We start from the raw sequence: 72,089 nt of genomic DNA on the forward strand, positions 1-72,089 counted from the left end.
TAAATGATTACGTGATTAAACTGAACTCCTAGTAAAAAGAAGGGAAGTTACAAATTAAATTCAAAGAAGTGTAAGATCTGTCTGTACTTCTTGTGGCTTGCTGGACATATCGGGTGATCAGCAAGGAGCGTGGTGGAAACGATCGTCCTGTCGTCGGCCATATTGGAATGGAGTAAAGAAAAAATTATAGATGGTGTGTGATTCATATGAATCTCAAAAACTGAATATATGGATGATAAGCTTAAACTCACGAAGTTGATATTTTATCAAACAGCTCTAGATAAACTACCTTACGTTTAGCTATATAAGTGAAAAGAGTCATGAGAAAATGTTAGGGTAGTACACTGTTGTGAAAGCCTAAACACATTCTTACAAACTTGACACTGCAATCTCAATGCTGTGGGTTACCAGTCAAAAATACAAAATATTACAATGCGTTGTCTACATGAAATAGTTTGACAAATGCATAGTGTCCTGATATTTTCAGTTCAAATTCAGACTTGTTTATACAATCAGAGAAAACATCCTAGATCAAGTTTGTCATTTAGACCCAACGGTTCCATCGTTTGAAATTTTTTAATTAACATAATTTCCCTTTGGGACAACAATTTCTGATTGTTCGTACCTTCTTTTTGCTCAATTTTTTCTAGGACCATGAAGCGTACCTGAGAAATGTTATGATTATGGGTTATCCAATGGGCTGCCAGATTTGATTTCATGTTTTTGTTGCGTATCATGCTTTTATGTTCTCCTATTCTTATTTTCAATTTCCTCTCTGTTTTACCTATATACATTAGGCCACAAGGGCATTTTATGCAATATAAAACAAAGTTTGAATTGCAATCAGCTGTAAGTCTAAGTTTGATTTTTTCTCCGGTTCTTGGATGAGTTACAAAGTCCTGTTGCATGACATTATTGCAGTGAACGCAGTTGTTGCATTTGCGCATCCCCTTATGATTGATGTTATCCAGCTTGTTTACCTTTTTTAAGTGTTCTTGTATGTTACGACTTCTGGTGTATGCAAATAGTGGTTTGGACTCAAAAATATTGTTAAAATCCTCATCGTTTTGTAGGAGTTCCCATCTTTTACTGATGATTTTTCTTATGTTTATTGCCCGCGTTGAAAACTTGGATACAAACACACTTCGATTGGTTGTAGTGGCTTTGTTTTTGCTTATCAACAGATTTTCACGATTGATTGCCTTGATTCGTGTTTCAGCTTTTTCTATGCAAGTGGTGGGATAACCACGTTCCATGAATCTTTTTTTGAGTCTTTGCATGTCCTCATCATGTGCTTCTGAAGTCGAACAAATTCTTTTACTTCGTATCATTTGAGAAAACGGCAGATTGTCGATGAGTTTGGGAGAGTGAAAGCTCTGATATGCTAGGCTGTTGTTCCTGTCAGTTGGTTTCACATAAGTTTTGGTGGTAAAAGTCTTTTCTGTTTTTGTGATTTTTACATCAAGAAATGTTATTTCTGTGGGACTGATTGAATGTGTAAACTGGATTCTCGCATTTTTTTCGTTGAGTTTCTTTATGTTTTGCTCCAACTTTTCACAGGAATCATCCCAAATTAAAACAATATCGTCAATGAAGCGTTTATATAGAATCAAATGATCCGACCATTCGTTGTCTGAGAGAATATACAATTCCTCAAATTGTGCCATGAATATATTTGCGTACGTCGGCGCTCCTCCAAAACCCATGCTTGTTCCACTTATTTGTAGAAAGAAGTCATCTTTGTACTTGAAATAACTATGTTGAAGACAAAATGTCAGAAGCTCTAATAATAGGATTTGATTAGCGCCAATATTTTCCATCTGTAATAGAGCCCATTCCGTTGCTTCAATGCCTTCTTTGAGGGGTATTGACGTATATAGGGAAGTCACGTCGATCGTGCACAAAATCCAATGTTGACTGTTGGTGAGGTCCAAGTTGTTGAGCTGATTTAAAAAATCAGTGGTATCTCTGATAGTGGTTTTCCAATTTACAACAAATTTTTGAAGGAAAAAATCAATATATGTACCCAATGGTTCGAATAACGAGCCTACACCTGAAACAATAGGCCTGAAGGGAGGATCATATAAGTTCTTGTGCACTTTGGGTAGCATGTACACATGCGGTCTCTTTGGGTTTTGTTTGGATAAAAATTGCTCTGTTTTCGTGGAGATCCAATCCATTTCTTTAGCATGAATCAAAATTTGTGCCAAAGTTGACATTATTTCTTGAGTGGGATCTTTTTCCAAACGTAAATAGGTAGTTTCATCAGCAAGATGTTCCATGACTTTCTTGTTGTAATACTCAGTGTCCATTATGATAAGGGCTCCTCCTTTGTCTGCTCGTTGAAATGTTAACTCCTTTTGATTAGAGAGTTTTTGTAGTATATTTCTTTCTTGCTTAGAAAAATTCGTTTTCCGTTTGGCGTGAAAGTCAAGTTTGTGAATATCCAGTAAGACCAGCTTCTCAAATAAATCCAAAGTTTTGTGCGATACTGGTGCTACAAAGTTACTTTTAGGTTTGAATTCCACATATTCCTTGTTTGTTGGAGGCTGTTGTTCAGTGACAACGTTTGCAAAGAAATGTTTCAATCTGATGTTTCTCATGAACTTATACAAAGCTATTTCTGTTTCTGCCAAGTTGGATGAATATGTTGGGACAAAGGAGGTTCCTTTATCTAAAACTTTCATTTGTTGACTTGTTAATTGTATTGATGAAATGTTAATCACTATACTTTCCCGCTGCGTAGATTGGGCTTGTTTTTTTCCTTTGATTTGTCCTCTCCTGGTTTTGGTTGGTTTCCTCCAGCTTTTGCTGTTGGATCCGGGGCTTTTGGTGCCTGTTGGCCTGATTCTAAAAAAGCCTCAGTGGGAACTGTTGTCGAGGGTGTACCTGATGTTGTCGCTGTTTCTTTGTCTGTGCTGGGTATTTCTTTTCTTTGTACCGGAGCTCTGGAAGTAGATATATCTCCATCTGACACTACACTTTCATCAGATGAGGTATATTGTTTTTTAGAGGCTGGACGACGTTGAGCATACATTTCTGCCCATGTATATACCTCGTTTAGACGATAATCTATGGTATCTCGTTTAAATTTTCTTAATTTTCTTTCTTGTAGGTCTTTCTCGTAACTCTCCAGTTTTTTGTTCAACGCATCCAGTTCGTTTTGCCATGCTTCTCCATCCATACGTTTTGATAAATCTCTTTGTAAATTGAATATCTCTTCCTCTAGTTCTTTTATATTTTTTGATAATTCCTCCAAAATTAACAGAATTAGATCTAACGAACATTTATTTAGTACCGCGTACCATCTGTCCATAAAATTCTTGTTGTGCTGAAGGCGAAACAGGAGGGGTTTGATTGCAAGTCTCAAACCTCTTGGGATACGTTGATATTTATGATATTGAATTAAAGTAGATGCATGGAGTCTCTGGTTGAGTTCACGACGCATGATGAATTCTAGTTGTCTTAGTTGTTGGATTGTGGAGCCTTGGTGGGACTCAAAAGATTTCGTGGCTTTTATAAGTGCATAAATTTCTGTTGCTTGTTCGTCAGTGTATGTTTTGGTATAAGCGCGGTTTCCAGTGGTGCCTGCTATGCTTTCAAATGTTGCCATGTTTTAATCTTGGTTGGGTGCTTAGACCGGTTGTGGGCAGTTACTGAGAATGAAATTCCAAAATGTGGGGTGGGTCTTGAGCACACCTGTAGTTGAATATTTGTTCGAGGCGTAAGGTTTTTTTTGAGTTAATGTCCTTCTTTTGCGTGCTGCTTGGTAACTCTGGGCTGCCTGACCCTGAGCCTGTCAAACTATTGGGGATAGGTTGCAACACTATCACAACCATACCAGGCGCACAGCTTGTGATTACGTTATTTCCCCCTTTTCCAAAGATTGTTTGTAATTCAGACTAGTGCTTAGTTCTCATTTTTATTCTGAGACCTTGTTTACACAAAAGCTTGCTTCAAATTATATGTTACTTCATTCATTTCATTTAAACATAATATGTTTCATTGCACATAATACATGATTTGAAGGAAAACATTTCTATGCACCAAATATCATAGTACATTTATAACAATTAATCGACGATTGCTGATTAGGTTGGCCCGATGCATTTCGGGACCCGCGTCCCTTCTTCGGGGGCCTCTGTGGAAAAATATAACATGCCTATTACTATCATATTCCTTTTTACAATTTTCACCACTACTCAATTATGAGCGCCACGCTCCTTTCTTTCAATCAAAAAACCTGTATTTGAATCCATTAAATCTACCAAAGCAGAAAATTACATCAGAAAAATCACATCAGAAAATCACATGAATGCTTCACAGAAAATTGATATACCTGGTGATGGACATTTGACTAATTGAGAAGATTTTGTCAAGCGTATAGAATATCTAATGTAAATTAGTCTAAACAGTGCCTGTGGTTTAGTTGGTAAATACATTTCTCACGTAATAAACAAACAGCTCACTCACATGTGTGTTGAAAACGACTACAGCGGATCACACTGTTTGCAAGAGGAACGCTCAGCCTTATCATTAGTCTGCAGTGAATAAAACACATAAAAAACGAGCGAAAAATGTAATCCATGGGGGGCTGTATGGTATCATAATCATGATTCATGACGATGCTAAAAATACTGAAAATACTGAAAAGTTACCTTCGCTTTTGTATTACACGTACGTTATGTCTGCAAGAAGAATAATAGAAGGGAACCCGTGTTAAAAACCAATGTGGTGAAAACGCTATGGCGGAAAACTGCTTAGTGAAGGACGGAAGGTGTGCTTACCCGTTGCTCAATAATGCGCTTTTCAAAGAGTCCTGATCTGCCGTGCTTAGCGGTCATGATGCGATTAATCCTCGCTTCATTTAAGTTTACGCGGTGACTCTGTTTGGCGGAAAACGAAAGCGGACTAAGCGTCAGAATCTATCGGCCATCTTGGACGGGGAAAATATACAGCGTACACTTCCGTGTGTATAAATGATTACGTGATTAAACTGAACTTCTGGTAAAAAAAGGGGAAGTTACAAATTTTAATTCAAAGATCTGTGAGATCTATCGGCCGTCTCAGACGGAGGAAATATACAGCGTACACTTCCGTGTATATAAATGATTACGTGATTAAACTGAACTCCTAGTAAAAAGAAGGGAAGTTACAAATTAAATTCAAAGAAGTGTAAGATCTGTCTGTACTTCTTGTGGCTTGCTGGACATATCGGGTGATCAGCAAGGAGCGTGGTGGAAACGATCGTCCTGTCGTCGGCCATATTGGAATGGAGTAAAGAAAAAATAATAGATGGTGTGTGATTCATATGAATCTCAAAAACTGAATATATGGATGATAAGCTTAAACTCACAAAGTTGATATTTTATCAAACAGCTCTAGATAAACTACCTTACGTTTAGCTATATAAGTGAAAAGAGTCATGAGAAAATGTTAGGGTAGTACACTGTTGTGAAAGCCTAAACACATTCTTACAAACTTGACACTGCAATCTCAATGCTGTGGGTTACCAGTCAAAAATACAAAATATTACAATGCGTTGTCTACATGAAATAGTTTGACAAATGCATAGTGTCCTGATATTTTCAGTTCAAATTCAGACTTGTTTATACAATCAGAGAAAACATCCTAGATCAAGTTTGTCATTTAGACCCAACGGTTCCATCGTTTGAAATTTTTTAATTAACATAATTTCCCTTTGGGACAACAATTTCTGATTGTTCGTACCTTCTTTTTGCTCAATTTTTTCTAGGACCATGAAGCGTACCTGAGAAATGTTATGATTATGGGTTATCCAATGGGCTGCCAGATTTGATTTCATGTTTTTGTTACGTATCATGCTTTTATGTTCTCCTATTCTTAGGGGTCTATTCAATACCACACATAGAAGAGTACTGTTGCATGGGTCCAATTTAACTACTAAGGAATCAACTGATGGCATTTCAAAGTGAGGCATAGTAGTAGTGGATAGTTCTTTTTTAATAACAGCAACCACTCCACCCCCTCTTTTTCCTAGGAGTCTGTCAGTATAAAAAATCGAATAATTGTCAGGAAGGGCTGCTAAAATCGTCTCAGGGGAGGATTCCTCCGTGAGTTAAGTTCAGTCAACAGGAACAAGCCTGGTGAATCAGTAGTCAATATTTAAAAAAATTCTAGTTGATGTTTGACCATAGAGTGCGTGTTTAGGTACATCAGATTGAGATCTTTAACTAGCCGTTTATTCAGACCTGCATTCATAACAATTGTAGGCAGTGCTACCGGGCTAGTGAGCTGTTCACCTATATTTGTGGTATCGGTGTAAGGTCCACGATTAGGATTTAGAAGCTCCAGGTTTTGCAATTTTTGTACAAGATGATTTTCTAGCAGTTGCACTTTTATGGGTGCCATGTTTTTAAGACTAGCAGCTGAGTAGTAATATTTTTGGGTAGAGTAACATTCCCCATGCCCCGGCCTGGCACGGAGGGGCGCAGACGTGCTTGACTTAGGCGCGCCCGCTGCGTTCTTTCGCCGCAGGCATGAAATTAAAGCCTGTTCCGGCGCCAAGGGTTCTCCCCCCCCCCACAGAGCTGATGTCTAAACCTCCTGTTTGGTGAAGACTAATGCGGGGAGTGACCTATTCACATACCCGGTAGCACAAAAATTAATTCAAATTACAAAGAGTGAGCGATTTACATTTTTTTTAAAAAGCGGCGAACGTGCAAGTGAAAAAGCAAGAATTGTAAAAAGTAAGCAGTGTCACAAACAAGCTCTGCTCGGACGCGCACTCGTGCCGCAGGCATGAATTTAAAGCCTATTCTGGTGCCACGGTATGTGTGGTCAAGATTATCCGTTCTCAGGGATATTTCTTTGAAATACCAGCATCATCAGTCTGAAGGAGACCCACAGGAGTCCGGGAAACAGGAGCTTCTATGCAGTTGGAAGCTCATATATCATTCTAAGTGAAGTGTTAACAATTCCTGGTGCAGTGGACCTGTGCTACCTTGCTCCTCATTTTAACATTTCTTACTAATTCAGTATGCTTACCTCCAGAGGAGATTCATGTCCCCAATCTTCTTCTATTGATTACTTAGAACAAATTACTTACCTGCAGAGTACTTGGCTGAAGATGGGGTTCCCTAAAAGTGGTTCTCCTTTCAACATGGGCAGTCAGTTCTTTAGGAGGTAAGGGGTGCAGGTATTTTTACCTGCAGTTATTCCACTGTTGCCTGTATCTCAGTCTCTAGCCTACTCAATACTCCAGGTGAAGCGTTAGCTGCACACTCTCCCCACCATCTGTGATCTTGCAGTAGTAGCTGGTTCCAGAATTTTCTGCGAAAACAAGTAGAACATTTGATAAGCATTGCCAACTTGCCCCTGATCTATCATTGACCTGCTGTACCGACTTGACACTGCTGCAAAACCTTCTGTTGTAGAAAATCTTGGCTCTTTACGCATTAGCCACGTATGAGAGAAGTGCCCCACAACCATACCTAGTCAACTATATAACACCGTCCACACAACAAATGCTCCTACGCATACGTCTGGGCACATACACCACAAAGGATCAGACCCCAGCATGGAAGCAAACATGGCAAACATCGCTATGCAGACTGTGTGGCCGTTCGGAAGAAACACTGACTCACATTCTGTGCATTTGTCCATCATTGGCTAGCCTGAGACGTTACTACCGATTACAAATATTTCGTTCTTATCAAATCAGAACATGCAGGCCTGCCGTTATGCTAGCACTGAACAGTTTCCAGTCGCAAACGGCCTGTAGGGCCTCCAAATTCTTACAGAAGGCGAGCCTCCTAATCCAGAAAACTGAAAAAATGGTGCGGACCCAGTCCGAAGGACTGATATGTTAGGTGAGGCTCAGGCCGCAGACGAAGTAATACTGTTTTTAAAAAAGAACTTGTTTTTTAAAGAGCGTAAATGCATTTTAACCAAGGCTAGTTCGTATACTGTTTTGTACTCAATTTTGTAAAGGTTTTAACTAATCATATGCAATAAATATTTACTTACTTACTTACTTACTGCATTAGCCATAGGCACAACTTTACACTGTTTATTTTGCACAAAAGGCCTGCGTGTATCAAAAATGGCGGTACATAACACAAACATTTTGGTGAGAGTAGTTACAAAGGAAAAAGGTGCTCAATAAGTAGCAACGGGCAGGTGGAACAGTATGTAAAGAAGAAAAACAAAATAGGCCTACCCAAGCATAGCAGTTATTTTAAACTATCTGGCTGCTGTGTGCACAGAGAGTGGTGTAAAGTGAATTCATTCAACTTAGTATTTCTCTGAGTCGGAGCTTTATTTATAAGACAGTGAGAATGGTTTGCCCCTTCCTGCTTCTGAGCTGTGCTGTTTGAAAACAAACCCATAACTCAGATAAATGTCAGGTTAAATGAATTCACTTCATGTACCGGAGACACAGAAAACAGTCCCAGGGCTCTGCACTGCACCCGCAAAGCCCATCGTGATATAGACCCAAGTGAGATGAGCAGGCTCAACATAGAGTCGAGCTCCTGTTTTTTGCATCTCAGGCGTTTAAAGAGCATTCATATTACTTGGAATGTCTTAGAGTTAATGCATGAACTTTAGATAGAAGCAGTCGGAAACAGTTAGCAGAGATTGCCTGACGCAAAACAGCAAAAGCAGACTGCCATGATAACTGAGTCAGTCTTAATGAAGAAAGAACATGGCAAATTAAATACATTTAATTGAATTTCAAAGCTCTCTTGCCAAAGCACAGCAGGTAGTGACAAAAGACACCAACAACAGATCAATGGGAAAAATCATTTGCACTTTGAAAGCTTCTTGATATAGCGTGGGCTACGGACGTGAGCCTGGGATCAGCAATACAACAAGGGTCGTACAGAGCCAAAACATATGGGGATGTGGATACCAAGCTTGTGGGTGCCGAGGTAAAAGAAAATGATGAAGACCATGCATAGGGTGTGATGGGGCACCGATATGTACATATATGTTTCAAGATGACTTGTGACGAAAGGGATGCCCTGCCAGTCGGGGCTTGGTGGCGACGTCACCACCAAAATATTCCATAAGAAAGATCATGTAACTTCACAACGTGAAAAACAAGCCATCCAAGCAAAATGCAGGTAATTTACTTATTTGAGTTTTATATAGCGCTGGCTAGACCCGTAGGTATCAGAGAGTTTTACATAAGGTTCCACAAAGTTTCAAAATTACATAAGTTACAAGTTACTAGAAAACATTTCACGAACGTAGTAGACGAGCTAAGTGGAGCTTAGAAGGGAAAGGGTGTAGGGTAAAGGGGTAGATGGGAAATAGGACAGAGAGACGAACGAGAGTCTGCCCAAAGTCCGGCTGGGTAGGTGACGGCCGAGGGGGAAGTCCACAGCCCATCTCCTCTATAGCCATCAGGTACCTCCACTGGTCATCGATCAAATAGCTAGGTCTCAACAGGAAAACATTTAGAGAGCATAGGGGAAAGATAGATGGAGCATGGGGGGAAGGGGGTAGGGTAAAGGGGTAGGAGGGAGAATGCAATGGAGAGACGAAGGAAAATCCGCCCACAGTCTGGCTGGGTGGGCAACGGCCAAGGGGGAAGTCCACAGACCATCTCCTCTTTAGCTATCAGGTAGCTCCACCGGGCATTAGTCAAAAAGCTAGGTCTCCACGGTCAGAGGTAAGTTTGTAGATTCAGTATCCAGATGGGTAGGCCAGATGGGGGATGGATAGGGAGTAGCCATTCCGTAGCGCCTGGTCACGCCTTTTTGTTAAAGCAGCTCTTTAAATGTCAGCAGGTAAGTTCAAGTGATAAAGCATCATGCGTTTCAAGCTCCCAGGCTCTTAATCATACGGACAGACAAGGGTCAGTTGCTCATGGTTTTAAATGCACTGTGATTTTAAACAGGGCCGGACTGACTACCGGGCATTTTGGAATGCTGCCGAGCTTGGGGCTGATTTGACTACGGTGGGGGCTGATTTAGTTGATGGAGACCTGCGTGTGCTTTGAAATAAACAAAGCAAAGCAAATTTCATTCAGCCAGGGCCAGACTGGCTGAATCACTGACATAATATCGAAAGGCAGAATATCGACATACTAAAATATCGGCACAAATATATCGAAAGCATTAATATCGACCTCCTATACTTAACTCTAAACATACAAAAATGTTGGGAACACTATATCAACATACATAAACACCGATATCAATAATATCGACAACATACATATCAAATAGAAAAAATATCGATCACATTAAAATGTATACACCAGTACTAAAATATCGAATTCACTAATATCGTGAACAATATTATTGTTAATTTAAATATATCGACAAATTAAAATATATATATAAACATTATTTCTTGCACCATAATTCATAATATCGTATAAAATAAACACCTCTCATTTAATTATTAATTTTTATACATTTTTTAAAAATAAACAACTTATAATAATTATCATTTTTATTACCAAAATATTTCTATTTAATTATTTTCTTTTCTTTTATACATAAATAAATAACATTACCCTAATCTAACAACATAAAACTCCAAACAGAAATTCAAATATACTAACTAACCAATAAACACACAGAAATACTAAATTAACCAATAGCAAACTAATTGCTAATTACAATACCCTATATAAACAATTACCCACTAAACACAAACAACATGCTAAAAGAAATGAAAGGAGACACATCTATGGATGAATTGCACTACGACGACAAAAACATCAAAATTAGCAGGATAAATTAATTACTTTCAAGTAAGTAATTCTAATAAAATTAATATATGTGACTACTAAAATGTAAATTATTTACTAAATATGCACTTTACCATTTCTCACTGAACTACAGATTAGTCTACTAAAACTACACAACTGATTTCGGATAAAATAAAACGCAAAAATGTTAAATTATATTCTCTATATTTAATACATGTTTAAATCTTTTAAATAAAATACAAACCATAATGTTAAAATCATATGCTTTGTTATTTCTCTTCTAACGCTACAGAAAACTATCCAAACAAATACAAGAACACAGAACTCAAACATAAAGATACAACTAACAAAGTAAGTATAATGAAACACTAAATTAAAAGCTAAAATCCAAATAAATGAGAACATTTTGTAACTAATTATACATATCTACTTTTTATTTTCTACTGCCACTACAGACTATTGTACAGACAACAAACAGAGAAAAATACTCAGAAAACCAAAGATACAACAAGCTAAGTAAGTATATTCAAAAACTTCATGAACTAGTAACAAGTTTAAAACGAAACACTGGTTTACATTTCTAATACAGACAAGTCAACGCCGTCTCCTCGTCATGCTTCAACATCCTGCGCATGCTACGGAAGATCTTCTGGTGGATCCCCACCGAGACCAGGAAGACGGTCACCCAGGCCCTCGTCACCAGCCGTCTGGACTACGGCAACGCCCTCTACGCCGGAACCACCGCCAAGCTCCAGAAGAGACTCCAGCGAATCCAGAACGCCTCAGCCAGACTCATCCTCGACATCCCACGAAACAGCCACATATCCGGACATCTGAGAGACCTGCACTGGCTCCCCGTCAACAAAAGAATAACCTTCCGTCTCCTCACCCACGCACACAAAGCCCTACACGATCAAGGCCCGAGCTACCTCAACAACCGAGTCAACTTCTACGCTCCCAAGCGCCACCTCCGATCAACCAGCCACGCCCTCGCCGCCGTCCCCCGCATCCGAAGAGCGACTACAGGAGGAAGGTCCTTCTCCTACCTGGCCGCCAAGACCTGGAACTCCCTCCCGACCGACCTACGCCTGACCCAAGACCACCTCTCCTTCAGGAAGAAGCTCAAGACCTGGCTGTTCGAGCAGTAACGGCACCCCCCCCCCCTAGCGCCTTGAGACCCTACGGGTGAGTAGCGTGCTCTATAAATGTCTTTGATTGATTGATTGATACATATCTAATGTTGTATTTCAGAAACCACTACAGAAGACTATACTACAAAAGAACAAAAAAGAAATTTATACATTCAAAAATAAAACTAACTAAGTAAGTACTTCCTAATACTAAACTAAGGGTTAAACGCCAAAAATAGCACTTGTTCTAATTAATAACAAATATCTACTTTTTTTCCCTCCTAAAACTACAGAAAACTCTACTGACAAAATACAGAAATTAAATAACCGAATCCCAAAGATATAACTAACTAAGTAAGTATATTGAAGGACTAAAGTAACTGATAAAATGTTAAAAAGATAAATACATGTTAACATTTCTAACACATATATACTTTTTATTTTCAGATTCTACTACAGAACACTCTACTAAGAAATAACAGACAACTCTACTCCAAAGTCCTGTCTAAAAGTAACCAAGTAAGTATATTCAGAATTAAAAAAAAAAGACCTACAGTTATTTGCAGCCAATTTTATAGAATACATTGGCACTGAAACTCTAACAATATACAAAGGCAAGTCATTAAAATTACTCTGCTTTTTACCTAACAGATCAAAGACAATCAGAAAACACAGTCAACAACTGAAGAATAAAGCATATCAAAATATTTCACAGATTTGGACCAATTGTAAGTATATACTAAACAATTGTTGAATTAATTAATTTTATACACAAACATTACCATTTACATAACTATTAAATATATCTCTTGTAGATTTACAAACAACAAAATGACTGAGGGTGCAGAATTTGTGACCAGCCAGAAAGGAAAGCTATTACTATGCTACATGGGTTACACTTATACCCAGGAGAAACAATATGGGATGAAAGTAAATTGGAAATGTTGCAAATATTATTCTAACAAGTGTTATGGAAGGGCAACAACTAGAGAAGCAACTGTACTTTATACTAGGGAACACAACCACCCACCAAACATAACAGAAATAGAAGTTAGAACAGCATTAGAAAACATAAAAGAGGCAAGCACAGGTTCCCAAAAACCAACCAGTGTCATATTAAAAGAAGAAATTATCAAAATTCCCAAAACAGCAACAACACAGATGCCAAATATTCTTGCACTAAAAAGAACTATAGCACGAACAAAAAAAACTACTACTACTACCACACCACCTCCAAGAACATATAGTGATATAAGTTTAAATGCCAACCAAACCATAACTCTAAACAAACAACCATTTATCATTTACGACAATGAAAGCAACGATAAAAGACTTATAATTTTTGGAACAAATCTGAACTTAATAAAACTTCAGCAAACCCAATATTGGATGATGGATGGCACTTTTAACATTTGTCCCAAACCCTTTTACCAATTATACACCATACATGGCCTATATCGAAAATGCAACATACCTCTAATCTATGCACTACTACCAAATAAAACTAATTCCACATATATGGAATTATTAAATATAATCAAAGAAAAAACTAATGACTATTCCCCAGAAAAAATATTACTAGATTTTGAGCAAGCAATGCTTTCAACCATCTTGAAAATACACCCACATACCCGCATTCAAGGCTGCTACTACCATTTAAACCAGTGTCTATGGAGGCATCTACAAAAAACAACCTTAAGCATAGAATATGCAACAAACTCATCTTTTGCATATCAAATAAAAAAACTCATAGCACTGGCTTATGTTCCAGAAACAGACGTAGCTGAACACTACAACATTCTAATAGATAGCACCTTTTATAAACAAAATGAAGCTAAACTGAGTCCATTTTTGGACTACTTTGAAGACACCTGGGTAGGCAGACTCCATAGATCTGGCCACAGAAGAAACCCTAAATTCCTAATATCCTGGTGGAACGTCTACAGAAGCACCTTAAACGGAGAATCAAAAACAAATAACGCAGTTGAAGGTTGGCACAATGCCTTTATACAATCAACTGTCAGAACTAAACCAAGTTTAGAAAAATTCATAAAATGTCTGCAAAAAGAACAAAGCTACCAGGAGTTTAGAATGGAACAATCCATTACTGAACTAGTCCCTAAAACATCGAAACAAACCAAACAAATGCACAAATACCTAGAACAACAAGTAAAGTTATACCCTAGTACTAAAGGCATTGAATACCTAAACATAATTGCAAAAACACTACTCTAAATAAATCTGAACACCAAACCAGTACATAAAAATGAAACCTAAACAATCTAAACACCAACTAAGGGGTCCATTATGATGTCGGGCGGATTTCCACCACCAGGTTGGCGGTGGCTACCGCCAGCCTGGCGGAGGAAATCCGCCCGACATCATCAGCACAATTCCCCTCCGCCATATTAGGATGGCGGAGGGGACCGTGGCGGTGCGAAACACCGCCCGCCTGTTTTCCGCCCCGGTCGCCTAGCGGCCGGGGCGGAAAACCTGTAACATGGTGGTGGTGTCTTGTAGACACCGCCCGCCATATTACAATGTGCATTTCACTTTGCATTTCCGTGGCGGCAATGCCGCCACGGAAAGGCATGCGGAGACTCCCTGCGGGGGCCCGTTGCGGGCCCTCTGGGAGTCGTGGCTTGGGGGGTTGCACATGGGGGTACCTATGGTACCCCCCCACATTTCAAAGTGCAACATGGCAGGCACCGCGCGGTGCCTGTCATGTTGCACTTTGAAATGAAAATGTGCACTTTTAACATGGCAGCGGGCGGAGATTTCTGCTCCGCCTGCCGCAATTGCACCCGTACAGGATGCGCCCGCCTGTGTGGCGGGCGCATCCTAATGCCCTGATCGGGGGCGGGCGGTCCCGGGTCCCGATGTGATGGCGGGCGGACTAAGTCCGCCCGTCATCATAATGGACCCCTAAATCTTTATTTTCAATACTCTTTAATGTATGCAATATATATAATATTCTTTTACATATATATGCACACATTACTTACAGTTCAATACTATAAAACAGAACAATCATAATAAATACATTACCCACCCACAAAATAGAAATTAAAAATTAACTTACCAAGCATGTCAAAAATCCAGGAAATCCTTCTCCACCAAAAAATCCAGTTAATGAAAATTTGTCCCCCCCAAAAAAATGCAAAAATACAACTGTTCCAAGAATCGATAATCCATCCAAAGAAGATCCTTAGGAAAACCATAAAAAACCTGAAAATAGTTCAAAAATAAAAGAAACGCTCCAGGAAAACCGAAAAATTTAAAGAAGTGTTTGAAATGCATTAGTTAATAAAACTAACAAATACTTCCTTTAAAAAAAAAAACGCTCCTTCCGAAATGGCGAACACCTAGAACAGAAACATATAAAACATACATTCCCACCCACATAAACCTACACATAAACAACTAATAACATTAGTATTACCATTACATTCCTAATACATATACTTTAAACATGTATATATTAACTCTCCAAACAAGCCTTAAACAACGTAAAACTACGAGTACCTACCACACGTAACTAAACGATCTTAAACACTGTAATGCAGCTCACTTACATCTAACAACAATAAATAGCAACACACTAGTCTCAAAAATTAAATTAAACACACCTAAAACATATAAAACAAACCTTAGCTTAAGCGACGTGAAGTCTCTCCCAACCGCGACCTGCTCTCCATCCAAATTACACAAAACGACCTAACCCGGTTACAAAATAAAAGACCCAAAAGCAACAAAATAGTCCATTATGACAAATATATTATTAATTCTGCGTAAAATTAACTACAATAATTTAAAAAATGGTACTATATTTTCTACAATGTTTTTTTATTCCTTATATTAAATATTTGTGAAATATGTAGTAAAACTGTACAAATAAATATTATAAAATAAATAATATTTATTTTCAAATTATTAGAAATGTTATAAAATGTTACAAAATGTTGTTATTTCTATTTTCAATTTGTATATATAAAAACCTATGTTTAAAAAAATGTATACAAAAATATTGTTTAAATACTTAATATTCATATTTTAAATATCAATATTAATATAAAATTGTTATTTACTAACAAAATATGTAACACTTTAAAAATGTGATATGACATTAAACAATACTAAATTTTGTTTTTCTCATTTAAAAAAATCATACTTTTGTATAATATTTTTGTTTCTAAATTATACATTTTTCACAAAAGTCAATAATATAATTGTACAAAATTATCTCTGCAAAATATACAATACCTAATACATTTTTGTTGTTGAAAAAAATGTATGAAGATTCTGTGTTTTTACTATTATTATCATAAAAAGTTTTGATTTCCCATACACAAAAATAATATATATTTATTAATATACATAAAAAATACAACTATTCCCTAACTAATACACATAAATATCAATTAATTGTTGGACACTAATTAAATATAATTTACTATTCCCACTCCAGTCTACATAAAATTATTATAATTGCTGGACACTAATTAAATATAATTTACTATTCCCACTCCAGTCTACATAAAATTTATATAAGTGCTGGACACTAATTAAATATAATTTACTATTCCCACTCCAGTCTACATAAAATTGAAGTAGGTGCTGGACACTAAATAAATATAAATTACTATTCCCACTCCAGTCTACATAAAATTGAAGTAGGTGCTGGACACTAATTAAATAAAAATTACTATTCCCACTCCAGCCTACATAAAATTGAAGTAGGTGCTGGACACTAATTAAATATAATTTACTATACCCACTCCAGTCTACATAAAATTAATACAAGTGCTGGACACTAATTAAATATAATTTAATATTCCCACTCCAGTCTACATAAAATTAATATAACTGCTGGACACTAATTAAATATAATTTACTATTCCCACTCCAGTCTACATAAAATTGAAGTAGGTGCTGGACACTAATTAAATATAATTTACTATTCCCACTCCAGTCTACATAATATTAATATAAGTGCTGGACACTAATTAAATATAATTTAATATTCCCACTCCAGTGTACATAAAATTAATATATTTGCTGGACACTAATTAAACATAATTTACTATTCCCACTCCAGTCTACATAAAATTAATATAAGTGCTGGACACTAATTAAATATAATTTACTATTCCCACTCCAGTCTACATAAAATTGAAGTAGGTGCTGGACACTAAATAAATATAAATTACTATTCCCACTCCAGTCTACATAAAATTGAAGTAGGTGCTGGACACTAATTAAATAAAAATTACTATTCCCACTCCAGCCTACATAAAATTGAAGTAGGTGCTGGACACTAAATAGATATAAATTACTATTCCCACTCCAGTCTACATAAATTTGAAGTAGGTGCTGGACACTAACTAGATATAAATTACTATTCCCACTCCAGTCTACATAAAATTGAAGTAGGTGCCGGACACTAATTAAATATAATATACTATTCCCACTCCAGTCTACATAAAATTAATATAAGGGCTGGACACTAATTAAATATAATTTAATATTCCCACTCCAGTCTACATAAAATTAATATAAGTGCTGGACACTAATTAAATATAATTTACTATTCCCACTCCAGTCTACATAAAATTGAAGTAGGTGCTGGACACTAAATAAATATAAATTACTATTCCCACTCCAGTCTACATAAAATTGAAGTAGGTGCTGGACACTAATTACATAAAAATTACTATTCCCACTCCAGCCTACATAAAATTGAAGTAGGTGCTGGACACTAACTAGATATAAATTACTATTCTCACTCCAGTCTACATAAATTTGAAGTAGGTGCTGGACACTAAATAGATATAAATTAGTATTCCCACTCCTGTCTACATAAAATTGAAGTAGGTGCTGGACACTAATTAAATATAATTTACTATTCCCACTCCAGTCTACATAAAATTAATATAAGTGCTGGACACTAATTAAATATAATTTAATATTCCCACTCCAGTCTACATAAAATTAATATAAGTGCTGGACACTAATTAAATATAATTTACTATTCCCACTCCAAACTACATAAAATTGAAGTAGGTGCTGGACACTAATTAAATATAATTTACTATTCCCACTCCAGTCTACATAAAAATAATATAAGTGCTGGACACTAATTAAATATAATTTAATATTCCCACTCCAGTGTACATAAAATAATATTAATGCTGGACACTAATTAAACATAATTTACTATTCCCACTCCAGTCTACATAAAATTAATATAAGTGCTGGACACTAATTAAATATAATTTACTATTCCCACTCCAGTCTACATAAAATTGAAGTAGGTGCTGGACACTAAATAAATATAAATTACTATTCCCACTCCAGTCTACATAAAATTGAAGTAGGTGCTGGACACTAATTAAATTATAATTACTATTCCCACTCCAGCCTACATAAAATTGAAGTAGGTGCTGGAAACTAAATAGATATAAATTACTATTCCCACTCCAGTCTACATAAATTTGAAGTAGGTGCTGGACACTAAGGGGTCGATTCCGATTCGGGAAAAAGCGCTCTGAATAGCGGTTCGGAGCGTTTTTCCCCGTACGAGTCGTACCCGTAGGCGTCCCCGTACGAATCAGCAAGTACGATCACAATCTAAAGCGTCACTCGGTACGGCTCGTAAAAACACGCCGTACGAATCGAAAGTCCATACGAATTGCAGTCGGCTGACGCTCGACGCAACGTCCAAACGTAAAAAGAGCGCGTCTCCCGAACCAGGAAGTACGATCCGTGTAGAACACACTCCGTACGGCTCTTTGTCTACGAGAGCTCTAAACTAACGTAAAACCACACTCCGGCACGAACCGCACCCCGGTACGCGACAAGCAGGACATGAACGCCATCGTCCGTCTCATCCCTATCATGTACGGCCACCACCTCGTACTTAGAAACCGACGACGGCGCAGAAGGTGAGTACAACGAAATCCAACATACCTGTACGTGTTGCCACACGCGCACATCTCCATTGTACGACTGTCATCTCTGGGTACGTTGGTCCACACACTCCTGCACTTCACCAGTGTAATACGTGCAGCATGTACGCCATCCAGCTGGGGTACGGTACGTCAACGACCTCGGGGTACGGTACGTCACCGCACAACACCAGTGCAATACGGAGGCGTGCCGCACCTACGTCATCGAAGTACGTCACCGCACCTCACCAGTGGAATACGTGCAGCATGTACGCCATCCAGCTGAGGTACGGTACGTCAACGACCTCGGGGTACGGTATGTCACCGCACAACACCAGTGCAATACGGAGGCGTGCCGCACCTACGTCATCGAAGTACGTCAACGCACCTCACCAGTGGAATACGTGCAGCATGTACGCCATCCAGCTGGGGTACGGTACGTCAATGACCTCGGGGTACGGTACGTCACCGCACAACACCAGTGCAATACGGAGGCGTGCCGCACCTACGTCATCGAAGTAGGTCAACGCACCTCACCAGTGGAATACGTGCAGCATGTACGCCATCCAGCTGGGGTACGGTACGTCAACGACCTCGGGGTACGGTACGTCACCGCACAACACCAGTGCAACACGGAGGCGTGCCGCACCTACGTCATCGAAGTACGTCACCGCACCTCACCAGTGGAATACGTGCAGCATGTACGCCATCCAGCTGGGGTACGGTACGTCAACGACCTCGGGGTACGGTACGTCACCGCACAACACCAGTGCAATACGGAGGCGTGCCGCACCTTCGTCATCGAAGTAGGTCAACGCACCTCACCAGTGGAATACGTGCAGCATGTACGCCATCCAGCTGGGGTACGGTACGTCAACGACCTCGGGGTACGGTACGTCACCGCACAACACCAGTGCAATACGGAGGCGTGCCGCACCTACGTCATCGAAGTACGTCACCGCACCTCACCAGTGGAATACGTGCAGCATGTACGCCATCCAGCTGGGGTACGGTACGTCAACGACCTCGGGGTACGGTACGTCACCGCACAACACCAGTGCAATACGGAGGCGTGCCGCACCTACATCATCGAAGTACGTCACCGCACCTCACCAGTGGAATACGTGCAGCATGTACGCCATCCAGCTGGGTACGGTACGTCAACGACCTCGGGGTACGGTACGTCACCGCACAACACCAGTGCAATACGGAGGCGTGCCGCACCTACGTCATCGAAGTACGTCATCGCACCTCACCAGTGGAATACGTGCAGCATGTACGCCATCCAGCTTGGGTACGGTACGTCAACGACCTCGGGGTACGGTACGGCACCGCACAACACCAGTGCCCAGCATCAGAGTGTGTGTGTGGCTAAGACCCCTACCAGTGCCCACCAGTGCCCACCACTGCCCAGCATCAGAGTGTGTGTGTGGCTAAGACCCCCCACCAGTGCCCACCAGTGCCCACCAGTGCCCACCAATGCCCAGCATCAGAGTGTGTGTGCCCACCAGCGCCCAGCATCAGAGTGTGTGTGTGGCTAAGACCCCCACCAGTGCCCAGCATCAGAGTGTGTGTGTGGCTAAGACCCCCACCAGTGCCCACCAGTGCCCAGCATCAGAGTGTGTGTGTGGCTGAGACCCCCACCAGTGCCCACCAGTGCCCAGCATCAGAGTGTGTGTGTGGCTGAGACCCCCACCAGTGCCCACCAGTGCCCAGCATCAGAGTGTGTGTGTGGCTAAGACCCCCACCAGTGCCCAGCATCAGAGTGTGTGTGTGGCTAAGACCCCCACCAGTGCCCACCAGTGCCCAGCATCAGAGTGTGTGTGTGGCTAAGACCCCCACCAGTGCCCACCAGTGCCCAGCATCAGAGTGTGTGTGTGGCTAAGACCCCCACCAGGGCCCACCAGTGCCCACCAGTGCCCAGCATCAGAGTGTGTGTGTGGCTAAGACCCCCCACCAGTGCCCACCAGTGCCCAGCATCAGAGTGTGTGTGTGGCTAAGACCCCCACCAGTGCCCAACATCAGAGTGTGTGTGTGGCTAAGACCCCCACCAGTGCCCACCAGTGCCCACCAGTGCCCAGCATCAGAGTGTGTGTGTGGCTAAGACCCCCACCAGTGCCCACCAGTGCCCAGCATCAGAGTGTGTGTGTGGCTAAGACCCCCACCAGTGCCCAGCATCAGAGTGTGTGTGTGCGGCTGAGACCCCCACCAGTGCCCAGCATCAGAGTGTGTGTGTGGCTAAGACCCCCACCAGTGCCCACCAGTGCCCAGCATCAGAGTGTGTGTGTGGCTAAGACCCCCACCAGTGCCCACCAGTGCCCAGCATCAGAGTGTGTGTGTGGCTAAGACCCCCTCCAGTGCCCACCAGTGCCCACCAGTGCCCAGCATCAGAGTGTGTGTGTGGCTAAGACCCCCACCAGTGACCACCAGTGCCCAGCATCAGAGTGTGTGTGTGGCTAAGACCCCCACCAGGGCCCACCAGTGCCCACCAGTGCCCAGCATCAGAGTGTGTGTGTGGCTAAGACCCCCCACCAGTGCCCACCAGTGCCCAGCATCAGAGTGTGTGTATGTGGCTAAGACGCCCACCACTGCCCACCAGTGCCCACCAGTGCCCAGCATCAGAGTGTGTGTGTATAACACCCCCCACTGCCCAACAGTGGCCAGCCATTACAACAAAAACCTACCATTCTTAACCACATTACCACCAGGAGATTGACACATGTCAACATAACTATATTTTAACATCACACCACCTCCCAGGCACACAGCAGTCACAGACATTTTCACACAAACTAAAGTTCAGAAAAGGAAAATAATAGCTTTATTCAGCTGGTTCCAAATATAAAAGCAAATAAGAGTCCTCGCTCATTAAAGGCCAATGGCCAGTCCAAAGATGTCTCTGCAACAGTCTGTGCCTCCATGGGTGTGCACACACCCAAACTTGCCTGCACATGGCGTTTAATCCGCTGTGGGAACTATGGGGGCACCATCTGTGGAATCCTCCGGCACCGCATGGACAGGAGAGGGAAGGACAGGTGGAGTGGGTGCAGGTGTAGTGGATTCATCCACACTGGTTGGGGCATCGCCAAAAGTAGATTCAAAAACCTGGCTGCACACCGCAGCCAGTGCAGAAAAACTACCACCCGAACCCGGGGACACATTGGGGGTGGAGGTACATTGCTGTGAGTCAGTTCTACTGGGTGCGTGGATGCGTGTGTGAGGTGTCTCCCCTCTCCCTGGGTGTGTGCCTACTTCCCCTTGAGAATGGGTGCGTGGAGCTTTGAGCTTCTTATGCTGTGTGTGTGAGCTGGGTGTGTCTGACCTGTGGCGTGTTTGAGTATGCTGTGTAGGTATGTGAGAGGCAGAGGTGGATGGGTCTGAAGGATGGGGGGGACAGATGCTGCTGGGTGTACAGAGCTGCCATCAGTGTTGACTCCATGGCAGCCACACTTCGACGTAGATCAGACATGGCCGATGACATGCCCTCCATGAACGACACCACCTGTGTAAGCAGTTGTGTATGTCCATGGAGGAAAGTCAGCATGGATGTCTGACCTACTGCAATCTGCCGGAGTAGGTCCACAGTCTCAGCACTGAGGGCAGCAGGGGACACAGGGGCAGGGGCTGCGGTGCCGGGAACAAAGGAGACACAGGGTCTAGCACGGACCCTAGGGACACTAACGACTGGGAGGGTGGAGATGGTACTGGAGGAGGGGAGGGCAGCCAAAGAAGAAGATGTGACCATTGCTGCATATTCCCCCTCCTCCTGAGAGTCTGACTCGGAGTTGTCGGCATGGTAAGATGTGTCAGTCACATGTCGTCCGGCCTGCAGACTCTCCTCATCCTCCGTGCCACTGCCTCCCTCTGACTCCTCATAGCATGTGGCACTGTCGCTGGGTCCCTCTGCCTGGTCCGCGCCTGTGTTTCCTTCAGATTCAGATGCTGCTGCTGTGGGCAAGGAGAACAACAAAAACATATCAGTCACCTGTACACATCAGACATATAAGCTACAATACATTTTGCCTCATTTCTAAACATGGCATGCATAATGAGTCACATGACACAGAACTCTGCACAATGCAAAGTCTAGTTGTGGCCAATTGTGAGAGACACAACGCTCAATGTATAGTAGGATACAAGCAACAGGCAAGGAAAACACTAGTATGAGAGACACAATGATGATCCACTGCCTGACAGGATAGCTGATTAGGCATCCCAGCTCATTTTCCCACCCTGCCACCCAAACCCAGACCTGGACATGTTTGAATTGCTTACACCTTGTGCCACATGGGAAAAGTCCTGCCTGAACTGAAATCTGATGCCATCCTGGGACATGAATCAAGTGTTACATCACCTCACACTGGCATCACAGCTGTTGACACACAAAGCCACATTGTGTGGTTGACCATCATTATTAGTTAGAAACAACAATCTAAGTATTTGGCGAATATGCACACACGCACTGCCCAGTGTGACTATGCATGAGCCCAAAATATTGCACATGTACATTGTGCACCTGTATCCAACACATGACAAATCGAAAGAGTACCATGGACAAAGGCCACTGAGGCTGACTCGTGCAGAAAACACATGTTGACACTCAGGATACGTGCCAAAGTATTAAGAATGGCAGACACAGTGCACATGTGGTGCTACATGTAATGTACCAACAGGTGTCACAGACCCACCTCCAACATGATGATGTGCAAAGGAAGATGCATACTGAGACATTGCACCATAGGAGTACATGTGAAATACAAACATCAGCCAAAGCGCAGGGCAAATGTGGAGTATGGCTAAAAGTTTAAAGAAGCAGCTGCAGAAACTGGGACATTCTAATGCCAATGCATGGAGTGCCTGACTGGCCACACCACTCAAACTATGGGAGTGTTACCATGCTTTGGAGCACTGCAGGGAGCATGTGACACACATGACAACAAACAGACATGCACCTACCCCCTACTTGCTGCTGTCCCTCCTGCAACTGCCTATGGAGGTCTGGGAACACCACTTCCAGGACCCGGAGCATGTGGGGGGTGAGGTGGCGGGTGCCGCCATGCCGGCGTGGAGCTTCCAGATGCAGCTGGACTCTGGCGATGCGGCGGGTCCAGCACCGGATGTCCTGCCACCTCTTCTTGATGTTTCTGAGCCTCCTGCGAGGCCCCCCCTCACTCCTGACAGCCCTGGCGATGTCCAGCCAGATTTCACCCTTCTCATAGGTAGATACCTGTCACAAATGTAAAGTAAAAGAGCATCAGTACACCTGGTCCATGTCCAAAAGACACACATATGTGCACAAAATACTTGATGACAACAGGGCATCGTAGCCTCCACACATTTGCATCATTGTCCAGGAGTATGTGGCCTGTGAGCAAACACTGCTGCAGTACATGCCATTGAAAGGCTACAGATGACATGACGTGCGCTAAACACTCTTAGAGCATGGCACTCACAGAGCAATGTATGCTACATCTGGATGCACTGCAGCCCGTGACACGCTGTCACACACCCCACTACAAGAAATAACCCTCTTGACACAACACTGTAAACCCTGGCATTCACTCCCAACACCATTGCATCTAAACACCATACATACACAGTGGCCATTATGTCACACACACACACAACAGGTGTACACTCCAAGGTATTGCACACATCACTCACCTGATCCCCTGGTCTCCCATACAGCTTGCTATAGTTTGGCAGGAGGGCATCCAGCAGGGCCTTGTTCTCAGCATCAGTGAATGCAGGTGCCCTCTCCATGCTCAGCAAATCAGGGTCCAGAGGATTCAGAGACAGCAGCTGTGGTTACCACACCAATGTTGTGCAGGCAAGTGCCCTCCCACAGCCACATGCTGCCTTATATCTGTGCTGCAGAGGGTCTGTGAGTCCAAGGAGTAGTGTGTGATAGGCCACCATAGTTAGCGTCCTATGTTCCATCCAATCACATCACACATAAGGCCATGACACACATATGCATGGTTTGAAAACTGAGCCTGAGCTGAACAACAACTTTTGCAACATTGTATACTTTTGCCCAACTGAATTTCCTACAACACCTGTAGGAGGCTCAAAAAACTCTGTATCCATGACAACCTGTTTGCATTTTGACCAGTACACTGTTCCCCTAGATGTTGGCTATGTATTTATTCAAATTCCCACACAGGTATGGTGACATTGCCGTTGCGTATGCAACCCATCCAATGGTGTTACGAGGAGTACACACGCACGTACCATTGGGGTACGCTTGGCTCGCGTATGGCTGAAATGCAATAGGGAAATGAGGCGTACACACGCACGTACCATTGGGGTACGCTTGGCTCGCGTATGGCTGAAATGCAATAGGGAAACGAGGCCTACACACGCACGTGCCATTGGGGTACGCTTGGCTCGCGTATGGCTGAAATGCAATAGGGAAACGAGGCGTACACACGCACGTACCATTGGGGTACGCTTGGCTCGCGTATGGCTGAAATGCAATAGGGAAACGAGGCCTACACACGCACGTACCATTGGGGTACGCTTGGCTCGCGTATGGCTGAAATGCAATAGGGAAACGAGGCCTACACACGCACGTACCATTGGGGTAAGCTTGGCTCGCGTATGGCCGAAATGCAATTGGGAAACGAGGCCTACACATGCACGTGCCATTGGGGTACGCTTGGCTCGCGTATGGCTGAAATGCAATAGGGAAACGAGGCCTACACACGCACGTACCATTGGGGTACGCTTGGCTCGCGTATGGCTGAAATGCAATAGGGAAACGAGGCGTACACACGCACAAACCATTGGGGTACGCTTGGCTCGCGTATGGCTGAAATGCAATAGGGAAACGAGGCGTACACACGCACGTACCATTGGGGTACGCTTGGCTCGCGTATGGCTGAAATGCAATAGGGAAACGAGGCCTACACACGCACGTACCATTGGGGTACGCTTGGCTCGCGTATGGCTGAAATGCAATAGGGAAACGAGGCGTACACACGCACGTACCATTGGGATACAGTGCGTCAGACATGCTCAAGTGTACGATTGTGTAGGCTGCGTCCCTGTCCTAACCCATGCCACCATTGGGAGAGTGAGTCCAGGAAATCACATAGCAGGGATGTAGTCTACACTCATGTCTAGGATGTGGATGCATACATCAGCATGGCATCCATACATCAGAATGCCCAAGGTGTGGCAGACATAGAAGAAGCACAGGGACTGTGACTTTGTGACTCAGTTGATGTGTGAAGAGCTGGCGAGACATGTCATCAACCCTATTTCACATGTGCATCACATGCATTCAAGACTTCACACCGGAGTAAAGTCTGCAACATATTGTGATGCACATCAACACTGGAATGCCACACCATTCAGTACAGGGAACTGGCACATGATAACAGCAACATGCCCACTGTCACGGAGGTCTAATAGCCGCTCAGCATGACCCTGTGTGACCACGTCATGTGTGTGCCATGTGCGACATTGTGCGTGATGTTAGCATATGACATTTACAGGTCAGTATCATATTACTCACCTTTGAATATCCCCAAGAGTCATCCTGGATATGGCAATTACCGCTCAGCACTACACTTGTGTGTCGGTAGGCATGGCCTGCGGCCCAGCATGTGTTGTTGGCGTTGTGTGTGCCGTGATGACGTTGTCTGAGTACTCAGACGTCACCTCTGCGTGCAGACGTCAGGAACTTTATTTCACAACACAAGCGCTGGTCCTTTATGAGTGTAAGCTTAGTCATTTTTCAAGCAAAATCATAGTACGTTCACTTCAGACCATTTCACTTGGATTGTCTGACTCCGGACGGTGCCAGTATGGATGTCCGTTTCTAAGCCTGTTAGGAATGCCAACGACTCATGTTGGTGACTGACCCTCACCGTTGGTGTCTCCACTGTTTTCACGTCAAGCACAACAACAAGAGCTGCTCCAACTGCTGGGAACACACCTATGAATCCAGGTGTGATTGGACCCAAAAGCCGCTCAGACTCCAGCAGTTGGCCCTGCACCACTATAGCTCATGGTCTGGACGTAGGACGAGTGCCTGGGCGTGGGTGTTGAGACATCAGAGCCCCTGAATTACACATCAGTCCTCCAGAGCTGAGTCGTCACGTATCCCAAATGAGTCAAAGATATGTCATCGCACTTCCAAATCCCCACAATGCACGTGCAATGCTGCATGTGATCCGGGTGACACCGGCCATGCGGCTCTGTCAGATTAGCTGCCGTCGTAGCCTGCACCACGACCTCCGGGCCCTGCCCTGCATGTGAAGCAGGAGGAGTCAGTGCACTTCCTCATGTCCATGATGTCCCTCAACCCAACAACGGCCTCCGCGTCGGCTCCTGGCCCAGCGGACCCGTCTGGGAGCACAAGCGCGTCTGGTGAATTGCCCCTGACGCCATCACTCGCTTTGTCCCTGACGCAGGCGGCGCATACGTCCCGGAACCGCTGGGACAGACAGGATGTGAATGGTCACCCTGGTCCTCGCTGGTTCACCTCACAACCTCACTGGCAACAGTCCCCCAGGTGTCAGCCTTGGTGCCGTTCTTGGGTGGTGATGTCCCCAATACCACACACTGTACGGCTCCAGCGTGGAGACTGTGCGGCTGAACACCGCTATTAATGCTGCATGGGGAGCAAAACTTCAATGAGCCTGTCACAGCTCATTACAATGGGTCTTAATGGGTATTTGTAGGGTCATGAAGACCCAGTGGCACGTGAGTGTCAGTCCCAAGACGACAGGACAGGTGGACTGGGGGATGCGAGTGGTCTGGACACCTAGCCTGACACTGGTGATGTCTCTACTCCAAACGTGTTTGTGGATGAGTGGGCAACGTAAAGTGTAGTGTTTACGTGGGTGGCCGGAGCCTTGCCCCTTCATCTCCCCGTTGCCGCCGTGAGGACCAACCTCCTCACTTAGGTCCTTCAACTCCACTCACGCTCCGCTGTGCCTCTGCAGGCCTATCTTCAGGAATGTACTGTATCTATATTGGCCAGCATGTACAGGCACGCTGCATGTTTGGCTGTAGATAGGCACGTTGTCAGACGCCCACTCCCCTCCCCGGACTGACCATGTTCCCTGTCCTCCCACCCCACCCCAGAGAGCATGGGCATCCAGGCCCCCAAATCACAGACCACATTCCCGTTAGCTCCGCTGTAGAGGGCATCCAAGAGGTATGAGGCAATTTGATAGCCTAGCTGCAATGGTCCCAAGGGTTTACACCTTGGAAAGAGCTTGGTCGAGGCTCCCGGTCGATACCTGGGCGGTACACCTGGAGGCAACGCGGCCCCCTCCTGGATCTAACCTGCTAGCCGCGGAAGCGAATTTACACATCTGGCTTACGGATTCGTTAGATATCCTCCTACCCAAAAAGAAACAACTTATGAAGGGGAAGAGAGTGGGTTCGGCGCCCTGGTATACGTCTGAATTGAGAACAATGAGGAAGGGTTGCAAGAGGTTAGAGCGGTCCTGGAGGAAAGACTGGAATGAAACGAGTCGGAAAGAATATCGGGTGGCTCTGAGTAGATATAAATCTGCCATTCGGGAGGCAAAATCTGGATTCTTCGAGGAGAGAATTGGCTCTGCGGCCAACTCTTCTAAAGAGTCATTCAGGGTTATTAAGGAACTACTGAATACCCCCGAACCTCAGATCATCCACGAGGACCCACGCAAAAAATGTACAGAATTGGCTTCCTTTTTTAAAACAAAAATCGACAATATATTGGCTTCCCTTCCCCGGCAAGCTGAGGTTTCTTCCCTGGGTGACAATTCCAGCTCTCAGGTCAGGATGCGATCAGTAGAGCTGGCCTCTTTTGGCCCCGTCACTATGGAGGAAGTTCTTTCGGTTTTGAGAACCATGAAGAGTGGCTCCCCGAAAGACCCGGCACCTATTAAATACCTAAAACAGGTGGCCTCTACTATCGGCGGCCCAGTGACGGACCTTATAAACTTGTCCCTCACTCAAGGGGTAGTACCCCCTATTTGGAAAGGGGCGGTGGTTAAGGCTCTTTTAAAGAAGCCTAATTTGGACCCCGCCGACCTCGCCAACTTTAGGCCTATCTCCCTGCTGCCGGGCCTTAGTAAGGTGGCGGAGAAGGTGGTGAATTGCCTCTTGTCGGACTTCTTGGAGGCCAACTCCCTCTAAGGCGACTCCCAAACGGGTTTCCGCCCTGGTCAGGGGACTGACACCGCCCTGCTGGCGGTCGTGGAGAATGCTAGGAGCATTTTGGATTCGGGGGGATCAGTGGCAGTGATCCTCCTGGACCTCAGTGCTGCTTTCGACACCGTGGACCATCAGGTGCTTCTCCAACGGCTGGCGGGGGTGGGGGTCACTGGTCTGGCCCTCGAGTGGTTTGCTTCCTTCTTGGAAGGACGTACATTCGAGGTGTGGGAAGGCCATGAAAAATCATCTTCAATCCCTCTCCAGTGTGGTGTGCCACAGGGCTCTTCATTGAGCCCTACTTTATTCAACGTCTACATGGCCGCCCTGGAGAGTGTGGTACTGCCGCTGGGTATTAAAATCATCAGTTATGCTGATGATACTCAGCTGGTGGTAGGCCTTTCCCAGTCGGCTCACCATCCTGACCGGCTGCACTCGTGTTTGGAGAAGATCTATACATGGATGTGCAGCTCAGCACTAAAGCTCAACGGCTCCAAGACTGAGCTGATGCTGCTGGGGAACTCTTTTCCATCTCTGTCCCCCAGCAGCTGGCCCGATTGCCTTGGACCAGCACCCACTCCCAAGCAGGAGATTAAGAGCCTGGGGGTGTGGCTTGAGCAGGACCTTTCGTTTAAAACCCATGCTAAAAAGACTGCTGGCGTGTGTTTTGGCCTGCTCCGCTCGGCTCGGAAGATTCTACCTCTGCTTCCAGTGGCCACTAGGAGACTTCTCATCCAGGGGCTTATCATCTCGCGGCTGGATTTCAGCAACGCGCTGTTCTTGGGTGCTCCAGAAGCCACCTTGAACAAACTACAGCAAGTGCAGAATGCGGCCGCCAGGCTCTTGACAGGTCTCCCCAGGCATCAGTCTGCTCGTCCCGCGCTGAAGGCGCTGCATTGGCTCCCTGTGAGGGACAGGGTGAAGTTTAAGTCACTCTGTATCGCTCATAAAGTCCTGCAGGGGGTAGGTCCACCTATTCTGGGGGAGATGGTTCAGCCTTATAAGGCCCCTCGCTCACTCCGATCTGATCATCAACATCTTCTGCAGGTAGGGAGGGTGAAGAAGGCAAGAACTGGTGGCAGAAGGTTTTCTATAAACGTGGCCACCCTGTGGAACTCTCTTCCCCTACATCTATGTTCGGAAGCTAGCCTTCTTCGGTTCCGCAAACTTTTAAAAACTTTTTTGTTCTCTGCTTAACTTCCGCACTATTCTGGTAGTTTCATTCTCTGGTGAGCGCTGGGATGCCTAATGGTAACCAGGCGCTATACAAAACTCATAATAATAATAATAATAATAATGAGCACTACGGAAACATGTCTTCATCCTCCCTGAGTCTGGGAGTGGGCTCTTCCTACATCACATGCCTCTTTGTCTGGTACCCACACTCTCTGTGGGACATGTTTGTGTAACTGCTGGCAGAGTGTGCGTTGTAGGTACGGGCAATACTTGGCCATGCCCTTGTAGGATGCCAATCACCCACACTGTCTTTTTTCCGATGTGGCCTGGATAGCCCCGACTCACTGGGCAGATTGATGGCATCCAGGGAGGCATATTTGTCAAAAGCTTGTCATGTATTCAAAGTCGGGATTATGCGAATAACTACTGTTCCTTACTGATATCTTGTTACAAAACGTAAGTAACTCGTCCATACAGTTCAGTACATGTGCTGTAGGAGCATCTATGTTGTGTCCTTGGCATGATGACCTGGTTTGTAATGTACACACACCATGCCCCGTGTGTTAATTACCCACTCATATGTGTGATGGCAGCACATACCATTTGTCACAAATCTAACATTTATGATGTATGATGATGGTCATGTAATAGTTAGGGAATGTAAACACGGCAACATTACTAAGTCAGAACTGTGCAAATGATGGCACATGTGGTGTGTGTGTGTGTATTGCTGTCAGCTGTCTGGATGTGCAGACAAGCTGCTACTCACATTCACATGACGTGTGTCACTGACATGATACATTGTCATGCCCACTAAGACCTTTCCATCAGATCATTTGTAAGCATGTCATATCCATTCCACACACCACAGGTCTTTTACTTATCACGGAGGAGTGGCTGGGAGCTGGCACATGTTACATTAGTGTGTATCCCACGCCACACTCCAAATTGTCTAGATTATTTGAAGCAGTGTTGCTTGTGCCATGTACATTGTTATTGTCTTAGTCAGACCGTTGAAGACATTTTCTATGAATTGTGTATTTCAGGGCACCCCCTCTGGAAAGGCCGTTGCCTGACTTGGAAGCCATGAGGGAGTGCAATTGCATCCGTCGTTATCGCTTCAACCGACAGATGATCAAGGACCTGACGGACAGGCTGGAGGCTCACCTACAACCACGCCACAGGTATCCAACTGCGCTGACACCCAAGGTAAAGGTGATGGCAGCCCTCCATTTCTTTGCCACAGGTACGTTCCAATTCACCATAGCTGATGTGGGAGGGATGTCTCAGACTATGTTTAGCCGGGTATTGGGTGATGTATTGGCAGCTATGTTGCTGCACCTGGATGAATTCATTACATTCCCTACTCCAGAAGAGTTAACAGATGTCAAGGGGGAATTCTATGCCCTGGGCCGCATGCCATATGTAATTGGTGCAATTGATGGTACACATGTTACTCTAGTGCCACCACAGGCTCAGGAGCAAGCGTATTGCAACAGGAAACACTACCACTCGATAAATGCCCAGGTGGTGTGTCTTGCCAACATGATTATCTCACATGTTTGTGCACGTTTTCCAGGATCGTGCCACGATGCTTTCATCATGAGGCGTAGCAGGGTACCACAGATGATGCTGCAGCTGCACAACCACCGGGCATGTCTTGTTGGTGAGTATACCCTGTCAGCTATGTATGTCAGTATGTCACAAATTCATGATCTGCATCATATTACACACTCATTTCCATGATGTCAATTTGCAGGAGACGCTGGATATCCAAACATGCCGTGGTTAATGACTCCACTACGCAACCCCAGGACAGCTGCAGACCAGCGGTACAACAATGCTCATGGGAAGACCAGGCGGGTGATTGAGCGAACTTTTGGACTCCTGAAGGGCCGGTTCAGGTGCCTGGACAAGACAGGCGGAGCCCTCCAATACAGCCCACGCAAGGTGTGTGACATCTTCACCGTGTGCTGCCTGCTACACAACATGGCAGTGGAGAAGGCCGTGCCACTCTACCTTAATCCTGATGAGCTGGAACATCCGCCCGTTGAGGATGAAGGCCTTGCCCAGGATGCCAGAGACGAGGAGGGTGAAGATGATATCCGGGTCACCTCATCCGCAACTTCTTTTCATGATGGTGAGTCATAGCAGCTGTAATCTGAAACATCTACAATAGAGTTGCATGGGTAGCATGCTGTGTATGCAACAGACTGTATGCAAGCTCACTTGGATGTTTGTTGTGCAGTGTCACACAGGTGCAGATGTAATACAACACACATACGTGCTATGTGTGCATTTTGAATGTACAGGTGTACTACAACATCTGGATAATAAACAGGACATTGTCAAAATGACATGAAACAGAACTTGACTCCTTGTGTGCCACTCTCACCCACAGCTCGCCCTGCCTGTTGTCCGTTGGGGTCATCGTGGTCATCCTGCTATTGCTCATCATGATTGCAACGTCTGCCAAATCAACGGAGCATGCATGGACATGTGGAGAAGTCAATTTGGGTAAGGACTCATATGAGGCTGTTTAGCGTTGGTATGTTTTGAAACGTGTGGTACATGTTCATGTGCATGTAGTGAGACCATGGATACATGCAACTACAAAATGTTACTTATTACATGTATGCCCACTCCCATGACAGGATAGTCACCCCATCTGACTGTCATCTGTTGTAGTTAGAGACTCTGGTGAAATCATCTATGTGTGTAGACATTGACACTGCTACATTGCATATACCATGGCTTTACATTGTGTCAGAGGTCACAAGCACGGACTCTGTGGGGGATTGCAGCCTCACTGTGTGCATTAGAATGTGACTGGATCCTCTCCTCCAGCTTGTGGGCCGGTTCCGTTTGATTACCATCAAACCATGTGGTGTAGGTGTGGCACAGTCTATGTTCCACATGTTCAGATAACTGTCCTGTCATTCTGTTTACATGGATGCATTGCCCCTTGTTGCAGTATATCATGTCACTGTCATGTCGTTACCGCAGTGCAGCTCAAAAATACAGCTACACCAGCCTTCACACTGAGTAGCAGTTCTGTTTTGATTCACATGATGCCATTAATGTTTAGCATGGGAAATGACAATGTTTGGGTGATGCATATGTGATTTATTGTGTAGCACCAGTGGAGTGCGGTCATTCCCATGAATCTCTAGTCCCGTGCAGCATTACTGGGCAATGCTAGGGTCTCATTATGTGGCTTGGATCAACATCACTTGCACTTTAAATCTTTTAAACCTGCATATCATGTTTAGCATAGTAATGCACACTTGACAGATCAAAAGACTGGCTACTGAGTGCCTTCATTGCATGTAGATCATTAGCTTTGTCATCATATGTGATACTTACAGCTGTTGTAGGTCAAGTCAAGTTGGGGTACATGGCCCTTATGGGTACCCATAATCACATGCAGACATTACAGTTAGCGTACGTAGCATTGCCATATGTTTCCATGAGTTTGTAAGGTCAACCTCATCTGAGCCAGTGAATGATTTGTAACAACATAGATCTCATTGCATGGTAGCTCACTTGAGAGCGTAACACATGACTCGAATGGATGACAGACTGTCCTAGGTTTTATGTGTCTGTGTCATAGCATCGGATCTCATGTGATACCATGATTACTCATCTAAAATTGTCTACAGTCAGTAAACTTCACAGGTGTGACTGGTACAGTGTAGCTAATGGTGTTTTTGTAGTGTCAGTGACATGAGAATGTACTCCTAATGGTTATTTACCTCTGTTTCAGGTCTCCCTCCCAGCAGTTCCCATCCTCTCCTTCCCTCGCCTGATCACCCTTTTGTGTCTGTCGTTTGTACTCAGACCAAGGGGCTATTTGGAGGTGTAACTCTTTGAGCATCACACCACTCTGATGAAGTAAGGTACTGCCAGTCCTTGACAGGCTTGTAGCCAATAGTACTGCTGCATTACAGGTGACATCATTAATAGTGTTATTTTGAGTTCTTGCCAATGCTCATGTATGTTTGATAATGCTCTATGGGCTCACAATGTAAATAATCATGTTGCGCATGACGTCTGACTTCTACAGATAAATGTGCCGCCTTGATGTCAATGCACATGTCCATCTAATGTGCATGTATACTATTTAGCATGAAGTTAGCTTATGCTTGTTATGTGTTTACCTGTAAAGTGACCACACGCATGGTGTGGGGGAGGCTAGAATACTATGTTGTGTGTGAGGTAGATGGCTATGTAGTTGCTGTTTGGCTTTGAACACACTAGCTGTAATGTACACCTGCTGACGCTGTGTGTCTTGTGTCCCACTTGTCCGTAAGGGCCCTGATCCAGTGGCTGTGATCTTTGGTGATTACTGTGCCATTTTATTTGCTGTGACCCTGAGTGAGGCTGACACTCCTGCCTTCACATACACATGTCACTTTGTGGCTTGCAAATGCCCTTGTGGTATGTGCTTGTTTTGCAAGTTGTCACACCCCTCCTGCCAGCATGTCTTCACTCATTGTTGCTGCTGCATATACAGCCACCATGCCGCGCACATTATCCAGGGACACAGAGACCTACAGGATGACCCTCCTTCCATCCATTTATAGAGCATGCTCCTGCCACCCTACACACAGACTACCCCAGACATTCACCCTCCTGCTATCACAATGCTTCTAACTCAGCCATTGCAGCTGCTATGCCTGTGTGTGCAACACATACTGGCACGACTATGTCAGATTCACATTACATTGGGTCTATGTACCACCAGGTCATGTGCCGTGTACAGCACACACACACCTTCCATAGGCACAATATTGTACAGTGTTACCTTGTCAACGCCACAGCAGCAAAAACATAGCTGTCACTGTCAGTCAAGTAGCCACAGGGGAGACAAACCATGACCACGTCTCTTGGGTGTGGTGTGATTTCCCCATTCTGGTGTAGGTATTTGTCAGATGTGGGTAGTTGTTCTGTGTGCGTTGCTCCCATTACAGTAGTATAGTACTTGTAGCTACATAGGGGTAGGTCACCTATTCAGGTGTGCTTGTGTAGAGTGCTACAGCCCATTGCCCACAGTCTGTCCTGCCAACCTTGTCCTGTGCGCCATTCATCACATCCACAGTACTGCATCATGCAGACGATAGTTCACATATCTGAGGACACAGTTGTAGGTACTCCCTACGTGGCCAACTACTTTTGTCACACTGATCTGTATACCTCAAAGTGACTCTCCTGGGCCTGCCTGTGATAGCAGTTTTGGGCTCCAAACCCCCCTCCAGCATTTACTATCCCACACAGGTGTGTCTTTCCATCCATGTATCTAGTTGTTAGGATTTCCCCCCAATGTGTGTCCACACTCAGATTCTGATCCAAGTGTGTGGTTGGCTGCTGTTTGTCGGATACCCTTGCATTTCATACATTTGCACACACATATCAATTTATGCTGTGGTTCAAAGATAACTCACCACATGCGTATGAGGATTAGTATATTTATTGGGAGATCTTGTGCAGGGAACGTGAATAAGTGCTGTACAGAAAGGGGTGGAATCCAAAGTTCACTGCCGGAGATGAGATGCCTTACAGTTTCAGTCAACAGAGTCCAGGCCACAGTGCTTGGCATCATTGGGCAGACTGTGACTAGCATGTCCATGTGGGAGAGTCTCATAGGGGATGCAGTTGCACCCAGGGGCAATATGCCAGGTCCAGTGTCCTGGGAGATGTGCATGGCCCACTGCCCCTCAACGTCTTAGCCGTGGACGACCCACCTTCCTTGGGGGACCCTCAGGTGCAGGCCTGGACGATGCATGGGATGCTACGTCAGAGAGTACCTCCTCCTCCTCCTCCTCCTCCTCCTCCTCCTCCTCCTCCCTCCCTGCGGCTGGTGTCACACTTTGCCGTGATGTTGCTGGCCTTGTGACACAGGGAGGGTGCTGCATGTTGGCAGCTATCTGACGTAGCGATTGGATCATTTCCCGATGCACCGTCAAGAGCTGAGCCAGACTTGCCTCCACCCGTCCATAATGTAGGTCTTGCCTGGCTATTTGCTCTGCCTGCTGTTCTTTCACCTGGTTGAGGGCCTCCGCAAGCTGGCCTATCTCCCTGGTGTCCCGCCGGTATGCCTCCAGGATGTTAGCGAGTTCAGGCATACCGGGTGCTGCAGCTGACTGGCCAGAATCTCGTCTCCGCCTTCCGCCACTCCCACCACCCTGACCCACACGAACACGGCCTGCGCTTGTGGGCACATCCAATCGACGGGCCCCCCGAGTGCTGCCAGGGTGGAGGTCGTCTGCAACCTCAGGGGCGCCCGACAAAGGGTGTCCCTCATTTTCAGACTGGCTCTCTTGTGGATCATGGGCAGGGCTGTGACCTGTCTGCTGGGATGTGGTGGGAATGGGTCCGGTGGTTGGCTGAGATGTAGCTGGTACAGTTGCTGCAGGCGTTTGGGATCCAGAGGAGCCAGGTTGGTTGGGGTCATCCACAGTGCGTTGAGTGGCGTCGCTGTCGGTGGGGTCTGGGTCCTGCTGAGCCTGGGACTGGGATCCTTCTCCCCCCTGGTTGGGGGGGGGGGCACACGTTCCCCTGTGTGTGGGAGAGACAGACACTGCTAAGGCACTTTCATGTGACATCTTGTTTAGTTATCCATTATGAGCATCACAGTTCCACAAGCTTTACATTCTTGACATTGTTCTGTTGTGTATGTAGTGGTAGTAATTTGACATGTACTCTGGGGTATTTTCATTATTCAATTCTCTTGACAATGACTGACACAGCCATTGCTGTGTCTTGTATTGGCAGCACAACACATGTAAGGCATTGGTCATGTTCAGGCAACATCCAGGATACGATGTAAATCCTTATGTCTGCATCAAGCATGCACAGAGTTTAGATACAGCATGTTGATGTTAGAGACAGAGCATCATTAATTTGCATGACATCTACTACTTTGGATGTCTTTTGCTGTACCGTGATGGCCAAACAATGCCAACACCCCTGGACCTGTACACACACTTATAGATCATGGATTTAGAACTTGGCACTTCTGTAAGACGCATTACCTTGTCAATACCCATGTCCATGTTGATACTTCAGTGCATCCACAACGTTCATGAGATGGGGCATGTGCATTGTTTGAGCGCCACAATGGACTTGAGCATCTGCAATGTGCATGTATGAGTAGTATGCGTTTTCATATGAGTGAGTGTTTTGTTGTGGTACATGACAATTGGGACAGTGTTGCACTCCAAAGCCTGTCCCCAGGGGATGAGTTTCTGTAAGGTGGGTGTAGGATAGGCCATGGTAGTAGTTTGTGTGTGATTTGCAGGCGTCAATCGTTCATGATTTGGCTTCCCCCTGATGTTGCATGCTGGCATATTGGTGGTTTTGTCTTCATGCACAGGGTGTGTGACCTTGTCCTGGTGTTTGTGTTTGCTGTGATCACAGGAGGGACTTGTGCTGCCTACACCTGTGGCCATTGTGTAATACAGAGGTTTCCGATATGTGTGTCCTGACACAGTACAGTGTTGGCTGGAAATGGTGTGTGTGTTGCAGGCACTTAGTGGATGACTGCTGGTAATTAGGAGACATCCCTACACATTCTGCTCTATGGTGTTTGTAAGGCCTGTGCAGTGCTTGGGTGCAACTGTGTGTGTGCCCAGGGAGATGCGGTGAGGTGACAGTGGGAGGGAGGGCGACAGAGGGAGAGGGCGACAGAGGGAGAGGGCGACAGTGGGAGAGTGTGACAGAGGGAGAGGGCGACAGTGGGAGAGGGGGACAGAGGGAGAGGGCGACAGAGGGAGAGGGCGACAGTGGGAGAGTGTGACAGTGGGAGGGAGGGCGACAGAGGAAGAGGGAGACAGAGGGAGAGGGCGACAGTGGGAGGGAGGGCGACAGAGGGAGAGGGAGACAGAGGGAGAGGGCGACAGTGGAAGAGGGCAACAGTGGGAGAGGGCGACAGAGGGAGAGGGCGACAGAGGGAGAGGGCGACAGAGGGAGAGGGCGACAGTGGGAGAGGGCGACAGTGGGAGAGTGTGACAGTGGAAGGGAGGGCGACAGAGGGAGAGGGAGACAGAGGGAGAGGGCAACAGTGGGAGAGTGTGACAGTGGGAGGGAGGGCGACAGTGGGAGAGTGTGACAGTGGGAGGGAGGGCGACAGTGGGAGAGTGTGACAGTGGGAGGGAGGGCGACAGTGGGAGAGGGTGACAGTGGGAGGGAGGGCGACAGTGGGAGAGGGCGACAGAGGGAGAGGGCGACAGAGGGAGAGGGCGACAGTGGGAGGGGGAGACAGGGTTGGAGGCAGGTTGTTTGTGCTTGTTCACTTGCTGCACTGCCTTACTGTGTCACAAAATATTGTATCTCTGGAAGGTGTGTTCACAACATGATATTGTTTACAAGCTGTGGTCTACTTTCTTGTGTGATATTTCCCTATCCCTGTACATTGGGCATGGTGCCTGGGTGAGGCCCTGGGGCATATGGGATGAGAGCAGCCTCCTACCCTCCACCATCCACCCTTTGTGGGTCCCACTTGCAACAAACCACTTTTAGTTGTGTCCTGCTAGGACTCATGGCCACCCACCCCATGCTGCTGGGCACTGTTGTAAGTCCACCCATGTAACATGTATTTTTTGTACACTCACCAGACTCAACGGCTCCTTCTATTCCATGTACTCCCACCGGTGGCAGCAGGGCCATGACTTTCTCCTCCCAGGGCTGGTATACAGGAGGTCTGCGGGGACCACCACCTCCAGTGTGGTGTGCAGAGGCGTAGTCCTGGTCCATTTTCTTCTTGACCATCCTCCGCAGATCATACCACCTGGCCTGGCATTCCCCCCTGGTGCGCCGGATAGGTGCAACAGCATTGACCCGGTCTACGATCCTCTCCCACAGGCGTGTTTTTTCTGCCATGCTGGTCTGTCTGACCAATGCGCCAAACAGCTGTGGCTCGACTCTGATGACTTCATCTGTAAGTATCTCCATCTCCGGGTTAGTGAACTTTGGATTCTTGGGTGTGGTCATGGTGTGGGGTGTATGTGATTGAGGGGGTGATGGTGTGTATGGATGAGGGTGTGTGGTTGTGATTGTGAAGGGGTGGTGTGGGTGTAGATGTGATAGGGTGTATGTGTGAAGGTATGTGGCTGCAATAGTTGGTGTGCTCTCTGTTTCTTTGCAAGAATGGGTATGTTGCAAAGGATGATGGGTTGTATGTGTGGAGCCTTTTATTGGTCAAATAGTGGGTGTGGCTTAATTTGAATTGGTTGTGTGTGTGTTATATGGGGTGGGTGTTAGTGTTGACCTCTGTTTGGCTGTGACCAGGACATTGATTCTCTATGGTCTGTACACAGGAGACATGTTCAGTGTTGTTGTGCCACTTGTTTGCAAAGTCCTTGTGCTGGTTTGGGTGTTGGCGTTATGTGTGCGTGTCGTACTTGGGCGTGCGATTGACTGGTACGGGCCGTTGGCGGGTGGGGGTGTTCGCGTGGGCTTGTTGGGGGGGTGCGTGTCATACTTGTGCGTGCGATTGACTGGTACGGGCCGTTGGCAGGTGGGGGTGTTCGCGTGGGGGTGTGTGCGTGTCGTACTTGTGCGTGCGATTGACTGGTACGGGCCGTTGGCAGGTGGGGGTGTTCGCGTGGGGGTGTGTGCGTGTCGTACTTGTGCGTGCGAGTGACTGGTACGGGCCGTTGGCGGGTGGGGGTGTTCGCGTGGGGGTGTGTGCGTGTCGTACTTGTGCGTGCGATTGACTGGTACGGGCCGTTGGCGGGTGGGGGTGTTCGCGTGGGTGTGTGTGCGTATCGTACTTGTGCGTGCGATTGACTGGTACGGGCCGTTGGCGGGTGGGGGTGTTCGCATGGGGGTGTGTGCGTGTCGTACTTGTGCGTGCGAGTGACTGGTACGGGCCGTTGGCGGGTGGGGGTGTTCGCGTGGGGGTGTGTGCGTGTCGTACTTGTGCGTGTGATTGACTGGTACGGGCCATTGGCGGGTGGGGGTGTTCGCGTGGGGGTGTGTGCGTGTCGTACTTGTGCGCGCGGGTGACTGGTACGGCCCGTTGGCGGGTGGGGGTGTTTGCGTGGGGGTGTGTGCATGTCATACTTGTGCGTGCGATTGACTGGTACGGGCCGTTGGCGGGTGGGGGTGTTCGCGTAGGCTTGTTGGGGGTGTGTGCGTGTCGTACTTGTGCGTGCGAGTGACTGGTACGGGCCGTTGGCGGGTGGGGGTGTTCGCGTGGGGGTGTGTGCGTGGCGTACTTGTGCGTGCGATTGACTGGTACGGGCCGTTGGCGGGTGGGGGTGTTCGCGTAGGCTTGTTGGGGGTGTGTGCATGTCGTACTTGTGCGGTGCGATTGACTGGTACGGGCCGTTGGCGGGTGGGGGTGTTCGCGTGGGCTTGTTGGGGTGGGGGTGCATGTCATACTTGTGCGTGCGATTGACTGGTACGGGCCATTGGCGGGTGGGGGTGTTCGCGTAGGGGGGGTGTGCGTGTCGTACTTGTGCGTGTGATTGACTGGTACAGGCCGTTGGCGGGTGGGGGTGTTCGCGTGGGCTTGTTGGGGGGGTGCGTGTCGTACTTGTGCGTGCGATTGACTGGTACGGGCTGTTGGCGGGTGGGGGTGTTCGCGTGGGGTTGTGTGCGTGTCGTACTTGTGCGTGTGAGTGACTGGTACGGCCCGTTGGCGGGTGGGGGTGTTCGCGTGGGGGTGTGTGCGTGTCATACTTGTGCGTGGGATTGACTGGTACGGGCCGTTGGCGGGTGGGGGTGTTCGCGTGGGGGTGTGTGCATGTCGTACTTGTGCGTGCGAGTGACTGGTACGGGCCGTTGGCGGGTGGGGGTGTTCACGTGAGGGTGTGTGCGTGTCGTACTTGTGCGTGCGATTGACTGGTATGGGCCGTTGGCGGGTGGGGGTGTTCGCGTGGGGTGTGTGCGTGTCGTACTTGTGCGAGCGAGTGACTGGTACGGCCCGTTGGCGGGTGGGGGTGTTCGCGTAGGCTTGTTGGGGGTGTGTGCGTGTGGTACTTGTGCGTGAGGGAGGGGTACGCGTGTGGTATGTGTTGACGCTGCTAAATGTGAGCTGCATATAGCCGTACGAATCATTATTCAAGTGCGATAACTTTGTTCCGTACGATTCGCTGTCAGGCTTCTCGTACATGATCGTACTTGTGTGTTTGTACGGGCTGGTTACGAATCGTACGGTAGGATTCCCGATGCATGTTCGTACGGATCATCGACTGTGATTCGGACGGTTCGGTGATAATCGTACGGAAATAGACGGGAACGGATCGGAATTCGCAGGTCGGACGTAAAGTTCCCATTCGTATGGATTCGGATACGGATGCGAGTCGTACGGCAGAATATTTTACCGGATCGGAATCGAGGCCTAAATAGATATAAATTACTATTCCCACTCCAGTCTACATAAAATTGAAGTAGGTGCTGGACACTAATTAAATATAATTTACTATTCCCACTCCAATCTACATACAATTAATATAATTGCTGGACACTAATTAAATATAATTTATTATTCCCACTCCAGTCTACATAAAATTAATATAAGTGCTGGACACTAATTAAATATAATGTACTATTCCCACTCCAATCTACATAAAATTGAAGTAGGTGCTGGACAGTAATTAAATATAATTTACTATTCCCACTCAAGTCTACATAAAATTAATATAAGTGCTGGACACTAATTAAATATAATTTAATATTCCCACTCCAGTCTACATAAAATTAATATAAGTGCTGGACACTAATTAAATATAATTTACTATTCCCACTCCAGTCTACATATAATTGAAGTAGGTGCTGGACACTAATAAAATATCATTTAATATTCACACTCCAATCTCTAGCAATTTTAAATACATAAATTACAGAAATAATACATAATATTTTATTTATGTAAACAAACTATCTACAATAATACCATACACAACCACAAATCTGCTTCCAATTTTATAATTTTATAAATATATTTTTATATACATTTATAAATTTTATAAAATGTATCTTTAATTCAATAAATCAATATTGAATTTTATCATTATTATTTTGTTATTTTATATACATTCACTCCATACCCTAATGCAATAAAATGTATTTCACTACTACTACTATAAATATTTACAATTTTTAAATGTTAATTAAAAAAAATTCTCATTTAATATTACTATTTTACATTAAAAAAAAATTTTAATTATTTAATTTTTCACAAATTTGATTAACAAATATTTATTAATTTTATAATTTTTATACATTTCTATTATGTATAAAATTTAAATTTTCTCAATTTTTTTAAATATTTAAAATTTCGAAAATCGAAATTAAAAATTTTAAATTTAAATTTTTATATTGTCTATACAATTTTTGTCTATATTTTAAATTTTGTATACACTTCTAATATTTCTATTATTTTCAAATTCTATTATTTTCACATATTTATAATTTCGAAATTGGTAATTAATATTTTTAAGTTTAAAATGTTATATTATCCATAAATTTGTTTTCTATCTATCAACATTTTATATTATATATATTTTTAATCATTTTTAATTTTTAATTATATATTTTAAAAACACTCCCTACCCTTATCCCCTATAAACTCTAAAACCCACTGCTAAATATAAAAATGTATTTATACTAATTAGATTATAATATATATTTATTTATTTTTTAATAAATTATATTAACAGATCAGAATACTATATTAGCATAAATAATATATATATTTTAGCAACATTTTTATATTTAATTTGTAAATTTCGATTTTCTTATTTCGATTTTTGAAATTGAAATTATTTAATTTTTAATTTTTTTTAATTTCTATTCATTATATAATGATTTTTGTAAATTTTTATTCAATAAATCTTTTTTTTTGTAAATATTTTTTTAAAACACTCCCCACCCTTATCCCCTACAAACCCAATAACCCGCTCCTAAAAATATATATGTATTTTTAATTATTATAATAAAAATATTTTATTTTTAATTTTTTTTAAAATAACATTAACAAATTACAATACAACATTAACTTAAACATTTTTTTTTTACTATTATTTACTATTATACGATATTTTTTAGAGTCGATATTTTGTCTTCCGATGTAATTACTTACGATATTATTATACACATATCATTAACGATATTTTTGTTTACGATATTTATTATTGAGATATTTTGTACCTACGATATTTAATCTTCGATATTATGTCATATCGATATAAAAATTTCGATATTATGTCTGATTACCAGACTGGCTACCAGGCATTTTGGAATGCTGCGGGGGCTGAATTCATTGTTCGCGACCTGCGTGTGCTGAACGAAATTAATCTTGCTTTGTTAATTTCAAAGCACACGTAGGTCTCCATCAACAAAATCAGCCTCCACCGAGGTGAAATCAGCCCCCAGCTCGGCAGCATTCCAAAATGCCCGGTAGTCAGTCCGGCCCTGCGTTCAGCACATGCACGTCCCCATCAACGAAATCAGCCCCTAGCTCAGCAGCATTCCAAAACGCCCGGTAGCCAGTCCGGCCCTGATTTTAAACAGTGAAGAAGGACTTGGAGTGCAAATACCATGTTGGAAAAAATTTCACTGTTTAAAAACATTTCATTATCTTTCACAGTTCGGGTTTCATGTAATCAATAGTCTGATTCATCCATTGCCAAATGCACTCTTTTATAGCAAAGTCCGAGATTGTTTTGCTCTGGACCCAGTCATCAACTTTTAAAGGACTTCAGCGCCCACAATGCTTTGCAACTGTGAAAGAAAAGCTTTTTTGCGTCCTTCTCTTTTTGTACAATTTATCTTGCCTTAATAGATGAAAAAATGAAAAGATGGGACAAAGTGCTTCCCTTTTATGCCTCAAATGAATCACTTCCGTATAGTGCAGGGAAGCAACACTCCCCTTTGAAGGGGAATACCTACCAGTGAGTGCATCTTCATTCGAGGGCAACTTTTTTCTGTGATGTTTAAAGGCCAGTCTAGCTGTGAGGATGCACCACAGTGAGAAGCAGAAGATCTGCGGTGCCGTGTTATCGAGTCATCAACAGAACGGCAGGCCCCAAAATGCATGAATTGTAATTTGAATCAGTTTGACAATGTGAAATGTGATTCTACCCACTTGGGATGTTGAATTTTCATTAATGTTAGAGCGATTAACAAACCCACTAAGGTTCAAAGGGAGTATTGTACCACATATACCATGATGCACTGTGAGGTACAGCAAGGCCCACTGTGGGCTGAACTTCTATTTAAATACATCGTGAGTGTGAGCAGTAGACCCGGTACGACTAATAAAAGGCTTAAGGCTGGAGCTTCCAAAAGCGCTTAACGTGACTTCCTCGATACGGGACAGACTCTTCAAAGCAATGTGGAGAGTCAGGCGCGCAACACCCATAGGGCTCACGGTGCTTCAGCCCCCCCGTCGTGTGTGTCAGCCCGGGCTGACACAGCTTTGCGGGGTGGAGACCATCTAATTGCAGCCACACCGAGTACTTAACAGGTCTTTAAAAGACCATTTACTTGTAAATTAGGCTTTTGTTGTGTTTTTACCCCTTCTTACAGTCACTTTGTCTATGGTTGTAAGAATATGCACCCCTCCCTTGCACGCAATACACCGATGCGGCCCGTTATTGCTTTGGGAGAAGAGTTTCCAGAGACTGGCCCTATGTCACTAATTGAATTTCAACAACTATGAACTGTGCAATTAGGTGGAAAAATACACATTTCTATACTATTTATTTTGTTACTACATTCCCACAATGCCTGTGGGGACATAAATACGTGGTCATCACCACTAGAGTGCATACCCACTTGAAAAAGACAAACTGTCGAAACGCGTTGTGGGATTCCACTAAGAAATTTGTTGTTGGAATAAATGGACTTGCCAAATTTGTCTTTGGAAGTGCATTGTGTTTCTCCTTTTGGTGTCGAAAATTGTTGGGGCTTGTGGTCTTCTACCCCCAACATTGCATTGCATCGCCAGTCAGAGCACGCCGTTTGCAGACCACTTTGTTGAATATATATATATATATATATATATATATATATATATATATATATACATCGCAAATTGCCCTTTGCATTGAAAGAGCACACGACAATGCTCTGCCATCCGGCCTAAGTATGCAGCATGCCTCCATCCTTCGTGTTAAAATTCTCCTGCCGACGCGTTTCAAGGCCATACGGCCCCTTCTTCTTGGGCTTAAACATCACCACTGACACCTTCATTGGATCGTTAACAGCTTTATTTATTCACATGCCGCATCCCATGGGCGTGTTGTTGGTTACACCCTCCCATGGTGCATTCTGGGGCATGTTGTCCTCAATGCAGATAAAATCATTGCCCATGGGAGGCGGCATGTGAATAAATAACGCTGTTAGCGATCCAATGCAGGTGTCAGTGGTGATGTTTAAGCCCAAGAAGAAGGGGCCATATGGCCTTGAAACGCGTCGGCAGGAGAATTTTAACGCGAAGGATGGAGGCATGCTGCATACTTAGGCCGGATGGCAGAGCATTGTCGTGTGCTCTTTCGATGCAAAGGGCAATTTGCCATGTATATATATATATATTGTGACTTGCCCACTTGGGCTCCATTCTGATATCTATCGTCATATGGCTTTGGATTAACGCTGCTAACTCATATACTGAGCAATTTTCTTTTGGGCATAACATGATTATGAGATAATACCCATAGTGTACATAGATGATACTAATTGTCGTGTATATACTTTTGTTGGTTTTTCATCATGTTGTCTTTGCCCTACAAATATGCTCCTTTATCTAGGAAATCCCTTTACATGATTTCACGGATTGTGCTATTTTCATTGAAAAAATTGCTTTATTTTTTTGCATTCTTTGACTATTTGCACGTGGGCAGCGTTTCATTATATAGTATTTTTTCCATGCCTATGATTTATTTGATTGCACTGTCACATTAAAAGCTTTGCTAACTATGTGTAGTTTGTCATGTGATCAAGCCTCCCTGGAGGCGAAACGCGTCATGGCGGCAGCGCTGGCTTCACGATATTAAAAATCACCTTGCACCAGCACTACTGGGTCGACTCTTTGTTGCTGGACACTGTTGGCAAACTGTTCTTTTGCCAAAGCGACAACTTTCGGAATCTATTTGTACCCAGGCTTTCCAGGTATGAGTAAGACCCCTTCTCAACGAGGGCAACGCGGCAGGAAACTGCAGCTCCGGTTTTTCTGGGACCTTTTTACAATCTCCGGCGAGGAGAAAGCCGCAACGCCCCTGCTTTACCGTGAATGTGTTTCAGCGGGCTGGTGACCAGAGTCTGTGTTCTTATTGGCTAAAGGACCGGAGCTGAGTTTTTGAAACCCCGGAAAACACTCAGGAATCAGCAGCGAGAAGTGTGCGCGACAACTGGTAGGACATTTATTTCTTATTACCAAGTTGCCGTTATAGTGCCGTTTTTCATACGTTAGCCACAACTCACAGCGCTTTATACAATGGCCGCCGACAGACTACGCAATCGAGCACAGGCAGCTGAATCCATGTTTCTAGACTCCCCGGCTGGGGGATCATTAAGTACCACACCTTCTTTACAGTAAACGGGAACAGCTACAACCAGAGACCTTTTTAAAAAACTGGAGCGTTTGATGCGTGCAGAGCAGTCTAAATGGTGGGAGCATCGGTTTCTCTCCCGTTATCTGGAGGTGGGTCGTGTGCCCAGAGGATTGAGAAGTACCATTGCTCCCAGCTATGAAGACCCAGACCCTGCAATGTTAGCGGAATGGGCAGAGGCTAACCTTGATTGCTCCAGAGTATATTTGCGTATTTTGGTTAAATACGCTGAGAGTGACCGCATCAAGCTTCAGTTAAAAATCGATGCCCTAGAGGATGAAATCTCCAAAATAGAAGTCACTGACACTATCCACAAAATGCGAGCTGACATGATGATTCGCCTGGCTAAGGAAGAAGAAATAATAAAAAAAAGGAAGACAATCAAGTTTGAAAGAGACAGAGTCGATTATGCGAATGGACAGGTTTTTACTTTTGCAAAAAAATATGACGCAGTAAAAGCTAAAGCGCGTTCCAATATGACTAACCAACAAACAAGAGAGGATATTCTGCTTCCAGCAACCTCTTTTTCCAGCTTAAGTTCAGCAGTGGAAAGTGATCTTGAGGCGGACCCCAGCCGTGACGCGGCTTTGGGGTTTACCAAGCTCTCCTTGGCACAGGAGGTGGATTGCCTGTGTCAGGATCGACACGAAACCTTACGATCACACAAAGCCCGCGCTCCAAAAAACAGCGGGCAAACCACAAACGCTGGCAATGCCGGAAATGCCGCATCAGGAACATCAAACGGCAACAATCAGGGTAAACAAAGCCATTGGAAGCGCAATCAAAGGAGAAATCGCAAAACGAAACAAAATCAGTAATTAATCTCACAGACTTGAAGCTTACTCCTGCTGAAACTGCTGTATTAAATCTAGGACTATCATATTGCCCACCATGCAACATGAACTATGCTGATACTCGCATGGATCTTTATAGATTCACAAGAAAATTGAAACTTAAAAAATTCTTTGAACTACATCCAAAGAAATCTAATCTGCCAGAAACAGCATCCAGTCCGACCTTTTCCAGCAGCCAAAGCCAGATGACCTTTAATACCATTTGGGATTTACAACAACAATCTTCTTCAGGCAATTTGAGGGAAGTTCCACTAGAACATACTGGACAACGGATTACACCTTTCAAGCCCAAATCGATCTTTCAGCCAATCATGGCTCATGACAATTTGGATTCCTTTCAGGAGATTGTAGTGCGAGATATGAAACATCTATATATCGCAACCAACAAGAAGAAATTCTACATCTCCAAACAGAATCGATGCTACAATCAATTGGTCACAAAACTTAAACTTGACCATAATATCATTGTAAAGCAGGCCGACAAGGGCGGAAACGTGGTCCTTTGGCCAAGAAACATGTACCTCCAACAAGCGGAATTACAACTAAATGATACATCATGTTACCGCAGGAGTAATGTCCAAATTGTCAAAAATACATGGATTGAGCAACATCAGAAGCTTCAAATATGGCGAAGCGCAGGGCTTTTATCACATGAGGAATTCAAATACCTCAAAAAAGAACATCCTGTAATCCCTTCATTCTACCTGCTTCCCAAAGTTCATAAGGACAGTGCTATACCACCAGGACGCCCCATCATCTCAGCAATAGATAGCTCTTTGGAACATGTTTCTAAATACATTGACTTTTTTTTACAGAACCATGTTAGGAACCTTAGATCATATGTTAGGGATTCCTTTGATTTTCTCAGTAAAATTGCAGAATTTGATTGGGAAGAGAACATGGTGCTAATGACTTTGGATGTTTCATCCCTTTATACTTCGATCAGGCATGGGGATGGTCTCAAGGCCTTGGACTATTACCTCAACAAGGATTTGCCTCAACCAACAGCACATAACAAAATGCTAGTCGACATGACTAAAATGTGCCTTGAACAGAACTTTTTCATTTTCAATGGCGCAATATACCATCAGATAAGGGGTGTTGCGATGGGGGCCTGCTTCTCACCCAGCTACGCGTGTTTACACGTAGGGCTGTGGGAGGAGCAGGTCCTCGCCTGTCAGCACCAAGAGTTTATTTCCAATAACATTGCCTTATATTTGCGTTACATTGATGATGTTTTTATTATTTGGAGAGGCAACCAGGATAGTGCCAGGGCCTTTGTTGAGTTGATTAATTTGAACAACGTTAATCTTAATTTCACTGTAAATTTAAGTTCTGAATCGATTTGTTTTTTGGATGTGGAGATATTTGTGAAGGATTCCACCTTGAGTACACGACTCTACCGGAAGCCCAGTGCAGGTAATACTATACTGCACTCCAACAGCCAACATCCTGCACATCTGATTCGGAGCATTCCCTTTGGGGAGATGCTCCGAATCAGGAGGATTTGTAGCTCGGATGCCGAATGTGCGGCTGCACAGGAGGCATGTAGATTACGTTTCTTGGCCAGGGGTTATTCCTCGGAAAATATCAATAAAGCGATCAGGCGCTCCAATTCAGTAAGCAGACAAGATGCATTGATCTCTAAATCTAGGAACACTAATTTGGAGATTCCTGAGACAGGAGATGGACAAATGAGTTCTCCATGACTCATTTTGACATTTAATCGTCAACATGGGGCTTTACGTAAAATCGTAAATAAAAACTGGAATTTGGTCCGCAGTGACACAGTAATTGGTCACAAAATAGACACCAAACCCATTTTGACTTTTAGAAAGTCCCCCTCAATGTCCAAAACCTTGGTCAGTAACACTCTGGAACCCAAGATCTCTGCAACCTGGGGAGCACTAAAGAAGGGCTTCAAGATTTGCCCACAATGCAAAGCTTGTCGATATGGTTCCAACAGGACCCACTTCCAAAACCCCTTTCAGCAACATCCCACTGCCATCCTTAAATGGCTTAACTGTAAAACTGAGTACGCCATTTATGTGTTGGAGTGTCCGTGTGGACTCCAATATGTGGGCAGCACTAAGCTGCCCGCCCACAAGCGAATACTCCAACACATACGTGCAATAACTGGGCATGATCAGAACTATCCGGTTGCCAGGCATTTTCAGGAAAAACATCTAGGCATTCCTGACTAACTCCAATTCTTTTTAATTGATTGTGTCGAGCCATCGAGGAGGGGAGGTGACCGTGAGGCCAAACTCCGCCTCCTCGAGACGAGATACATCTTGGAGCTTAACACCAAGAATCCTAATGGCCTTAATGATAGGGAGGACCTTTATACCTGCCTTTAGGATTTAGGAGTTTGTTTTATAAGACCTGTCCGGATAATGTGATATTCGTTGTTCTAGGTTTGTTGTTTCCAAATTTCTGTAATTGTATATATTGATGAATTTATTTCTCTTCAATTTGTAAATATTTTGGTACGAATTTTAACATTAGAGAATTTTCAATTATAATATTTGCACTTTATTGGTATATTTGCACTATTTCTTCATGCACTTTTCTTGGCTGTTCAGACATTTATTGTGACTTGCCCACTTGGGCTCCATTCTGATATCTATCGTCATATGGCTTTGGATTAACGCTGCTAACTCATATACTGAGCTATTTTCTTTTGGGCATAACATGATTATGAGATAATACCCATAGTGTACATAGATGATACTAATTGTCGTGTATATACTTTTGTTGGTTTTTCATCATGTTTTCTTTGCCCTACAAATATGCTCCTTTATCTAGGAAATCCCATTACATGATTTCACGGATTGTGCTATTTTCATTGAAAAAATTGCTTTATTTTTTGCATTCTTTGACTATTTGCACGTGGGCAGCGTTTCATTATATAGTATTTTTTCCATGCCTATGATTTATTTGATTGCACTGTCACTTTAAAAGCATTGCTAACTATGTGTAGTTTGTCATGTGATCAAGCCTCCCTGGAGGCGAAACGCGTCATGGCGGCAGCGCTGGCTTCACGATATTAAAAATCACCTTGCACCAGCACTACTGGGTCGACTCTTTGTTGCTGGACACTGTTGGCAAACTGTTCTTTTGCCAAAGCGACAACTTTCGGAATATATATATATATATGCATATATATATTTTAGTGTTCATCAGAGACATTTATTCAATTACGGTTTACATCAATACTCCCGCGTCACAGCACTTTAATCGTTAGGATGTCAGGCTAGGGACGTATATCAATACATTAAGATCGACAATTCTGCATTACCTATCCAGCATTCACATGTTGAATGATATTGCAGGTATTCTGGTAAGAAATTCAAGATTCAGCTATCTTATATTTGCAAACTCTGTACAGACTCTGGAGTAATCAACAAGGTGAGTTCTATCAGGAATGCCTCTGGGTGGAGTTAGGTGAATCAACATTAGTTTTTGCATAAGCCTGTTGAGTCAGGTATTGCCTAAGCAGTCCCCATGCAGCAGTGCTGGTATAATTCTCAGGGTTGAGATACAGCACAGCCAATGGCATCAGTTCAATGAATTTTAAGTGTTCCAAAAGGCAACTGAATGAGCGAATCCAACAACTAAACCTGGTCCCTTCAGCAGGCGGATGTGGAAGAAGGCCTTTTCCGGAAGACCTTCTTCTAAACGTAGGACTACCGCAATAACTCAACACTAAGGAAGTATCATTACCACCACCGCCGTACTGAGAATACAAACCAGCCGGCCCCACCCTTCCGGCACATCATAAAAACGCACGGTGCCCGCCTAGGCCAGTCTGGCCCTGAGTACCACTAAATCTCTAAACTGAAGTTAAAGGCGCTACTTGATTTCAATTTTTTTTTAATCTGCTAAATACTATGCTGGACTTGATAAACTCTCTATTCCTGGCCTCCTACATAAACTAATATATATACTGCTAACCACATACCTGTGGAGGTGTCATGTTTGCACAGCACAATTTGGAAAATTATTCAGACTGTTTATTTAAAAACCATAGAATGCCCATTAAAATATTTTGGACTTAGGGCCATATTTATCATGTCGATGTTTCACACTTGCACCCTGCAACGGGGTGCATGCGTACTGAAACTACTAAGTGCGATTTATAAAGCCACGTAGCCCTGAGTGGCTTGATAAATCCAGAGTAACACAACACAGCGCAAATCACAGTTCAGTGTCACTCTGCCCCAGGGAGGATTTCCATGGGTGCTGCATTGCTGTTTCCATGCAATACCCATGGGTTTTGGCGCATTCCCAGATTCACAATCTTTCGTAAATTTGAGAATGCACCAAAATGCTACGCCTCCCAAGGTGAGGCGGAACGAGGAGAACATCTTTATTTCACATTGTTTTTAACTCTTTCTATGTGTGCTGTAGGTGCAGCATACATTGAAAGATGAAAATGCCTCTGAGGATTGTTTTTGTCCCAGAAGGTGCCCCTTCCTGCACAAAAACAATCCTGCTTATACTGCATGCACCCTTGCTCCATGGTGCAAGGGTGCCTGCGTTGGCGCTAGGCAGCACATTGAGCGCCAGCACTGGGAAAAAACAGGAATGCGCCATATAATGTTAAATACAGAACATTCCAATCTTTTCCCTGTCACACAGCGCAGCAAGGTAGCTTGCTGAGCTGCTTGACTTTTTAATAAATATGCCCCTTAGTTTCTTTATACTTCCTTTCGTAAAAAATCAAAACGAAATTCTGCAAAGCTTATTTGAAGTTAATCGAAGCAATTATGAAAAAATGCATATAGCCTCACCTGTAACAAAACTCAACTTACAGTAAATTAGGTCAGATAATTTGGCATAACAAAGCAAACCATAACATCATGTAAACGGAAAATGTGGATGATCACAGAGCGGAAATTTAAAAAAAGAATATATGGAAAAAATACTGCTTTTGTATCAAAATTTGAGTTTTTGGAAGCCTACAATTCTGTCATTTGCACCTAGGGAAGTTAAATATTCCAGAAAAAATACATTATTAGGAATTCGTTTTGCATTGTGTACATTTATGTGTGTTTGTTTTACCTCTGCTGGAAGTGTTTGGTCACATCACTTGTTAGCATTAAGTGGACATTAATATAATGTTTAATTCCAAAGCCAAGTGGTACAAAAGGAGGTGGTGATGGACGGAGCATCTGAACCAATCAAACACTCACACCCAGTCAAAAGACCTGGGTTTAATCCATCACCGTTCTTTAGCCCACTCTGCCACCCCAGTTTAGACATGGCCTTATGCAAATCAGTCTGACCCTGTGCCTCATGGGAACAGTCCAGCCCGAACTGCCAAGCCATGCCTTCCCTGACAGGAAACAAGCTACCGAGGACCGGTTTCTGGCATTTCAGCCGTCTTCAGCCCAGCTTGCTTGAATCCAGTGGCAAAGTGAGCAAGGGACTCACGTCTGAGCATACCCCGCCAACTTATGGCGAACAAAGTAGTACAAAAGCAGAGTGGGCTAAAGAACGGTGATGGATTAAACCCAGATCTGTTGACTGGGTGTGAGTGTTTGATTGGTTCAGATGCTCCGTCCATCACCACCCCCTTTTGTACCACTTAATTCCAAAGCCTTGCAAATATTTTTAAACATGCACATGCTTTAGCAAAGCAGCTAGCAAATATTATTTTGCATTTTAGTTTGCATTTCAGCATGAGACATTGTATCCACTAGCATTATAATATGCTTTCTCCTTTTGTGTTTTATGGAATTGTAACAATGTTGATCGTATTATTTCTAATCATATGCCTGCTTATGTTAGTAAAAATACTGCCTCTTAGAGCACGTCGTTAAAATAAATATTTTAAACTTTATTATGTTTCTTTTTACCCATGTTGTGGACTGATATGAGAATATAACGAAAGAGTGTTCTTGATTCCCACCATTCCTGAGTGTATCCTAAGTCGCATGTTCTGGGTTGTCTAATCATTGGTACCTTTGCTATAGGACGAAGAGCTAATGAGACACTGATGCTAGTCGGTTAGGGGGGTTCAATGTACTGAGGTGAGTTTTTTGCTCCACCACAATTCACTGAGGTCCTGGGTCCTGGGTCTCTGTGCACAGTTCTGTGTATGAGCAGAATCCCTGCAACAAAATGACCGGGAATTATCTTAAAAAGCATAGCACATTAATGAGTACATGTCCCGTCCCCCCAGATCCCACATTTAGAGGGTAACATGTATACCACACATATAAGTCTACTGCAGTAACACTGCAGTGTACGTTATAATTTGGCATAACAGCAAACCATAACATCATATAAATGGAAAAGGTGGATGATCACATAGCGGAAATTTGAAAGAAATACATCTAAGAATTTATGGAAAAATACTGCTTTTGTATCGAAATGTAAGTTTTTGGAAGCCTACAATTCTGTCATTTGAACCTAGGGAAGTTAAATATTCACGAAAAAATACATTATTAGGAATTTGATTTGCATTGTGTACATTTATATGTGTTTGTTTTACCTCTGCTGGAAGTGTTTGGTCACATCACTTGTTAGCATTAAGAGCATTAAGTGGACATTAATATAATGTTTAATCCAAATCCATGCACATAATTTTAAATATGCACATGCTTTAGCAAAGAAGCTAGCAAATATTATTTTGCATTTTGGTTTGTATTTCAGCATGTGACATTGAATCATACAGTATCCTGCCCTTACCCTAGTAAGTTAAACAAGCAATGTCAAAGCCAATAGGTCTTGCATTGACTGCCAACCATTTGTCTTTGCCCATTTTTCTGTATGGTTTTTGTAAAATTTAATTGCAATTAATTGTTAGCGTTACGAAATAGTGTGCACATTTAGTGCTAAAAATGGGTACTATATCTAAATAATTATTAACATTAAATGTGTTCAGATTCGGCCCACTTAATTATCGTTTGAGCAGAATCAGATTTATACCAAGCAATAATCTTCATTAACTGAACAACAGAACACCTACGTATAAAGAATTCAACAAAAAATTTGGCATATTGTGTAAACCCGCAATCCCACTTGTGATAACACATTTAAAAAACAAAAAAAACAAAAAAGCCTTTTATTCTTGATGACATGCCAGCCTGTAACTGACACATGGAGAGAACATTCTGGTGAGAGCTTCTGATCTCTAAAACAAAAAAGTCTTAAAAAACACAAGAGAGACGTGCGGTTTCTATGGAAAATGAATCGTCTTTACAGATGTGCCAGGCTGCGCTGGTCCTGGGCATACAATGGGGCGCCCTTTTAGCCTCATTTCAGTGATGGTACATGGTAAAGGCAGGGGCACTGGAATTGTGCGATTGTGCGGCTGCTGTGTTTTTTGCATAGTTATAGAAATTGCTGTGTTTATCACATAATCAATCCACCATCTGCTGTATAATCTGCAGATTTTGACAAAACAATTTTCTTCTAGCTCAAACAGTTAAAAAGTTACCAAAAACACAGTAACATGTCGCAATGGACGGCCCTTTGCAAGGTTGAATTGTTACCTTTCTGTTGCTTATTGCTGTATTTTGATATCCAATTGGTATTAACCCCTTCCATGCTGATGACGGCCCCCAGCCGTCATGGCACATAGTGCTCGTGTGCTGAAGACGGCTGGGGGCCGTCATGACCACCCCCGCGATCGGAATGTGCCGCAAAGGAGCGGAATTCCGGCCGCGGGCAAGGGGTTAATGAGATGCAACCAATGCCCAGACATTGTTTACAAGTGTAATAAGTACTGGCAAAGCCAATAGGTCTCACCTATGCAAGAGCTGTTGGTTTTGGCAATGTGTTTGTGCCATGTTGTACACCAGTGTGGCTGCTGTTCAATAATGCTAAAAGTTATTTGCATGGAGTGTCCTAGAGTGGAGTGGGGAGAGCAGAGTGTCGTATCCAGGATTTGTTAGAGTGTCATACAGTGCAGTAGGGAGAGTAGAGTGTTGTAGAGTTGAGCAGAGAGAGTAGAGCTCAGTGGTTAAGTGGCAGAGAGTATCGTAGAATGCAGTGTCATACAGTGCAGTGTTGTACGGTGGAGTGGCGTAGAGTGGAATGGAGTGGGGAGAAATAGGGTGAAGTGGGTTTCAAGTGGATTGAGGTAGTAGGGTGGATTGGAATGGATTATATTAGAGTGGATTAGATTGAGGTAGAGTGGGTTGGATTGAGTGGAGTGGGGTGGATTGGAGGAGGTCGACTGGATGGGGTGGATTGGGTTGAAGTGGGGTTTATTGAAATGGGGTGAGGTGGATTGCATTGGGGTGGGAGGGAGTGGAGTGGATTAGACTGGTTTGGGGTGTATTGGGGTGGGGTGGGGTGAATTGTATTTGATTAGAGTAGGGCAGTTTGGAATGGGGTGAATTAGAGTGGCGTGGATGGGGCAGTGGATTGGATTGGATTGGATTGGACAGGGTGGATTGGATTGGACCGGGTGAATTTTACTGGATTGGAGAAGGGTGGATTGGATTAGATTGTGTAGGAATGGGGTGGATTGGATTGGAGTGGGGTGGATTGGAGTGTGGTGGGCTGGATGGATTGGATGAGTGGGGTGGACTGAACAGTGGTGGTGTTTATTGGATTGGGTTAAAGTCAGATGGATTGGACGTGAGTGGGTGAATTGGACTATAGTTGAGTAGGGTGGGTTGGAGTGGGGTGGACTGAATGGGTGGATTTAATTGGAGTGGGTGGACTAGAGTGTAGTGGATTGGAGTGGGGTGCAGTGGATTGGGGTGGACTGGAGTTGGGTGGGGTGGGGTGGAATGGAGTGGGATCTGGTGTGTGGACTAGAGTGTAGTAGATTGGATTGCAGTGGAGTGGATTAGAAAGGAGTGAGGTAGATTGGGGTGAGTGGGGTGGATTGGATTGCAGTGGATTAGATTGAGGTAGATTGGATTGGGGTGGGGAGGGCTGGATTGGTGAGGGGTGGATTGGATTGAGGTGGATTTAATTGTTGTGAGGTGGATTGGAGTGGGGTGGGGTGGGTGTAATGTAGATAATTGGATATTGGTGAGGTGGATTGGATTGGAAGGGAGTGGGTGGATTTGAGTGATGCAGATTGGAGTGGGGTGTACTGGAGTGGGGCATATTGGATTTGAGTTGGGGTGGGTGGATTGGGGTGTAGTGAATTGTATTGGGGTGATGTGGATTGGATTGCAGTAGAGTGGGTGGATTGGAGTGAGGCAGATTGGAGTGGGGTGCACTGGAGTGTAGCAGAATATTTTAGATTAAGGTGGAGCAGATTGTTTTGGATTAGAGAGGGGCAGATTTAAGTGGGTAGGCTGGAGTTGGGCAGATTGATTTAAATTGGATTGGGCTGATTGGAGTGGGGCAGATTGCTTTGGATAGAAGTGGGGCTTTTTGGAGTGGGGCAGATTGTTTTGGATTTGAGTGGGGTAGATTGTATTGGATTGGAGTGGGGCAAATTGCTTTGGTTGGTGTGGAATGGATTGGATTGGAGTGGGATGGATTGGAGTGGGGAGGATTAAACTGGGGCGGATTGTTTTGGATTGGAGTGGGGCAGATTATTTTGGATTGTAGGAGGGGCGATTGGGTGGGGCAGATTGTTGTGGATTGGAGTAGGGCTGATTGGAGTGAGGAAGATTGGAGTGAGATAGATTGTTTTGGATTGGAGTGGGGCATATTATTTTGGGTTGGGGCGGGACAGATTAGAGTGGGTAAGATTGTTTGGGATTGGAGTGGACAGATTGTTTTGGATTGGAGTGGGGTGGATTGGATTGGATTGGAATGGGGTGGATTAGATTGCAGTGGGGTGGCTTGAGGGGGGAGTGGGGTGGGTTGCATTGGGATGAGCTGGATTGGCTTGGAATGTGATTGATTGGATCGGGATTTGATGCGGGGTGGATTAGATTGGAGTGGGGTGAAGTGTGGTGGATTGGAGTGGAGGAATTGGGATGAAATAGGTGGATTGGGTTGAGGTAGATTGGACGCGAGTGGGGCGAGTGGAGCAGATTGGAGTGGGGCAGAATATTTTGGATTTGAGTGGGGCAGATTTGAGTGGGACAGACTGGAGTGGGGCAGATTGTTTTGGACAGGAGTGGGAAAGTACTGAGTGGGCAGACTGGAGTGAGCAGAATATTTTGGATTGGACTGGGGAAGTTTAGAGGGGCGGATTAGGCTTAATGACAAGCTTCGCCACTTTCTTTGTAAATATGCCCCTAAATCTTTGCAATTTCTTTTGTCCTGCTGGGCAGGTTTTTGCCAGCCATGCACCTTCTGTTTGCAGGGCATTAAAAGGTAAACAGAACAAAATAGTGCTTCAATCACATCTGGAGCGGCAGACGGGCACTGATTAAGTTGAATCAATCAGTACTTGGCCCCTGCTCCACAGAGAGGAATGGAAATGATTTAAGGCCTGCCTTGATGAATTAGGAGGATGTAAAGAAGAGTGCCATGCAAGCCAACAAATGTTAAGCATCAGGCGGACTCCAAGCTATTTTTGTTAACAACAGTGTCTCGAAAGTGAGATGCATGTGATAGTGCATGCTTTCACAGGCTCGACCCTAAAAATGACAAAACAATGAAGTCATTCTAGCACAGTATGTGGCACATTACACCACATAATTTGGCTTTTCTTGCTGCATGCATCATTTACTCAACCCTGCCATATAATTCCAGTGGCCCTGAGCAAAGGTTACCACATCTGTTGACAAAATTACTGACTAGGCTCCTCTCACTGAGCAAACCTTCTGGATCCTCAAAATATGGACTAGCTGCACGCTTATACATATATTTAGAAATATGCTTACATATTCTTTAATAGAGTGGATCTAGCAACTTGAAAGCCCTTTGGCAACAACATTAATACTGCTGTTTCCCCATTTTGCACTCTCAGTGGAGGTGACCGCCTTGTTTTCAACTGGCTAGGCAGCACTTTAAATGCTTGAGATGGACAATAACTGCAACCGATGATGAATAAATTAGTAGTCAGAGCCCACTTGCACTTACCATAGAAAATAAAGATCCTAAGAGATAGCTTTGTACATTGCGGGCTCGATTCACAAAGTTAAACTTAAACTTAAGTCTCAGTTTACTACTTTTTGGTAAGTTACTACTAGTAACTTTACTACCAGTGCACTTACTAGTAGTAAAGTTACTAGTAGCAACTTACCTTTGTGAATACTAAAAAGTAGTAAACCTAGGCTTACGTTTTAGTTTACTACTTAAGTCTAGGTTTACTACTTGTTGGTATTAACAAAGGTAAGTTACTACTATTAATATTACTACTAGTAAAATTACTACTAGAAAAGTTCTACTAGTGTAAATATTAATAGTAAAGTTACCAGTAGTAACTTACCTTTGTGAATATCAAAAAGTAGTAAACTTAGACCTTTGTTTACCTGTGTTTTTTTTATTGTACAGCAGACTGTAGTATATGGAAAAGGTTTAAAACATTCTCCTGTCCGTTCACCGTTTTAATCCTTATGACACCTTGTTCCCAATCCCAACAAGTACCACTGGCCACAAAAGTGAAAATTTCAGTGGAGTCAGTGAAATAGCAGCCAGGTAGCAACCCTAAATGCTGCATTGGTTTTTTTCTGTGATTTCTCCATTAAAAATCTTGACAGCACCAGAGAAATGCAATATGGAAGCACATATAGAAAAACACAGATCATTTCAGACTGAAACAGGATACAACTTAAGAAAGGAATCCCACTGATTCACAAACTGAGACATGAGAAAGATGCTACTAAGTATAACCCAGATGAGCAGCTGGCAATGCTCGTACTCCAGCAAAAAAGATAAACTCCCCTTCTAACATACAGCAAAGTCGTCGCTTGTAACTGCGCTTCTCACTACGAAGCATCTGCAAGGACTGAGGTACTGGTGTTTCAGGGATTCTGCTCCTACACAGAACTGTGCACAGAGACCCAGGACCTCAGTGAATTATGGTCGACCAAAAAACACCTCAGTACCTAGAAACCCTAACCAGCTAGCATCAGTGTCACATTAGCTTTTCGTCCTATAGCAAAGGAACCAATGATTAGACAACCCAGAACATGCAACATAGGTTATACTCAGGAATGGTGGAAAGCAAGAACACTCTTTCGTTATACTCTCATACCAGTTCACAACAGAAGTAAAAAAGAGACACGGGAAAGGTTAAAATATTTATTTTAACGACGTGCTCTAAGATGCAGTATTTTTGCTAACATAAGCAGGCATATGATTAGGAATAATATGATCAGCATTGTTACAACTCCATAAAACACAAAAGAAGAAATCATATTACAATGATGGTGAAAACAGGTATTATAGCGCCTAGTAACTCACCGTCCCTGGTTAGGAACTATGTTTTATAAAATATAGAAGGTCTCTTAGGCCTGTGTGGGGGTCCCCATAGCTCTAAGATCAGCAGGAATTAATCACATCAGGATCTGAAAAAGCTCTTTCTCTCGGGAAACGGAATTCTTCCAAGTGCCTGAAATCATGCTTACAGTGCAATATTAAAGGCGCCAGAATCACGGTGGCTGCAGCTGCATGTATGTTATGGCTAAAACGTTAGCCTATCAGCCCGAACAACAGCTACTTTGTTATGATAACCTTGGAGGCTTTAGCACTCACTGTGCAGACTAGGGTCGCGATGTAAGTCTAGGGATCCCGAAAACAAGCCTTTCTCATGTGAAACAATTCACACAGCCTAACTTACAACAACAGTTATATGCAGTGTCGTGTTCAAAAGCAGCAAAAGGTAAAATGGCGTTTAAACTTCTAATAAGCCTATGCTAACATTGCAATGTGCGCACCCAGGCTCAGCCCTCACTACACCGGGCCATGCTCATTGGAGCGCTTAAGGCCCAATGGGTGACGTATCGCTGAAATCTTTCCTTTTTGATTTGACTGCTTGAAATTAGGATCTTCTCTGAGACAACATCAGGGGCAGCTACTGCGTAATGGTGGAGAATTGTCACCTCACTGCTCAGAGCTAGCAGTAGATACATAAAATGGTAATATAACAATGTTATTGTCATTTTATTTATTACTGTTTGACTGAGCCGCTTTGATGGAGTCTAGAGCGGGGTGGGGCTAGGGCAGGAAGGAGGAGTGGTAGACACTGTAAGTGCGCATGTCGGGTTTACCTGCCGTCTTAGGACGCCCAAACCAACATGCATACTTATATTCCTCCAACCCAGCTGTGCTGTACAGCCGGGTGGAGAAAAGGCACAGGCTCCCTGTGCCTGAGCAAGCATTTAACCAGCCCGCTCAGGCCAGTCCCGGATCTTCTCTCCTGAAGGCATAGTTTGAGAGCTGCGTCTGGATTGGGTGGGGAGCCTGTGCTTTGTGGCTCATGAGCTGCCTGGATGAGAGGAGCACCGAGGTGGCCGGCAGCGGGAGAGGTAGGTAAGCCTTTTTATTTTATTTTTATTGACCAACCACTCTACCACTTTAGATTGGCGGCAGCCGCCACTGGGAAACATGTGCTCTGGGGACAACCTCAGAGCTTGTACTGAATGAAGGGAAGGGTGGCACAACTTAAGATCAGCACTGTAACACCTTTTAGCAGTGCACTCTAACAGGACAGAAGCCATCCTGTTTAAGTATTTAAGTGTCAAGTCAAGGCAAGCCTGCACACAGTGTGTAAACCTGATTTGCAGTAAGTCGTCATTCGCAGACCACAATGGAAACACAATTTAATAAATTGTTACAAAGCTTCACCGGTAATCATGCTTGTTGCTAATAAGAACATTTTAAAAAGTACTGTAAGAAGGATATTGTTATATGGCACAAGAAGGGTACAAAGTTCCCCAATGTGAGTAGGAAAATGAATCTAGCGTACACAGAGAGGAAAAAGGAAAAAAGGGTGGGGAATTTCCCTTTTCGTAACTAAAACCCTCACACACCCAGCAAGCTAGGTGTCATGCTTCATCATATGGGTTCTGCTCCCCGTCAGACTGGCGCTGCAATGTCTGACGGGCACCCGCGAAGGGGCTCTTTATCGGAGATCTTTTGTTCCTGCCATATTTTGCATGCATGTAAGAGGGGAAGATAAACGCGGGTGAAATGTGTAGTCGTGAAGTGAGTGTAAATTAAAAAAGGTGAGTCAATCTAGTGGGGACTTTATTAGGGTGGTTGACTCCCTTGATTAAAAGGTGGGAGGGGAGATATGTACTGGTGTAAGGTTCACAGTAAAAATCTACTACCCTCTGTATGATATTGTTATATCCCATGATTTTCTTATTTTCTCTTCCCTATATTTCATATAGCCTAGGGAAGATGTGTTATATCTCATGTTTCCTTATTTTCCCTTCCTATATTTTATGCTAGAGGAATAATTTATAATGTGTAAAAGATATCTTTACTTGAGCGGGCAGCACAAAATATAGGTAGGGAAAAAAGGAAACATGGGATATAACACATCTTCCCCTGCCTATATGAAATATAGGGAAGGGAAAATCCGACAAACATGGGCTATTGCACATCTTCACCCAAACAGCGTGAAGAAGATATACTTGATACATAACCAAGCAATTATAATTTCATAACGTAGTCTTTGTGCCATTTAGGTGCCACGATATGTCTATGTCTTTTGACCTGTTCTTGTTGGTTAACAGAGATTTCATGTGGTGTTGGTGTGGTCATGGTGCTTCCAGTTGCATTGTCAACTAGAGGTGGACACTTAGCTAGTCTGTCCATATTCCAACTTTGTCCATTCTCTAAGACAGCCACATTATGTTTGACCTTTGCAATCACTTTGCGTTCAAACAATTTTGAATCACTTCCACTTCCTCCATTGGGTTTCTTTATGGATACCCAATCACCTAATCCCTATTTCTGAGGCTTGACACCATGTTTGCGGGCATAGTAAGACTTGTACTTGGTTGGTGAGAGGCAATCCTGTCCTTTGCCATATTTAGATCTTGTTCCAATCTTTCTCCTCTGCCGATCCAGTTGGAGAAGAATTTGGTACTTGGTTTCTGTCTTTTGAGAGAAGAGAATGAGATATTCCTTTGACCCGGTTAGCAGTCGTATGGTACGCTCACAACATTTCTTGTAGCGTACGTTCTACTGGCAAATGCTTGACACAAAAAAGTTGGATGTTTTCTTTAACCATCCTATTGATTCTTTCAACTAGGCCATTGGCCCGAGGACAGTATAAAGCTGTCCTGAGATGTATTATGGCTAATTTGGATAAGAAGTCATGGCTCAAAAAGTGAATTGCACTCCATTGTCTGTAACTATGTTAAATGGAATGCCTTCTGAGGCGAAAGGGTCCATCAAAAAGTCAATTAGGGTCTTGGTGGTGATTTGGTTTACCATCCTAGTAACAACAACCCAATGGGAATGATAATCAGTTAATACAAAAGCAAATCATTTTGTTGATGGGACCTATAATGTTTAGTGTGAGTTTTTCCCAAGGTTTGTCAAGAATGAAGACTGGAGATAATGGAACCTTATGGGTGTTTTTGGCTTCTCGATAATGCAGTTTTTTACCTTTGCTTCCACTAATGAGGAAACCAATAGCATTCCTTGACTCTAGATTTCGTGCAACTTCTCCATAGGTGATCTTCATGTACGAGATCTATAATTTTATCTTTCAGTTCTTCTGGGCATTTTATCTTGTCATTCCTCCATACATGGTCCTGGTGAAGGTTTATTTTGTGATGAACTTCCAAAAATTTACTCATTTCTCTGTTGACTTCATTAAGTACTTTTGGCCACCCTTGAAATGGGTATGCTTTGAGTTGAACTAGAATAGCATCATTAGCAAAACTTCTGCCCATTCTGTAGGGCTTATAGCTGAAGAATGGATTTCCAATATGGAGTATTCAGGTGTCTCATATTGTTCCTCTATGCCTAAATTTGCCCTTGATAGGAAGTCCCCTGCTGTATTGAGATTACCAGCGACATATTCTAACCTAAATCAAAAACGTTCCAATCCCAGTACCCATCTGGAAATACATGGTGTGCTGTTAGGGAGTCCTTAGGGACTGAACATGAAGGCAAGTGGTTTGTGGTCTGTGCGAACTGTGAATTTGATCCCCCATAAATAGAATTTAAAATGTTTGATGGCCCCAAAATACGCCAGAGCTTCTTTCTCCGCCACTGAGTAGTTTTCTTCAGAGTTACCGAGCATGAACGAGGCGAAGGCCATTATGTTTTATTTACCATTGATGAGTTGAGATAATGTGGCCCCAAGTCCTTTGTTTCTGGCATCTGTGGTAAGTACTGTTTTCCTGCAGAGATCAAAATGACATAGATAAGGAGCAGAGAGTATAGCATCTTTTATCGTTTCAAATGAGGATTGATGTTCATTTTAACATATGTATGGCGTATGATTTTTGGTAAGTTCTCTAAGGTTACTTGTTAAGTCTACAAAATTCTCTACATATTTTGCCATGTACTCTGTGAGGCCTAAGAAAGACAGAAGTTCTTGTTTGAATGTAGGTGCAGGAGCTTTCTCGACTGCATCCAGTAGACTCATTTTAGGCATGAAGCCATCCTTAGAGATGGCGTGCCCATGATATTCTACAGCTCCTACACCTATCTGGCATTTATCCTCTTTTAAAGTTATTCCAGCCTGTTTGAACTTGGAGAGAACCTGCATTAGCAATACATCATGTTCCTCAGTGGTGGTACTGTATATGAATATGTCATCTTGGAAACATAACGTTTTGGGTATGCCCTCTACAATTTGTTGCATTAACTTTTAAAAGACTGCAGGTGCTTAGTCTAACCCAACCAACATCCTGTTGAACACGAATGAACCCATAGGACTGCACTGTTACCAGGCATTCTGAACTCTGCATCCAGAAGCTACAAACATTTCTACAACTTTGAACAAGTGAAGTGGGACAGGGCAGAGATACTGTGCTGGTACTGAAAAGTGTGTTGCAACTGTAAAATATGAATGCAAAAGTTCAGTCCAACAGATGGATGCCCCGTGTGCTCCTGGACACACTGCTGATACAAGTACATGAACACCAGGAAGGCCCACGACCACAGACATGCAGCGGACGACGTGCAGCACACCAATCAGCTTCAGACTGGAAGGTGTAACAAACATCACACTCACTCCTTTAATACCCATTTGCTTAGTAGACTCAATGCTCCTCCAACCCATAGTGCTTAATGAGCAGCACCCTCAGATCCCCCAGCCTGCGAGTGTGTAAACTACTATCATCCTACTGCTGTAGGGTGGGAGTGATATAAGCCATCCCACTCCTCAAGGAATGCTCCTCCAATCCTGGTTGAGGCACAGTAACCTCTCTATCCCAACCACTACCAGAGGGCAGGACCCTCTCTGCCTCAACGACTACCAGAAGGCAGGACCCTCTCTGCCCCAATGACTAACAGAGGGCAAGGCCTCTCTGCCCCAACGACTACCAGTGGACAGATTCTCCCTGTATGGTTTCTTTCCATATGATACAGTTTGCCTACCTACGTCCCCACCATGCCATGCCCTGCCCAACTTAGCCCCGCCCCCAAATCACCCTGCGCGAATCACCCCTCCCCCCACGTCATCTTTGTGGCCCCCGGTGATAACCTAGACCATTCATTTTGGCCCCTGATGAAATGTTTGTGAGTATTCCTGCTGTAAAGTATCCGGTAGAGTGTCAACAATCTTTCTATGATGTGTACCTAGGTTATGAAACAATATATGTTGTTTCTTTATGGGACTGAACTTTTCTCCTCCAAAGGCCATCAAGTAGGATTCGAAGATGTTTACCCAGTTTGGACCCAGCCATATGCAAATCATTATGGATCCTGGTCCACATGGGAACAGTCCAGACCGAACTGCCAAGCCAGGTCCTACCTGGACGGAAACAAGCATCGTGGGACTGGTCTCAGGGTATGTCAACCTTCAGCAGCCAGGCTAGCTTGAATTCAGTGGCATAGTGAGCAAGGGACCCACGTCTGGCCATACCCGTCCCACTTAGGGTGAAAAGTGTAACTGCAGCAAATAATGGATGGAATGCTGAATGATTCAAACATTTTACCCCAGTCAAGAGATCTGGGTTAAATCCATTGTTCTTTTGCCCACTACATCACCCCAGTTTGGACCCAGCCATATGCAAATCAGTCTTGACCCTCTTCCTCATGGTAACAGTCCAGACCAAAATGCCAAGCCAGGTCCTCCCTGGACCGGAAACAAGCACCCTGGGACCGGTTTCAGGGTATGTCACCCTTCATCAGCCAGGCTAGCTTGATTCCTGTGGCATAGTGAGCAAGAGGTCTACGTCTGGGCATACCTGTCCCACTTAGGGTAAAAAATGTATCTGCAACAAGTGATGGACGGAATGCTGAATGATTCAAACATTCACCCCAGTCAAGAGATCTGGGTTAAAATCATTGTTCTTTTGCCTACTACACCCCCCACTTTGGACCTAGCCATATGCAAATCAGTCGACCCTGTGCCTCATAGGAACAGTCCAGACTGAACTGCCAAGCCAGGTACTCCCTGGACCGGAACCAAGCATCCTGGGACTAGTTGCAGGGTATGTCACCCTTCATCAGCCAGGCTAGCTTGAATGCAGCGGCACAGTGAGCAAGGGACCCACGTCTGGGCATACACGTCCCACTTAGGGCAGAAAGTGTAACTGCAAAAAATGATGGGCAGAATATTGAATGATTCAAACATTCACCCCCAGTCAAGAGATCTGGGTTAAATCCATCGTTCTTTGTCCACTACGCCACCCCAGTTTGGAAACAGTCATATGCAAAGCAGTCTTGATCCTGTGCCTCATGGGAACAGTCCAGACCGAATTGCCAAGCCAGGTCCTCCCTGGACCGGAAACTAGCATCCTGGGAATGGTTTCAGGGTAGGTCACCCTTCATCAGACAGGCTAGCTTGAATCCAGGAGCACAGTGAGCAAGGGACCAGCGTCTGGGCATACCCGTCCTACTTAGGGCAAAAAGTGTAACTGCAACAAATAATGGATGGAATGCTGAATGATTCAAACATTTTACCCCAGTCAAGAGATCCGGGTTAAATCCATTGTTCTTTTGCACACTACTTCACCCCAGTTTGGACCCAGCCATATGCAAATCAGTCTTGACCCTCTTCCTCATGGTAACAGTCCAGACCAAAATGCCAAGCCAGGTCCTCCATGGACCGGAAACAAGCATCCTGGGGCCCGTTTCAGGGTATGTCACACTTCATCAGCCAGGCTAGCTTGATTCCTGTGGCATAGTGAGTAAGAGGCCTATGTCTTGGCATACCTGTCCCACTTAGGGTGAAAAATGTATCTGCAACAAGTGATGGATGGAATTCTGAATGATTCAAACATTCATCCCCAGTCAAGAGATCTGGGTTAAAACCATTGTTCTTTTTCCCACTACACCACCCTAGTTTGGACCTAGCCATATGCAAATCAGTCGACCCTGTGCCTCATAGGAACAGTCCAGACTGAACTGCCAAGCCAGATACTACCTGGACCGGAACCAAGCATCCTGGGACTAGTTGCAGGGTATGTCACCCTTCATCAGCCAGGCTAGCTTGAATGCAGTGGCACAGTGAGCAAGGGACCCACGTCTGGGCATACACGTCCCACTTAGGGCGGAAAGTGTAACTGCAACAAATGATGGACAGAATGTTGAATGATTCAAACATTCCTCCCCATCAAGAGATCTGGTTTAAATCCATCGTTCTTTTGCCTACTACGCCACCCCAATTTGGACGAGCCATATGAAATCAGTCCTGACCCTGTGCCTCATGGGAACAGTCCAGACCGAACTGCCAACCAGATCCTCCCTGGACCGCAAACAATCATCCTGGGACCGGTTTCAGGGTATGTCACCCTTCATCAGCCAGGCTAGTTTGAATCCAGTGGCACAGTGAGCAAGGGACCCACGTCTATGCATACCCGTCCCACTTAGGGAGAAAAGTGTAACTGCAAAAAATGATGGATGGAATGCTGAATGATTCAAACATTCACCCCCAGTCAAGAGATATGGGTTAAATCCATCGTTCTTTGCCCACTACGCCACCCCAGTTTGGAACCAGTCATATGCAAAGCAGTCTTGATCCTGTGCCTCATGGGAACAGTCCAGACCGAATTTACAAGCCAGGTCCTCCCTGGACCGGAAACTAGCATCCTGGGAATGGTTTCATGGTAGGTCACCCTTCATCAGACAGGCTAGCTTGAATCCAGTAGCACAGTGAGCAAGGGACCAGCATCTGGGCATACCCGTCCTACTTAGGGCAAAAAGTGTAACTGCAACAAATAATGGATGGAATGCTGAATGATTCAAACATTTTACCCCAGTCAAGAGATCCGGGTTAAATCCATTGTTCTTTTGCACACTACATCACCCCAGTTTGGACCCAGCCATATGCAAATCAGTCTTGACCCTGTTCCTCATGGTAACAGTCCAGACCAAAATGCCAAGCCAGGTCCTCCATGGACCGGAAACAAGCATCCTGGGACCCGTTTCAGGGTATGTCACCCTTCATCAGCCAGGCTAGCTTGATTCCTGTGGCATAGTGAGTAAGAGGCCTATGTCTTGGCATACCTGTCCCACTTAGGGTGAAAAATGTATCTGCAACAAGTGATGGACGGAATTCTGAATGATTCAAACATTCATCCCCAGTCAAGAGATCTGGGTTAAAACCATTGTTCTTTTTCCCACTACACCACCCTAGTTTGGACCTAGCCATATGCAAATCAGTCGACCCTGTGCCTCATAGGAACAGTCCAGACTGAACTGCCAAGCCAGGTACTACCTGGACCGGAACCAAGCATCCTGGGACTAGTTGCAGGGTATGTCACCCTTCATCAGCCAGGCTAGCTTGAATGCAGTGGCACAGTGAGCAAGGGACCCACATCTGGGCATACACGTCCCACTTAGGGCGGAAAGTGTAACTGCAACAAATGATGGACAGAATATTGAATGATTCAAACATTCCTCCCCATCAAGAGATCTGGTTTAAATCCATCGTTCTTTTGCCCACTACGCCACCCCAATTTGGACGAGCCATATGAAATCAGTCCTGACCCTGTGCCTCATGGGAACAGTCCAGACCGAACTGCCAACCAGATCCTCCCTGGACCGCAAACAATCATCCTGGGACCGGTTTCAGGGTATGTCACCCTTCATCAGCCAGGCTAGCTTGAATCCAGTGGCACAGTGAGCAAGGGACCCACGTCTATGCATACCCGTCCCACTTAGGGAGAAAAGTGTAACTGCAACAAATGATGGATGGAATGCTGAATGATTCAAACATTCACCCCCAGTCAAGAGATCTGGGTTAAATCCATCGTTCTGTGCCCACTACGCCACCCCAGTTTGGAACCAGCCATATGCAAAGCAGTCTTGACCCTGTGCCTCATGGGAACAGTCCAGACCGAATTGCCAAGCCATGTCCTCCCTGGACCGGAAACTAGCATCCTGGGAATGGTTTCAGGGTAGGTCACCCTTCATCAGCCAGGCTAGCTTGAATCCAGTAGCACAGTGAGCAAGGGACCAGCGTCTGGGCATACCCGTCCCACTTAGGGCAAAAAGTGTAACTGCAACAAAAAATGGATGGAATGCTGAATGATTCAAACATTTTACCCCAGTCAAGAGATCTGGGTTAAATTCATTGTTCTTCTGCCCACTACATCACCCCAGTTTGGACCCAGCCATATGCAAATCAATCTTGACCCTGTTCCTCATGGTAACAGTCCAGACCAAAATGCCAAGCCAGGTCCTCCATGGACCGGAAACAAGCATCCTGGGACCCGTTTCAGGGTATGTCACCCTTCATCAGCCAGGCTAGCTTGATTCCTGTGGCATAGTGTGTAAGAGGCCTATGTCTTGGAATACCTGTCCCACCTAGGGTGAAAAATGTATCTGCAACAAGTGATGGATGGAATGCTGAATGTGATTCAAACATTCACCCCCAGTCAAGATATCTGGGTTAAAACCATTGTTCTTTTTCCCACTACACCACCCTAGTTTGGACCTAGCCATATGCAAATCAGTCGACCCTGTGCCTCATAGGAACAGTCCAGACCGAACTGCCAAGCCAGGTACTCCCTGGACCGGAACCAAGCATCCTGGGACTAGTTGCAGGGTATGTCACCCTTCATCAGCCAGGCTAGCTTGAATGCCGTGGCACAGTGAGCAAGGGACCCACGTCGGAGCATACACGTCCCACTTAGGGCGGAAAGTGTAACTGCAACAAATGATGGACCGAATATTGAATGATTCAAACATTCCTCCCCATCAAGAGATCTGGTTTAAATCCATTGTTCTTTTGCCCACTACGCCACCCCAATTTGGACGAGCCATATGAAATCAGTCTTGACCCTGTGCCTCATGGGAAGCAACAAAAATAAAGCACTTCATCAGGCCTCACCATTTCTCTGGTATCTCCATGGGTGCTGCAGTGCCTGCCACACCCCTACTTCCAGCTCCCCTGTCCCCTTACGACCTTTGTTTTAGATTGCATTGGGGAAAGCTCTTCATATGTAACCCACAACAAGAAGCTGGGGCAGCGACAAGGACAGATCGTAGGAGCATCACGAGGGACGCACCTTGAAGCAAGTGTGACTACAGGGGTCCCTCAAACCCTCCCTTCCCATGGGGCATCACTACCCCTGATCTGGGATTTTGAAGTCTCAGAGTAGAGTATGACAAAGGTCAACCTACCAAGGTGGATTTATCTTAGTCTGTTAGAGACTAGATAGGAGCCCTTTTTCACTCCCTGCTGAATGCCATGGACCCTCCTGGCCACGATGGCAGAAACATGTTGGCGACACTGATGGGGATGGGGTACTAAACCCCTTAGTCCCCACCCTTAGTTTTAATATTGAGCAAATTCTGCGAAAATAAAATTCATGTAGTATTAGCGTCTATTTTTAAAATCACTCACTCACTTTCCCAGCATGGGCCCCCACTTAGTTGTAGAAGTGCCTCCCTGTCTCTAGGTGAAGGCCTGCTCTTTATCAAATGCGTTTTTTTTTAAAGAGCAAGGACTGCCGATGATGAATCATGACACCTGGTGGTATGTGAGGACAGTCCTTACAATTTTTTGAGATGCCCAACACCACATAGATAAAAGGCATAGTGTGCCCTTATCTTCCTTAACCCCTTGCATGCTCATGACGGAACGGTTCCGTCATCAGCGTCGGTGCTCCGGTGCTGATGACGGAACATTTCCGTCATGAGTCAATTTGATTTATGACCCTTCAGCACTGCAGCGAAATTCGCGCAGCACTGAAGGGGTTAAAGAATCAGACACTTAGTTAGGGTAGCTTCTTGTTGTGTGTTACATGTGACTTGGAGGCCAGCTCACCCTGACTGCTCCGTAGCCTCTTGTTCCCTCCCCTTTTGAATATTAGGGTTATTATGTGTATATAAAGCTCTTCATACGTCCCAGCCATCTCAGTGCATGTCAGTCAATTTTGTATGTTGGGTGTAGAGCCCTTCAACCCTGCCAAAACCAATCTGTGTTTCATCAATAAAATCAGGAGCGGAGTTAGTCTTCTGAGCGAGTGCACAATCCCTGCAACATATCCTAGCAATAGCCACTGAGGCATTCAATCTGTGTTTGTGGAGATAACTCACTCATTGCATGTGCAATGCCTGCCCAATGTACATCGACGTATCTACAACCCGTGGCTAGGTGCATGAAGGCTGCAGGAGGGGTTAGTCTTATTCTGGAAAGTGGCGGAAAAATTGAGTCTACTGACGAATTTAAAATGGATGAATTTTTACCTGTTCTGTTTGCAAGCATCAATACCTCCAAACTTGGCAGATTCGAAGTAGGCTAGGATATCCAGGGCATTATTATTTCTGCTACTGAAAAACTGTTACAGCGATAGGAATCTATCCTCAGGGAACAATTGCCCCTATCGCTGCAGACTGGCAGAAGTGAATGAGGTTGCCACTGAATTATCAAGACTTGGGGTCAGTAGTCAGGTATCAACAAGTTGAAAAGCTGTTGAGTAAACCTGGGCAGACCTGCCTCTGAGGCCATAGTCAAAATCCCCAGAGTGCACCTGACTAGCTGTAGGCGCTTCGGGGGTCTGGGCATAGCAATAGTTCTAATAATGGGGGGTCACCATTATCCACTTGGTCTCTTTCGACTAGGAGGTGAGGGGCGCAGGACACTCAAACCAGAATACCACAAAGTGAGATTGTGGGCATAGTAATTTCTCGCTAGGTCTGGAACAGCAAAGCCCCCACTTATGTATGGCTGTGTAAGTGTCTCCCAACATAATCTTGGATTCTTGCCTTCCCAGGTCATCAGAGTTTGGAGTTTGGCAAAGACACGTTTCCCCAGGGGGATTGGTATGTTGACTGAAAGATACAAAGACTGTGTGTAGGGCGAAGGAGTAACCAGCATCTTAATGAAACAGATTCTACCAACCATGGACAAAAGGAGACACGGTCATTACTCAATATGCACTGTTATTTCTTCAACTGCCGGGCCATAGGTATTGCTGACGTCTATCTTCTTGTTTAGGATTTTGAATGTGTAAATTGTGTGTCTTTTAAAGCGCACTGCTACCCGCACCGCAGGCCTCGTAGCGCTATAGACCGCTGGGGAACCCGTCATGGCTTTCCCTGTGAGATAGTCCCTCCTGGGAGTCTCCAAGGTGAAACCAGGCATC

Source organism: Lissotriton helveticus, chromosome 2_1 (genome assembly GCF_964261635.1).
Source record: "Lissotriton helveticus chromosome 2_1, aLisHel1.1, whole genome shotgun sequence".
NCBI lineage: Eukaryota > Metazoa > Chordata > Amphibia > Caudata > Salamandridae > Lissotriton > Lissotriton helveticus.